The sequence below is a fragment of the Gadus morhua genome, chromosome 21 (genome assembly GCF_902167405.1).
Source record: "Gadus morhua chromosome 21, gadMor3.0, whole genome shotgun sequence".
Classification (NCBI taxonomy): Eukaryota; Metazoa; Chordata; class Actinopteri; order Gadiformes; family Gadidae; genus Gadus; species Gadus morhua.
This window is the reverse complement of record NC_044068.1, coordinates 3,706,232-3,774,373: the sequence shown is the minus strand read 5'-3', so window position 1 is coordinate 3,774,373 and position 68,142 is coordinate 3,706,232. Positions and strand designations below refer to the sequence as shown.

General features: G+C 49.4%; 4 protein-coding genes and 1 non-coding gene across 6 annotated transcripts in view; 4 read left to right on the top strand and 1 right to left on the bottom strand.

Moving 5' to 3' along the window:
- Window positions 1-7,549: 7,549 nt before the first annotated feature.
- mthfd1l (methylenetetrahydrofolate dehydrogenase (NADP+ dependent) 1 like) lies at window positions 7,550-53,358 on the bottom strand. Its single transcript, XM_030345394.1, has 28 exons — window positions 52,883-53,358; window positions 52,175-52,259; window positions 51,580-51,630; window positions 51,381-51,434; window positions 49,503-49,627; window positions 48,720-48,820; window positions 48,115-48,251; window positions 47,159-47,270; window positions 46,971-47,038; window positions 46,538-46,635; window positions 45,460-45,633; window positions 42,824-42,960; window positions 42,444-42,490; window positions 40,881-40,988; window positions 40,059-40,133; window positions 38,843-38,945; window positions 37,452-37,528; window positions 35,285-35,425; window positions 33,939-34,007; window positions 27,684-27,795; window positions 21,500-21,639; window positions 21,319-21,360; window positions 19,333-19,436; window positions 18,682-18,859; window positions 16,079-16,186; window positions 15,107-15,259; window positions 8,642-8,748; window positions 7,550-8,294 (listed from the first exon to the last, which is right to left on the bottom strand). Exons 1-27 carry the CDS (start codon window positions 53,119-53,121, stop codon window positions 8,659-8,661), a joined length of 2,928 nt encoding a protein of 975 aa, XP_030201254.1. The 5' UTR covers window positions 53,122-53,358; the 3' UTR covers window positions 7,550-8,294; window positions 8,642-8,658.
- A 3,572-nt stretch (window positions 53,359-56,930) lies between these two features.
- stx11b.1 (syntaxin 11b, tandem duplicate 1) lies at window positions 56,931-59,927 on the top strand. The gene is made up of 2 exons (XM_030345965.1): window positions 56,931-57,223; window positions 58,028-59,927. The coding sequence occupies exon 2, from the start codon at window positions 58,040-58,042 to the stop codon at window positions 58,943-58,945; it is 906 nt and encodes a 301-aa protein (XP_030201825.1). The 5' UTR covers window positions 56,931-57,223; window positions 58,028-58,039; the 3' UTR covers window positions 58,946-59,927.
- Window positions 59,928-60,249: 322 nt separating this feature from the next.
- LOC115534761 (syntaxin-11) lies at window positions 60,250-62,667 on the top strand. 2 transcript variants are annotated; one of them, XM_030345966.1, is made up of 2 exons: window positions 60,250-60,430; window positions 61,344-62,667. In XM_030345966.1, exon 2 carries the CDS (start codon window positions 61,349-61,351, stop codon window positions 62,243-62,245), a length of 897 nt encoding a protein of 298 aa, XP_030201826.1. In that variant the 5' UTR covers window positions 60,250-60,430; window positions 61,344-61,348; the 3' UTR covers window positions 62,246-62,667. The 2 variants fall into 2 exon arrangements, with proteins under 2 accessions (XP_030201826.1, XP_030201827.1); XM_030345967.1 differs by having other exon boundaries at window positions 61,331-62,667.
- Window positions 62,668-63,731: 1,064 nt separating this feature from the next.
- trnal-uaa (transfer RNA leucine (anticodon UAA)) lies at window positions 63,732-63,814 on the top strand. The gene has a single exon. It is a non-coding gene; the product is annotated as a tRNA-Leu (tRNA).
- Window positions 63,815-67,314: 3,500 nt separating this feature from the next.
- LOC115534407 (tyrosine-protein phosphatase non-receptor type 14) overlaps window positions 67,315-68,142 on the top strand; it is a gene marked incomplete in the record, with an annotated part of 36,713 nt that continues 35,885 nt past the window's right edge. Inside the window, 1 exon segment of the mRNA XM_030345388.1 lies at window positions 67,315-68,014.

Genomic DNA, 68,142 nt, shown 5'->3' with positions numbered 1-68,142 from the left:
AGAGAGCGAGAGAGAGAGAGAGAGAGAGGGAGAGAGAGAGAGAGAGAGAGAGAGCTGAATGACCTAACAATTAATTACATTCAATTTCAATTCAATTTAACAAACAAACGCCAACGCCAACGCAGATCAAGGTAAGAAAATGGCTGCTGGGAGACCAAACTGAAAAAGTTCCCATAATGTTAACTCTGTAAAGGAGAGTCAGGTTTGACCTGCTCCACCCTGGACCCATGGGGGGGTGGGGGGGGTGGCCGGGTGGGGGCTGGGGGGCACGCAGGAGTTGATGAAAGGACGGAGCGGAGGTAGTAGTGAACAAGAGCGAGAGAGCGAGCGAGCGAGAGAGAGAGAGAGAGAGAGAGAGAGAGAGCGAGCGAGCGAGCGAGTGAGCGAGCGAGAGAGAGAGAGAGCGAGAGAGAGCAAGAGAGAGAGAGAGAGAGAGAGAGCGAGAGCGAGAGAGCGAGAGCGAGAGCGAGAGAGAGAGAGATGCACTATTGCCAAGATTCCTTCAGCGGAGTGCAGCAGATGTTCATCAGGACCCCTACATCTGAGACGAGGAGAAAACTCTCTCCCCCGGCCCCGAGAATATATTATATGTATATATTTATGGATACATACTCCTCTCAACCCCTCACGAGTTCACCGGTCCCCTCAAACACACCGCAGCAGGACCTAGTGATGTCATCAATTTAAAGGAACACATCGCAAAAAACAACATGTCCATTAGTCCTCCTTAGTGTGGGGATGCGAGCGCTTAATAAATGAATGATGTTGTTGGTGTCTTTTTAAAGTGCTCATGACTCCTATAGAGCCTTGCTCGCTCTCTCTCTCCCCCCCCCCTCTATGTTTCTCTGTCTGTCTCTCTCTCTCCCCCCTCTCCCTCTCCCTCCATCTCACTCTCTTTCTCTCCCCCCTACCTCTCTCTATCCCTCCCCCCATCTCTCCCCCTCTCTCTCTTTCTCCCTCTCTCTCCCTCCCTCCCATCTCTCTCGCTCTCCTTTTCTCCCTCTCCCTACTTCTCTCCCTCTCTCTTTCTCCCTCTCCCTCTCTCCCTTCTCCTATCTCTCTCTCTCTCCCCCACCTACCACTCAATTCAATTCAATTCAAAAAAGCATTATTAAATAAAAGGTAAAAAGGTCAGGTATATAGTATAATATGTAATAAGTATAAAATGTAAATACAAAATATCTATGCATAGCAAATGTTATACTATAAAGGTACTATAAAAAGCACTCTCTCTCTCTCTCTCTCCCCCAACCTCTCTCTCCCTCTCCCCGTCCCTCCCTCTCCGTCTGTTATTAACCTTGTCGCATGAATCATCTCGGAGATGAAAACAAAACATCCCAGCCTCCAGTCTTCCGGGTCGTGCTGACACAACATTGACTCATGGGTAATGGCGGCGATGACAGACGCGGCCTCGGGGGCCAGGGTCTTGTTGTTCCGCTCGTACGGACACATTCTGGGGTGGGGGACTCGGGAGACACACGGAGACAGGGAGGCAGTAGGTGGTGTGTGAGTGTTGTGAGTGAGGTCACCCTGGGACTGAAGATAAGACAACACTGTCGGGTGACAGGTCATCGTGTAGATCTCAGAGGAGACCGATGACAGCCCAGCTGATGGGCGGCATGTGGCTCAGGAGGTAGAGCGGGTTGGCTGGTAGCTGGAAGGTTGCTGGTTCGATCCCCGGCCCCGCCTCCCCCTAACTGCTCCTGATGAGCTGGCTGCTGTCGCCCTGTGTGATGGACAGCGCTGTTGGTGTGTGAATGTGTATATTAACGGCTGAATTTCAGGCTATATTGTAAAGCACTTTGAGTGGTCAACGGTTAGAAAAAGTGCAATATAAATGCAGTTCATTAACCATGATGAGAGTGATTCAACTAAGGTGGGCGATATTGAATTTCAAGGGTTAAAAAAGCAAGGCCTCTGTTTTTATTTTGGCATGCTTACAAGTGGAAATGAGTTTAAATTTGTTTTTAAGTTACGGAATTAAACGCATCTTAATTTTAATAACGTTGGCTTTTGTTTTCATTAAATTACCTGAATCTTGAAGCCAGATATTAAAATTTTATTAAACAACAACAAAATGGGTGGGCATCATGTGATGCGGAATCATGTGCTAGCTTTTTACTGATGCGTCCAATCAGATGATGCTAAATGTTTCCGAAGAGGTTTTCAGATAACAGAATGAGAGAGACAAAGGAACACAGAATGCTGGAGAGATTATGCTGGGGAGAAACAAAGGTGCTACAAGGTGAAACATCTTCTCAAGGATTTGGACACAGACCAGCCATACACACAAACACACACACACACACACGCACGCACACACCCTTTGTCCTTTTTGTTAGAATCAATCAATTTGTTAGTTTTAGTGAATCACAACACATAATAAACCCCCTCGTCATGGAAGGACAAGTTAACCCTAACCCTTAAGACACACTTTTTCCTCATCTCACATTCCAACGTGAAATTGTCTTGAAAAAAAAAGTCGAGAGAGCGAGAGAGAGCGAGAGAGAGCGAGAGCGAGAGCGAGAGCGAGAGCGAGAGCGAGAGAGACCCAGCTACAACAGCCCCATACACGCGATAACCCAGGTCTGGTACACAACCAAAACCAGTAGAGAGCCACTAGATGAAGACCAGATCCCTGTTCTTATGTAGTATTGAGTATCCTCCCCCACCATCTCGTAATTAACCTTTGACCTTTCTGTCCCTTAACCTGCTGGAGGGGAGAAGGACACACAATGGCCGACCCAGTGACCTTCCATCTATAGAACAGGTCAATACCCTCGATGGGTTGGGTGGGGGGAGGGGGCTGTGAGGGGAGCAGGTGCCATCATGGAACATAGTGATTACAGAGGCGTCGCCACATCTTCATTCACACGTTCAGAGGTGCTACCGATCCATAATCAATACGGCAGGCAGAGCGCTGAGGAGGCTGTTCATTTTTTATAACCCTGTTAATGACACCGAGCCTACCTCCATTTCATCTCTGGATCGGGCCAATCAGCGAGACACACCAGAGACGCAACTCCGGATCACAACGGGAGAGCCACGGGCCGCGTTAGGTTTTAGGGTGCGAAGATAAACAACGGGACGATTTGACCTCCTACACGTCATCAGCATCCTGAGGTATTGATCAGGCTTGAAGTGCATCCATTTATTATTTAACAAAACTACAACAACAACCACAACAACAGCCCCCTTTCTGTTGTGAAGAAAACATAGTCAGACGTTGGGATGCTGAAGCTGTCCAAGAACCAGAACCAAGGTGATCTCGCTGCTGACGGATTTGTGTACTGATCTAAGAGCAGCTGTTAACCGGCCCCACCTGCCCCGGGTCGTGCGCTAGACTTTAATGACTGCGGGTCTCTGTGGAGAGGCTCAAAATAGGTTCTCCACTGCAGACTTCGGATTACTCAGCAAAAAAGCATCACGCCTTAAAAAGTGGTCCGTGACGATGTGCTGCACTGGCGTCAGAATAACCGATGCGCAGCACACATAAAGTGAAACGAAGAAGATGGGTGTGAGGATGGAGATCAAAGAGGGAACAAGGCAAAGTTGATCTCATCCCAAACTGCGCCACACCAGACCACCTGGCTCCATGCCCGGCGGGGGGGGGGGTAGAGATCCGACAGCCTGTACTGGTCAATGAACGAGCGAGCGAGTGACATGCGAGTAGGGGGAAAAGTCCTACCTTGGTGGCGTCGAAGATGCTGCTCTCCTCTTGCATGGCGTCGGGCTCCGTGCTGCTCTTCTGCAAGCTGGAGGCGTCCTCCTCCGGTTCCGCCCCGTCCCGCTGCAACGATGAGCTCCCAGCTCCCATGATGACAGCGTCACTCTGCTCTCGTGGTGCGTGGATCCTTCACGTCTGAAAGCCCGCGATAAAATATTCGAATGAAAATGTGTATTTCGAGTGAATCAGATATTCTTTATAATATGTTCTCTCTCTCGTGGGTATAGAGGGGATATCCGCAAAGCAGCTCCAGGTTAGGCTGTGGCTGTGGAGAAGTGATGCTGGGACTGCGGGGGCTGGTGGTGGAACTCTTTTAGGACCCCCCCCCCCCCCCCCCCCGCCCTCACATGCACCGGGAGGACGCGCCTTTCATCAGGAGAGGAGAGCAGACACAGCCTGCGTACCTACCCACACGGTGGAGAGGGGGGCACGGTGTGTGTCTGTGTGTGTGCATGTGTGTGTAAACAAATTGTCCATTAAAAGACGATTGGCTAGTCATAAAACAACGACAGCTTTTCAGTTTCAGGTATAGTTAAAGCATAACAAAGTAAACCCATTGTGTCTCAATCTAAGAACCCAGGCTTTTATTGATCACAAGTCCTATCCATTTATCTATCCATCCATCGATCTATGTCTTTCTATCTCTCCACCTATCTATCTCTGTATCTATCTCTGTATCTATCCATCCATCGATCTATGTCTTTCTATCTCTCCACCTATCTATCTCTGTATCGATATCTCTATCTATTTCTATCCAACTATATCTGGGTCTTTCGGTGTCTGTCTGTCTGTCTGTCTGTCTGTCTGTCTGTCTGTCTGTCTGTCTGTCTGTCTGTCTAGTTTATCGACCCATTCCAGCTGTATGTGGATCTTGTCACCAGGTTCAGTCTGAATCCGAGAGGCCGTATGTACCCACTGTTGGCGATGATGATGATTACAGGTTTATCTGTGCAGCGTTTTGTGTGGAATTTCCGAAACGCACAAATGACAGAGCTGCAAACTGTCTGCCTCAAGGTCAGGTCTACACCGCCCCCCCCCTCCTCCACACTCACACCCCCAACCAGTACCACACAGGACAGATATAGAAGAAATAGCATAACAAATATGTGGACATGGGAACTGGGTAGTTTGGCATCAACAGGAGAGTAGCAGGTCTGTTTATGAAGAACATCTCTTCATTTGGTCTTTTCCCTGGTGGGGGAGGATGGACTGGGCTGTGACTGGTGGCCTGCAATCACAGTCAAACTAACCCCAACCTTGAATTCCTATCTGGAATATGAGGTACTTTCTTTTACTTTTATTATTATATTTTATTACTCTCTCCCTTCCTCTCTCTCTCTCTCTATCGGTCTCTCTGACCCTCATTCATCTCTCTCTCTCTCTCGCACGCGCACACACACGCGCATGCACACACACGCACACACACACACACACACACACACCTCTCTCTGTATATGTAAGGGGACGTCCCTACACTACAGTAACACTGGTCCCAGTAGGTTTAGGATGTTCATAGTCTGGACGCTCCTCAAGTAGGGGACATGATAATAATAAAGGCTTCCATCACCTCCCCAGCCCGGAGAATACCAATAAAAACTGCTTTCTGGACTGTATTCTCCAGCACCCCTTAAAATGACATCATACGCCCTAAAATAAAACGGCATGGACCGAGAAATCCATAGAACCACTTCCATTTGGAAATAACATCAGCCAACATGGACCTCCGTGTGTGTGTGTGTGTTAGAGAGAGAATGACCTCAGCTATATGGGCCGACTTACGGCTGGTGATGTCATCAGAGAGGAAGATATGAGAGGTGAAGAGTTGGCGGGGGGGGGGGGGGGGGGGGGGGGGGGGAGAGAGAGAGACAGAGAGAGATGAAGGAAGGAGACAGAAAGAGGGAGAGACAAAGAGATGAAGGTGGGAGGAGAGAGACAGAGGTGAAGGGGGGAGGAGAGAGAGATGAAGGGGGGAGAGACAGATTAACGGGGGAGATAGTGAGAGATACAGGGGGAGGTGGAGAGTGGGGGCGAGAGATTCATCAAAGGGGAAAACTTGACCGTATATATATCGGTCCTAAACCAATCCAATCCAGGCTGGGCAGCCATTTAGTACACAACGCACGCATTCAGGCAAACTTAATTACCCTATGGACCTTGCACACGCTGCACGTGCACACACAAGCATGCAGACATGAATACGCTGATTTGCTCGCACAAAAACAATCGTCCATCTTCCCCCTTTGGTTTGGCTCACACTTATGAAAGGGAGACGCTGACTCTGACCAATCGATGAAGGGCACTCGTCCGATGAGCTGTCTGGTTGTTTTAGCCGATGGCTGGTCCTTGAGGCCAGGATGTAGTTTGGCCAGGTCCCGTTGGACTAGGCTGGGTTTTAGAGGAGCTTCGTGAGGCCCGGTCTCGAGCAGGTCTGGGTGGGCCAAGCCAGGCTGGACTTATGAGCCCTGGGACCACAACCAGGTCTCTAGGAGACTTGTCGAATATGTTGAATCCAGCGAGCTGTTACTATCACAGCTTGACCAATAGGTTCCGCACGCGTTTCTGAGAGTATGTAACCATTTGGACAAGGGCAGTGGAATCTTCCACGGTTGTCCCCAGAAGACAGTGATTGAAAGAAATGTTGTTGTTTTTTGGGACTCTAAGACCTTTCACCCTTGTCACTGCAACTCACAAAACAAAGAGTTTTTTTTTTACGGATCCATTATTTTATTTGTCATGAATATACCATAATATCTATGTTGAGGTAAAATAAAAATTGATAATTTTTTTTTATAAATATAAATATATATATATACAAAAAAAGGTAATTGTTGTGGTTTTGGGTAAAAGTTGGCCTCCGCTTGGTGCTGGAATTAAATGCTTAAGGAACGGACCAGAATGGAGAATGGAAGCTGGGTTTAAAGTCTTAGTACTTTACCTGATTAGGAACTTCTCCACAGTGGTGCATAGCAACAACACACCCACACCCACCAGGACTATCTCCCTCACACACACACACACACACACACACACACACACACACACACACACACACACACACACACACACACACACACACACACACACACACACACACACACACACACACACACACACACACGTATTAAGTGACAGCCTGCTGTCTGGGTTTGTTCGCCCCCACAGCTGGGACAGGGGGGTCCGGCTTACTGTAGCTAAAGCAGGACCCCCCCCGCCGAGAGGGAATAACACACCTGCCAGGCCCGGAATGTCAGCCATGACAGGAACACATGTGCACACATGTAGGCAGGCTCCATGTACGCAACCACAACATCCCATAATGACAGATGCCGACCGAATGGACAGGTACAGTCGGGTCTGACGCTTCTAAGGTGTCTAATTTAGTCGTTGCATCATAATGTACAGTAGAAGGTATTTTTATATATTTACGTTTACATTAGGAGCCTTTGTGAGACGCTTTTATCAAAAGCGACTAATAAGTATTTGTCGGAAGAGAAGCTACAATATATTGCCGTCGGTACAGTAAGGATGTTCATAGAACCAAGTGCCAAGCACTTACAATCGCGAGGTAAAACCATTCCCCGTATATAAAATATATAAATATATATATATTGTTTATCTTCATATCAATATGGAGCGGTTGACCCGTGGGCTGCTCTGAGCGGGATGAGTGGCTCTCCTCCCCACAGAGCGAGCGATGTTTAGTGTTATTCCGTCTGCGAGCGCGGAGACAACAGGAAGGAGAGCGCATGTGTCCAAACAACAGATGGGCTCTCTCCGTCCTCACCTGCTGGGTGTGAAAACAAGACCAGGAGACAGCCGCAGTGTCGGAGTACAACAGAAATGTTTATTCAGAAAGGAAACGTCCACAAAAAGGTTTCCATCTTAACGGAACAAAAAAACAAAACAGTTTTTAAACTTCGCTGGAGCACAGCAGCCCCAGACGAGAACTTGTTTCAGTATCTTTGGGAAGGTAGTTGAGACGCGGGTGTTTTGACTCACAGCCTCAACCGCAGTGAGGACGCGTTTCCTTTGAATGCATTTTCGGCCGTACCGTGTTAAGCTGCGGCAGGGAATGCAAGTACCAACCCTGGCTTTAGTGTTGACGGTTGGCTGAGGCCCAGCTCATAGGTCAGATAGGTAAAAAGGCTACACCAACGTTTGTGCGTAAAAAAAGCAATTTGGTCCACGTGAATAAATACTAACACTACTAAGTGTAACGTAAGCACCAAGCTTTCTTTTGGTAGAAATAATAGAAGACTGATTATATAAAAGGTTTCACTCTCAAGTCAGAACATTTGACACATTTAAGCTTAAATTCTTAATGGTTTGACAAAGTAAACGAAACAACTCTCTCTGGACAGAGTTCAACAGCTGGTAGGTAAAACCACCTGAACATTGGTCCCCACTTTGGCATATTACAAACACACACACATACACACAGCAGTGCGGAGATAACCAACACTTGATGTAACGCTGATAGAAGAAGGCTTCCCTGAAGGAGACGATGGTTCATAATAATGGCTGATTGTCCTTTCAGGCTGTGGATCCTGACAACGATACTGTCGACCTGAGGGAGGGCGTATGAGTTAGGAGTTGTATCGACTTTCTAAATAAAAACACTAATGTACGCATATTAATAACTAATGTATAATCAAAAGCAGAACTCCAGTTATTTTAATAAAAACATTAACATCCGATGTAAGACAAAAAGAAGGACCATAATAATTGAAATAACAACAGTATCCAATGTAGCGGAGAAGATCCACAGATCCCAGAACACACAAGTTACAGCCTGTCTCCGTTGGGGGCCCCTCCCCCACCTGTCTCTCTGGGGCCCCACCCCCACGACAACTCCCGGGCCCCGCCCCCACCAGTCTCCCCCGGGCCCTACCCCGCACCTGTCTCTCTGATTACCTCTGGTCTGAGCGTGCTCAGAACAGCCCGGTGATCTCCTCTGTGACAGGGTCAAGGTCGATGTCGTAGAAGCAAGGTCGGGTGGGCAGGCCCGGCATGGTGCTCATCTGAGGGGGGAGAGAGAGAGGGGAGGGGGGAGAGAGGGGGTGAGACAAGTTATGGTCGGTGTGCAGGGCATGGTGCTCATCTGAGGGGGGAGAGAGAGAGGGGAGGGGGGAGAGAGGCAAGAGAGAGGAGATGAGAGTAGGGGAGAGAAGAGAGACAAAAGAGGAGAGAAGAGGAGAGAGACAAGAGAGAGGAGAGGAGCGAAGAGAGAGACAAGAGCGAGGAGAGGAGAGAAAGACAAGAAAGACAAGAGAGAGGAGAGGAGAGGAGAGGAGAGAAGAGAGAGACAAGAGCGAGGAGAGGAGAGAAAGACAAGAAAGACAAGAGAGAGGAGGGAGACGAGAGGCGGGTGAGTCAGGGCTGACTTGTGCATGGTACAGCGATGCTGCTCATCTAAGAGGAGAGACGCGGGGGTTGTGGCTGCTCTGCGGGATACAGGGGTGCAACCCAAAGGGGGTCAAGGGACAAAAAAACGCTCACAGCCTCCATAAAGCAGTGATTAATACATGCCTTACATTTGAGGTAAAGGCTGACGTCTGCACATATCGGACACGCAGCAATCCATAGATTCCTTGACTGACCGGGGCTTACCCGCTATGTTAATACGCAGATTAAAACGCTGCTGCAGCATAATCGCCTGCCGCAGCATTCTGTATGCAGATGAGGGTATCGGCTGGATGAGCCCGGCCCCTTGACATGGTGAGCACGTCGACGTTCACCGTGGGGGTCGTGTGAGGAGAACGGTGGCGAAAGAAAGAGAAAGTATCCAGCGTTCACTTCAGCCTGGGGACTCGAGAGTGTAGAGTGGAACGTTGCGGTTCCTGTTGCCACGCCGACCCACCGTCACGTCTCTTAATATTTCATGAGGTTACGGGATGGGCCTTTTTGGGGGAGTGGTGGCGACGCCGGTGAATATGGGTTTTATAGGAGAGCAACGTGATGGGGATTGCGAGAGAGGGCAACACTCGCGTGCTAAAGTTTGTATTTGTACTGGTGCATGCTTCCCCTCATCACGAACAGAGCCAGGAGGGGCTTTGGTGTCACAGAGAAACACAGCACCGCCGACAGGTGTTTAAACACCTTCTACCTCAACCCCCCCCCCCCCCCGTCCCCGTCGCAGGACACGTTCAGTAGCACAGAGAGACGCACCAGAACACAGAGGCAAATAACAAGGTAGAATTTCTAATCCGGACAATCAGCGAAAAGATCTCCTTACGGCTCAGACCACAACACAGCTGCCGAGAGCAGCGCAAGGCCGCTTATGAAACCGAATCCCCCGCGACGCCGCGGTATCAAACCGGGCTAAGTTACAGCGAACACGACCCCCCCCCCCCCCCCCCCTCCTCTGCGTACAGAAGGATTATCATCTTGAGTCATCCTTTGAGTGGCTAAAACAGTCGCCGCGGTAGGACTAATGATCCACGTGTTGACAACCTCCACTTTAAGCGGTGGGTTCACCGGCCCCGCAGATCAATGGCACCTCTGTTCTCCTCCGCTCGCACACGGACACAACAGAGACTCTGCGATGGACAGGGTAGAAACAACACGCAGCAGGGGAAGAGCCCGTCATTATGTTTTGAACACATGTTTGAGCGACAGCGACGGAAACGGCGCTGAGGTCATGAGCAGACATGAACGGAGTCGACTCGAGTTGGAAAGAGTGTTTAAGGAGCACCCATCGATTACGTGTTGGCTCTGAGCTTCGCTGGGAGGTTGAACACTGCCGTTACCTCCGACGGCACCGCTAAAGACGACGTTCAGACGCACAAAGGACTCAAGGAGTGCGGGCGAAAACATGTGACTGCCCGTTGATAAGCGACAGGCAAACACAAGTCAACTGACTTCTCTCAGTTCTCCTGTAATTACGTTTGGGGAGGACACAGCGGAGCATGTGAACAGAGACTCACGCAAACAATCAACGTGTTGACTGTGTAACCCTGTTTACTCTCTCTCTATCCCTTTCTCTCTCTCTCTCTCTCTCTCTCTCTCTCTCTCAGCAGCCATTTTCTTACCTTGATCTACGTGCATGTCGACGTTTGTGCGTTGAATTGGATTAATTGTTATTTAACTGCCCCTCATTCACGATGCGGCCAAAAGAACCGCAGTCGTCTTGATTTATTCGTACAATATCGGGTCAAAACTAATCGCAAATAAAAACAAAATAATACAGCGACACAGACATGATAAACAGTTGGTTAGAGGCACATTTCTGAGCCCAACATGGACCAGTCCCTCCATGGCTCTCCCCACCACCACCCTCTCCCTATCTAGGGGTAGTTTTACAGGCCCATCAGTGGGGAGGCTTGTGCAGGAGGCAGGTAGTGACCGGCCAATTTCCTGTCTGAGGAGGCGGTTCGGTCATTAAAAGAAGAAGACTAGAAGAAGAGAGGAATGGCTAAGGGGAAGAGGCCTGTACGAGGAATGTATTCCGGACCTGACGACTCCTCCTGTGGTTCACTTGGCTCACTCCCACGAGGATATGGACCAAGCATTAGCATTAGCAATTATGCTAACTCTATGCTAACGCCAAGGCTAAAGGTAATGCTAACACTAATGCTAGTGTTAGCGTTAGCTTTTTTGGAATGCACTCTACCCGAGTGCATTGCATATATTTGAATTGTCCCGCTCTGCGGGGTTTGTCCTTGCGGCCAGCTCATGGAGGTTGTCACACATCCCGCATATTGTGTTTAAGGCAGAGCAATGACATCATGAAACGTACCGGAAATAAAAACGCGTCAATGACATCATCTCATGAACTCACGGTCCGACTTCATTAAGGAATGAAAGCACTCAAGAGAAAGTGTTTATCATAAAGCATTCAGGATGGACCAGTGATGTAACTGGTAAAGGTTCCACTGTTCTAATGGGGAAACTGGATCCAGTGATGTAACTGGTAAAGGTTCCACTGTTGTACTGGGGGAATAAACAGTGATAGCGTCCCTACCAGAGGATCTGGAGAACAGCCATACGTCTTTACAGTAATGAGGACTCAAAGATGCACTTAAAATAGCACGTATGTTTAGTTTAACACTATCTCTTTTTTATATGGATGGATCATCATCCTTGTCAAATGCTGCCCACGTTCCTCATCAAAGAAGACTATCAATTTGCCATTCTATAATACACTTGCCGTCCATTTGCCCAATGACACTCCAAGCCAGATGGCGACGCGCAGATTCTTCGTAAAAGTCATTTACTTTACGAAGACACCGATAACCAATCGCAGGCCATAGCACATCAAGGGACATCAACTGTTTCGGGTCAGAAGAGCGGTCGTTTAACAGCAGTTCCTACGTCACTGATGAACGAGAGGCCTCTGAGAACCTCTCTTCCCTCGTCAGCCCAGCGGCTCCAGAGCCTCAGCTGCTCCGCCGTCGTGTTGAACCACTCTGGGCTGAGACCTCCTGCAGCACCGGGTCAACGGCCGACACACAAGTTGCGCCTCTTCTGTTCCGAGCATACCAGCGGAGGACTTTGAGGAGGAGGGAGGGGGGTTGTGGTGGAGGTTGAGACACGCTACAATAGACGCGCTGTTTGCGGCGTCTGTGGTCCCCCTTCTCTCCTCCCCCCCCCCCCTCCCCCCCCCCCCCCCCCCCCCATTCCCGGAGAACGTGTGAAAACCCGCAGACCACTTCACGTTCCACGGCTGAGGACGGGACCACGCTCTGCCCACAAATTCCGTACCCCCCCCCCCCCCCCCCCCCCCCCCCTCCAACCCCAAAACACAACGTTGCTTTGTCACATGGACAAAACCCAAAAAACTGTGGAAGGCCTTCTGGGAGTCCTGGCCTTCCTCAAGGCTGAAGGAGAGGACGAGTCTTCGTCAACGGAGCTTAATTTATTACCAAAATAGACTGGAATGGACTAAAAGCTTTATAAATAGGATTTCTGCTGTCGTCAATATTTTATGCAACGAAACTCAATCACGAGATCTCGTCTATTTCCGTGATCTAGGGACGAGACACGAGACTGATTTGGCAATATAACAAACACACACATACATACACGTCACGTCACGTTGCATGTCGAGAGACATTGTTGGCATCGTTGTCGTCGGTCTAGCCCATTAAAAAGAATGCAGAAAAACATCTCTCTCCCTCTCTCTCTCTCTCCCTCCCTCTCTCCCTCCCTCCCTCCCTCTCTCAAATTATGATGTTCCCTTAAAGAGAACATGTTGGTCTTTATAAGAAGTCTTGTTGCAGAGCCTCTCCCTCCCTATCTCCCTCCCTCCCCCCCTCTCTCCCTCTGACATTGAAGCCATCAACCGATGCATGACATCAGGCGGTAACTTGCTATAGAGCCTGCCTTTCTCTCCCCCTCTCCCTCGCCATCAACCGTTGCATGACATCCGCCGTCGACCACATGTGTCAGTGTGCGTGGCGTTTCAATCGAAACCGCAGCGGTTCAACCGAGACCCGTCTGTCCTGGGGTGTGGCTGGCCCTGCCTCCCACAGAGAGCTATTGTTCCGCCCCTAACCCCTTCCCCGCCGTCGCATATCTGCCCGATGACATCAGGCCCTTCCTGGTTCCTCGGTAGGGCCGCACAGACCCCCCCCCCACAGGGCAGGACGGTAGCATCCCCCCCCCCCCCCCCCCCCAAAGCGAGGTCAGGTTGACCCGTGGGTCGCGAGGCGGTCCAGTGACGGATTGTAAACACGTTTACACATCACAATGGTCAGGCTGTGTCCGGGAAAGTAAAAATGGAACTCTTAACAAAGTAGAAAAAAGCTTTGTTAAGTGTTGGGGATCAGGGGCAGGTGCCGAACCACGCCTCCTGCCCCAGAGTTCAGAGACACATCAGGGGGGGGGGGGGGGTGGGGGGGGGTTGGAAGTCCCCTTGGGTCAAGAGTCGGGGGGTTGGTAGCAGGGAGGGGGGGGGGGTTCAGGGGTCGTGAACGTGCTGGTGGCTCCACGGTTCCTCGGCAGATCAAAGGCAGGGCTGTGGCGGCAGTGAGACACCACCCCCACCACCACCCCCACCACCACCCCCACCACCACCCCCACCAGCCCCCGGGCCCAGCAGGCCCGTGCCCCACACCTCCGCCCCTCAAAACCCGGGCCCGGGGGGGGGGGGGGGGGGGCGCTGCTGGTGAAACAGCAGGGGGCCGGCGGTTGGCAGGAAGTCAGCCACTTCCTGCCAGCGGGCCCACATGCCTGCATCTGGTTCTGGGTCGCCCCCCCCGCCCCGCTGCAGGCAGGACTCTGGGCGTCTTCCAGGGCCCCGGGACCCCCGACTCAGGCTGGGCCAGAGCCAGGCCCGTGTGCACGGAGCTGGGGCCCGAGAGAGGGGCCACGCGTGGACCCCGAGGAAAGGTTGTGTTACGCAAGCGCCTGATTGGTGCAACTTATTAACACGTATAAACTTTGCGACTTTGCCAATAAATACCTACATCATGAAGGGGGTTTTTCATACGACCAAGATACTACATTCATTAAGATCATTGATTAGCATTGATTACTGCACTTATTACTGCACTTATTACTTAAACACAAAACATGGGAAAGCAGGATTTAGTTACTATGCAACAAATAGCTGGAATAAACTCCCAGAGGATTTAAGACTTGCCCCAACTCTGAGCACCTTTAAAACAAGACTGAAGACTTTTATGTTTGCTATAGCTTTCTGCTAAATCTTAAATACATTGCACTTTCTAAAAAGCTTTTTTAACTTTGCCTTTATTTTCTATTTTAATACTAAAATGCCTTTTTAACTTTCTATTTTACCCATTTCTTTGCAGATGTTTTTCTTCTACTTATCTATTATTTTATTGTATGACAATGTTTATATGTGAAGCACTTTGAGTCTGCCTTGTGTATGGAAAGTGCTATATAAATAAAGTTGCCTTGCCTTAATAAAGCTGCTTGTGCTAATAAAGCCTCTGTCCGCTCACTGTGTAACCCCTCCCTGATCCTCAACAAACTGTCCCTGCATTTACTGTCTAACTAATTGCTCATTAATAAACTGTCGCTGCATTCAGTGTCAAAACCCCTACCTGCTCCTTCAAGTGTCTCTGTATTCATTGTCTAACACGCAGAAGAAACCGCATGAATAGTGGGGTTTAAACACAAGACTATAACTCCAGAGTGTCTCCGGCTCCGGTGCGCCCCTGATCTCGTTCTCCAGGAGCCCCGTGTGTGTTGTGGAATGGACGGCCGGGGGCCCAGGAGCAACAGAGGGAGGCTCGCCGTGTGCGGTCTCTCTGTGGAGTCTCAAACACAACGCGGCGAACAGCGGACGACCTCAAACAAACGACGCAGTGTGCGTCTCACGCAGCGGTTACGGCAAAACACCCCCGAAACACGACGAGGACGCGTCTCTGGGGCTGCGGCTCTGATTCCGCCCCCGTCCAGCGGACCCACCGTGCCCACGAGCGGGTAGATGAAGCCCGCCCCGATGCTGGCCCGGACGGTCCTGATGGGCAGGGTGAAGCCTGTCGGCGCGCCCTTCTTGTCGGGCATGTGGGACAGGGACAGGTGGGTCTTGGCCATGCAGATGGGGAGCGAGCGATAGCCCTGTGTGGAGGAGAGCAGGTCACAGGTCAATGACAGGGACACACACACACACACACACACACACACACACACACACACACACACAGAAAGATAGACACACACAGAAAGACAGGCACACACACACACACACACACACACACACACACACACACACACACAGAAAGACACACACGCACACAGAAAATCTGACAGACACACACACACAGAAAGACAGACACACACAAACACAGAAAGACAGACACACAGAAAGATAGACACACACAGAAAGACAGACACACACACACACACACACACAGAAAGACACACACGCACACAGAAAGACAGACAGACACACACACACACAGAAAGACAGACACACACACACACACACACAGAAAGACAGACACACACACACACACACAGAAAGACAGACACACACACACAGACAGACACAGAAAGACAGACAGACACGCACACAGAAAGACAGACTCACACACACACACACGCAAAAACATAGGCTAACACACACACACACACACACACACACACACACACACACACACACACACACACACACACACACACACACACACACACACACACACACACACACACACACACACACACACACACACACACACACGTAAATAAATGCATAAATGCTTTTATCCTTTAAATCTTTAAGAGCAGGTAGGGTTAAGGCCTCTTGGACCATTGTGCTGGGAGTCAAACCCATTGACTCCCCTCCGCCCCCCCCCAGCGTCAGACAGATGGTCCGTGGGACTCCTCAGAGAGTCGGTCAGTTTGGCGCGGGGGGGGGGGGGGGGGTCGCGACCTCACCTGCTGCTCGTAGGTCTGGATCTCGGCCTCCGCCTGCGGGGACAGGGCGATGTCGTCGGCGCCGTACACCTTCTGGGCGATGGTCCGGATCTTCTCCACGATGGGCATCTGGGGCGGGGGACAGGGAGACAGGGAGACAGGTCAGCCTCAGACGGACGTTCAGACGCTACGGCGCAGAGCACACCCGTCTGTGATCCTCCATCCTAGGCTTGGACTACAACGCGATGGACAATGGCAACGTTGACTATAGCAACAAAACCGTACATCTACATTTAGGGGCGTTTGCCAGACGCTTTTATCCAAAGCGACTTACAACCATTCATACACACATTCAGCATTAGGGGTCTTGCTCAGGGACACCCTTTGACACTGCAAAGAGGAGCCGGGGATCAAACTAGCAACCTTCCGGTTACACGTCAACCCGCTCTACCTCCTGAGCTGCCGCCGCTCAGAACAACAGTGGCAGTGGTCCAAAGAAAGTGGGGTTTATCTCGTGTATTCCTTAACACCTGCACTAACTCCTCCTGGTCATGCAAATAGGAATAACATGCATCCTACAATTACAATTACAATTAGGGCATTTAGCAGACGCTTTTATCCAAAGCGACTTACATCGGTTGACACACACATTGACCCACCGACGGCAGAGTCGACCACGCAAGGCGACAGCCAGCTCGTCAGGAGCAGTTAGGGTTAAGGGTCTTGCTCAGGGACACATCGACACTCAGCTTTGAGGAACTGGGGATCGAAACTACAAGTAGTGAAGTAAAGGTTCTCAGAAAAACACAAACGGAAACAAGTGACCCAGGAAGACACAACTGCTCTGCCGAAGACGAGCCTGATCCTCTCCTCATACAAAAGTAGGAAAAAGGTAAAAATAACATTCATTTAACTTAATTGTATTATTACTTATCTTTATTTACTTTATCTTGTATGGTTGCTGCTATGTGACTGTTGAGCATCCAAGCCTAAGAATTTTACTCTTGTGTAATCGTTCAATAAAATAGTAATAAATAATGTTCATTATTTATTACTATCCAACCCAGAATCTGAATACGTGAGCCAGCACAGAGACACCCATCTCAACGGCAGTCTCTCCTGCTCCGAAGCCCGAGACCGCCCAACTCGATTAGCGGCCTGAAGTTCCCCTCCTTAACCCCCTTAGCGCAGCTAACCGCCCGCCGCCACTTCCTCCCCCTAATGCTAATGTCATCAGGCCGGCGCCATTACTTTAAACACGTTAGGGGGCCGGGGCGCCTGACCAGAGGGGGCCGCGTCAAGCCTCCCCCCCTCGACACTCCCCCCCCCCCTCCATGTCAACGCGTTTCACCGGAGCCTCCGAGACAAGACTCTCAGTCCAGGGGCGGCCGGTGGGACGCTGGGAGAACGTTGTGCCGTCACGGCGTGGCGGCCCGCGTTAGCCGGAGCTAACTAACGAAACAAGCTTCGCCACACACACTGTAAACCGATTCAATTGTGTTAAAAAAAAGAGTGTTTGTATACACACAAACACACACACACACACGCACACACACACACACGCACACACGCAACGCGCGTTTCTGTAACTACTCCGTCAAAGATTTACTGTTAAATAATCAGCGAGGTAACAAGGTCACGTTAACACATGCCGTCCCCTACCACAGACCCGTGTCCTTGATACGATCTCATCAGGCCGTGAGCCACACATCCTGAGGTTAAGAACGCGTAAAATGCATCCTTTCGTTCCATGAAGCAGCGGTAAAAAAGTGGCTCTCGATGTCACAGGGGCGAGGGGGGGGGGGCGAGTTAATGAGTGGCAGTTAGGAGACCCGGACCAAGTTTAAGAGGAGGAGACGCCCTCCCCAGCTCGGACGCCCATCAGGGGCGCTGGTTCATCTGGGGGAGGTTGACCTTGGCTGCCTGTGGTTCCTCTGCCGTTAAACTAAACCCGAGGGGAACTAGGCGATGGTAAACAGCCTTTAAGTGCGCTGCGTGGAAGAGTCAGAAGAGTGCACCTAGGGGCGTCTGGAGTGTTCGGTGGAAAGGCATCAGGTCTGAACGCTTAAGACGCTTAAGGAAAGCCTTTAAGATGCCTTCTGCTTATGGCGGCTGAACGCGGTACATAAAAAGGCACTCAAAGCATCCGTTGATTGAATGAAGGTGAATGGAATACGGGAACACCTTGACCTCTCCATAGAGAGATAGATGTCCAGCCTTCGGGGATTTAGAGTCTCGATAGCTTAGTGTACTTTCTTTTACATTGAAAACAACTGCTTAGGTAAATAGGTAATCAGGGATTACATGAGAGCATGTCCAGGGTTAGAAATGTATGACTTTATTGACCAGACCATCAATTCATCCGTCCACTAGGTCATGCTTCACAACCTTATGATGCCGTTAATATCCACGTCCCTGTAGATGGAATCACTCTACTGCACACGTGGTGATTAGAAGTCGTTTGCTCATGGTTAGGAATGAGAAGGCAGTCAAAAACAAATGTGTTTGCTAAATTTAATCATCAATTTAGCAAAGGGGAGGGTCAAAGCATGTAGAGGTTATTCACACACACACACACACACACACACACACACATAAAGACACACACACATAAAGACACCAACCTCGGTTTCGTACAGGAACTGGAAGTGGCTTGGCGCGGCGCTGGCCTCCTTGACGGCGCGGGCCAGCTCCACCGAGCCGCGGCCCCCCAGGGCCCAGTGGTGGCAGGGGACGGCCGCCCTCGCCCCGCACTCCAGGGCCAGCCGGCACACCAGCGCGATCTCCGCCGCCGTGTCCGTCCTGCGAACGGACGTCAGGGGAGGACGCTCGTGAATGCATTCACTCGGCGCTTTTCTAACCGGTGGCCGCTCGAGGCGCTGTGATAGCATCGCCTCACATTCAGCCGTTCACAAACCGACAGCGGCGTCAGCTCATGCAAGGCGACAGCCCGATCGCCGGGAGCAGTTAGGCTGAGGCGTCTTGCTCAGGGACAACCCCGACGCTCAGCTAGGAGGAGCCGGGGGGAATCGAACTAGCAACCTTCCGGTTCCCAGATGACCCAAGCCGTCCCAGAGTAACGCCGTGTATGTTTGAGTATGGATTTATTCTTTAGGCGATGAGAGGAAACAAGGTAAGGTCAAAGGTGAGGTAGGACCCCGACCCACTGTAATTATTATTATCTTTTTTTTATCAATGGTGTCAACAGAAGGGTGTTGGCTGCCAGGTGTGTGTTTGTGTGTCGGTCTTGGCGGGGGGGCTCTTTGAGTTCCTACTTGAAGACGTTGAGCGCCACCACCACAGGCACACCGAACAGGTGCGCTATCTCGATCTGCTTCCTCAGGTTGCTATGGCAACCGCCCGTCACCAGGCTCAGGTTCTGCAGCGAGAGGAGGAGGAGGAGGAGGAGAGAACGTAAAAAAAAGACATTAGGAGCCGGAAACAGGACAAGGTGTTTGAGCAGAGTCCCATCGGCCGCGGGCCCCAGGCCTGTAGCCGTCACAACAGGATGTCAGTGCTCATAAAAAAAAAAAAAGAGTTAAGAGTGTGTGCAAGTTGGTGTGTGTCAAAGTGTGTGTGTGTGTTTGTCAAAGTGTCTGTGTGTGTCAGTGTGTCAAAGTGTGTGTGTGTGTGTGTGTGTGTGTGTGTGTGTGTGTGTGTGTGTGTGTGTGTGTGTGTGTGTGTGTGTGTGTGTGTGTGTGTGTGTGTGTGTGTGTGTGTGTGTGTGTGTGTGTGCATGCGTGCGCGCATGCGTGCGTACACACTATGTAGGGTAGAGAACAACCAGGAAGAGAAACCAGGGATAGGAAGCAGGAGAGCTCTGGTCAGAAGGTCTACGACCCGGTGCCTACTCGAAGGCTGCGGAGACGGGCGGGTCCGGCAGCTTGCGGACGGATGATTAATCCATCTGTGTTATGAGCGTGTTCCTCTGATGCGGTGCTTGTGTAGAGGGCTTGGCGCTCGGACAGACCGCCATGTGCAAAGCGTGTTGCTCTCCAATAACTTTGCCGTCCGTGTAATATTGAGCAGGGCTCCCTGGCGGGGGGCCAGGGGCGAATCACACGGCACTCTCCAGCAGCTGGTCTTCTGCTGACCACAGTAATCCAATAGTGTGCGTCTGCGCGTGCGTGTGCGTGTGTGTGTCATTGTGTGTGCGCGTGTGTGTGTCAGAGTGTGTGCGTGTGTGTGTGACAGTGTGTTTTTGTGTGTGTGTGTTTGTGTGTGTGTCAGAAAGTGTGTGTGTCAGAATGTGTGTCTCTGCGTATATCTGTGTGCGTGCCTCTGTCTCTGTGTGTGTATATCTGTGTTTGTGTCTGTGCGCGCCTCTTTCTCTGTATGCGTCAGTGTGTGGGTCTGTGTGTGTCTGTCTCTGTGTGTGTGTGTCTTTATGTGTGTGTGTGTGTGTGTGTGTCTTTATGTGTGTGTGTGTGTGTGTGTGTCTCTTTATGTGTGTGTGTGTATGTCTTTATGTGTGTGTGTGTCTTTATGTGTGTGTGTGTGTGTGTGTGTGTGTGTGTGTCTGTGTGTCTGTGTGTGTGTGTGTGTCTGTCTGTCTGTCTGTCTGTCTCTCTCTCTCTCACAGCCAACAGGCCCAGAGCAACCAGGCCGTTCAGATCCAATAAACGGGCTTCCCGGATCCCTTCTCTCTCGGTCCTTCTGGTTCTGGTTACACCACTCACAATTAACTTATACCTAACGTAGTGCACGCACGTGTGCACGTGTGTGTGTGTGTGTGTGTGTGGTTGTTCTTCTCCACGCTTCGTTATTTGCTCAGCTGAACCTGCTTGTGAAACCACTGATTCATGCCAGATATGGACACGAGCCCAGACACACACACACACACACACACACACACACACACACACACACACACACACACACACACACACACACACACACACACACACACACACACACACACACACACACACACACACACACACACACACACAGCTTCAATGTGCTCCGTTAATCAGGTCACTGCTGCTAACCACAGGGATGTGTGTGTCCGAGTACGCCTGTGTGTGGAAGACAAGACGCAGCCGATGCCTGTAATCGATGGTCGACAAATCCAGATGGTTTTCCTCTCTAGAAGGACTGAAGACGGGGGACAACGAGTCCATATCCTGGTCGCCAGGACGTTGGATTTTTCACACTACTCTTTATTACTAGACCCTTTATTACTTTGTTATGTTGGTTGTTGTATAAGAGAAGATATAAGGGTCTGTGTGGGTGTGTGTGCGTGTGTGTGTGTGTCTCACCTCGTCGATGTACTCTCTAGGAAGAGGTGACCCTGCAGAGACCTGAACACAAAAAGACAAGAGATCAGCGTCACAACGATGTCCAGGTCGTTCTTCAATCTTCTACTTCCTGTTCCAGCACCGTGCTGCTGCGTGTTGCCTCCAGGACCCCCGCCTGACCCGGGACCCCCCCAGGACTCACGTTGGGACCCCCGCCGTGCATCTTGAGGGCCCGGACGGTGGCGACCAGGACCACCGCGCTGGGCCGCAGCCCCGAGGCGCGGCACTTGATGCTGAAGAACTTCTCCATCCCGATGTCGGCTCCGAATCCGGCCTCCGTCACTTAGGGACACACAGAACAACGCCTCCGTCACAGAGGGACACACAGAACAACGCCTCCGTCACCGAGGGACACACAGAACAACGCCTCCGTCACAGAGGGACACACAGAACAACGCCTCCGTCACAGAGGGACACACAGAACAACGCCTCCGTCACCGAGGGACACACAGAACAACGTCTCCGTCACAGAGGGACACACAGAACAACGCCTCCGTCACCGAGGGGACACACAGAACAACGTCTCCGTCACCGAGGGGACACACAGAACAAAGACTTTTACTGGTGGTTATCTCGGCTTTGGTTTCGAATGAATTGGCGGCCTGTTTTAAGTGTGAATAATCGCTTCGCTTTTTGAGGTGTACGCACAATAAAATGGAGTCAATGAAAGTTAACTCGGGAGTGTGCACGTACACACCGTATTCAGCGAGACGGACGGCAGGTTACGACCGCAGTCAAGTGGGCCGTTCCTGAAACAAAAGGCTGTACGGAATTCCACCCGAGCGGGGGTCAAGTGCGCAGGAATGTCAAGTAGGGGCATCACGTGCGGACGGGCCGAACTTCCCGCTGGGAGCCAGACTGACGTCACGGCAACCAAGGAATTGTAAACACAGGCATGCGCTCCGGGGCGGAGATCATCACAGTCCCGGGTTTAGCCGTCTGAGTGGAGGTGGTCTACAGTGAGACCCTCCATCAGCTCAGACTTTATTATGGGTCGTCAAAGGTTCAAACAAAGTTCCTCGAAGAAGGCAGAGGGCCTCCGACACAGCCTGCTCAAGACCTCAACCTCCTGAACAGAGTAGAGCGGAGAGCCAAGCCTGGAGAACATCGGGAATAGCTTGTGTACGTTGAATACACAAGCTAGTGTTGAATGAATTGCTCAATACGACAACATTGAGCAAGCAGGAAGCTGAAACAAGAGCAAATGCTCTCAATGATCGGTACTGAACAACCTAGATTCCCCCGCCCCACTCATAACATGAGAATACTTTGCATTGCATAACCATAACCCTATTCTATTTCGAAACTAGCTTTTCTCAATTGTTGGCATGATTCATGTCGTATCCATTATCTCCATCCTTGTGTCTCTGCAGCACCAAGAGGCCAGTTATGGCATCATCTTCCCCATCGCAAGCCTACTCTATGGGTGTAGTTTGATCCGTGAGACAGGGTATGTGGATCTGAGGGCGAGGGGAAGAGGTGACAGTCTGGCCTGTTGTACTGTCATGTGTGGGGGTTGAAATGAAGGGGAAATTAAACCTGGCTTGTGTCCACGTCAAACTGAGGCACGTGTGGATGCATCTTCGTCAGAGGAGAGCAGCCCGCCATCTCAGCTGCTTAAAAGGGTTTGTAATGACCTCATAATGACACGATGCCAGGAAGCAGGGCAGGAAACATTAATGTGCTGATGAATGTGATTGATGGGGGGGGTTCAATTTAGTTTTCTTGGTGGGCGTAGTTCTTCTAATCTATTGACTGTAGCATGAGGCCTGTACATTTATTTGAAGTCAAAGTGATTTGTATAATTAGTCTTTGGCTAAAACAATATTAAGCACATAACATGTGGTTCCCTAATTCATTTTCAATGTTTAAATTCCTTGTACTGTGGAATTGCTGCGATGCCAAACGCGAGATGATTCACTGGAACCATGAATGGTTTGACTTTACGGTGTTGAATGTGTATCACGTTGATGACAGGCGAGCATCGAGTTAAACTCGATACTGTGTTAAGAGATTAACATTTAAATGAGATTTGTACACATGAAGCTCAACACTAAACACAGACTGAACATGGTGTGAACGACAGACCAACACATGGCGTCAAAAGAGCGAAACAAACAAACATTGGAGAAATGAATCCAATATGGGAACAGAGAGAGACAGAGAGACAGAGGGGGAGACAGAAAGAGAGGGGGGGGAGACAGAGGGAGAGGGAGAGACTGAGAGGGAGAGACTGAGAGGGAGAGACCGAGAAAGAGAGAGGGGGAGACTGAGAGAGAGAGAGGGGGGGACAAAGAGAGAGCAAGAGTGACAGAGACAGAGAGAGTGACAGAGACAGAGGAAGACAGAGACAGAAAGACAGAGACAGAGACTGAGAGAGACAGAGAGAGCGATAGAGAGTGACAGATAGAGAAATAGAGCGAGAGAGCAAGACATAATGGAATCAAAAATAGGGTGAACAAATTACAAAAAGGTACAGGGTGAACCAACAGAGGTTGGGGGGCGTGCTGAGCGCCAGACGAGGCGATGGCAGTCCAAAGGGGCCGAGCCCGGCCTGGGCCTGAGCGACGGCGTTGACGTGAACCAGGCGCAGTGTGCGGTTTGGAGCGCGTTCGGGCGGGGCGCCCCGGATCAGAACAGCGCCTGTTTTAGATCAGCCAGCAACAAGTGGAGCCGGGGAAGAGAGGCCAGGAATGTGTCCGAGACGTCCGTTTGGCCGCAGAGGGCTATGAGAGGGTCTTGTTAGGCTCTCTGCCGCGTCTCTCCAACTGTTCCCAGTACAGACACTGACGCCTGGCCGGTGAAATGTGTCTCAGTCTTTATCAGAGCGCTTATTGGATGCATTGTTGGGGAAGGCTAAGATGGAGTCCGACCGTGTGTGTTTGAGAGAACCGACGTAGTCACTATGTGATGAGAGGGTACGTCGTCAGGTAGTGTTTGATTTGATGACCCCGACCCTCCCAAATGAAACAAAGAGGAATCTTAAAGGCCTTCGGGTGCTAATGGGAACCACTTGTTTCCCCATTGTGTGTGTGTGTGTGTGCGTATGTCTGTGTTAGTGTGTGCTCGAGTTTGTGTTTGTGCGTTTCCCTGTGCATTTGCGCGCGTACGTGCTTACGTGTTTATCTTGGGGGGGGCGTGTGTGGCTTTAATTGTTCGGACCATTGGGCCGGGAGGACAGCCAAGGGGGGTGGGGTGGGGGGGGGGGTCGAGAGGTAACTATCGGCCAGAGTCCTGGTGTCAGCGCCACCGCCAGCCCAAACAATAACACAGCAGGGTGGAACCCAGGCCGTGTGCACGCTGCCCTCGCCTCACACACACACACCCAACCCTTTCCCTGGCACGACGCGCGAAAACAACAGGAAGTCTCGCCCCCTTTCTAAGAAACACCTCCACAAAGACGACCCATTGGGGGTGTGGGAGGAAGTGGGGGAGCATCGCCTTTTAAAGGGGTGAGTGGGATTTGCCGTTAAGAGCCGTTTGAAAACCTCAACCTTGTTCCTGTGTTTTAGTGACATCACAAGTGGGCGTGTCCACCTAGACGCACGCTGCATAGATCAATAGGTCCACTAGCCTACCCGGTTGATCGCAGCAAACGTTGCTCGTCTATCCGTCGGTCCCCTAGGTGGACACGCCCACTTGTGTTCTGACTATCACTGAAACGCAGTAAAAAAAAAAGAACCGGAACCTCCCAGTTCTGGTTCCCAGGGGTCGTTTGCGTGGGGAAGCTTCCTCAAAGCCAAAGGTGGCTCCGCGGCCCAGAGGTGCAGCCCCACCACCACCGCCTCAGTGGTGGTGGGGCTGCACCTCTGGGCCGCGGAGCCACCTTTGGCTCGGTGTTCCGGGCGTCTTTAGCCCCGCTGCGGTATGAGTCTCGGGTGACGGCCCTGTGGGAAGCGCAGCGCTCTGGACCGTTTATCGCGAGGCGCGGAGATGTGGGAGGTGGGCTTATCGCGGGCCCGGCCTGTTAAGGATGCAGGAATCTCACACATCTGGCACGGAGTACACATTCCCTAATGGGTAACCTGGCCGGGCCCCGGCCCCTCTCTCTCTCTCTCTCTCCCCCCTACTCCTCAAACATTTGTAGAATCTGGAGAGCTGGATTCCAGCTCTGGAGTCACACACACACACACACACACACACACACAGCTGAAGAACCCTGCACCAATAGTGGGAAGGGAGGTGGTATACGCACGCGCGCACACACAAACACACACACACCTCTCTCTCATCAGATACACACTCTCTCTCACACTCATCAGATACACACACACACACACACACACACACACACACACACACACACACACACACACACACACACACACACACACACACACACACACACACACACACACACACACACACACACACACACCTCTTTCTCTCTCTGTGTGTGTGAAGTCCGGGTTCACTGAGAGTTCAGGGTCCTCTGTGGCCGCGAGCGGTTTGGGAACGCCACACAAACACGAACACCGCAGCGACGGCGGGCGCCGCGACCGTACCGTAACATTGACCGAGGAAAGGAGTATTGACTCGAGCCCCCGGTACGTTGACTTAGCGGTACACAGGCTCAGGCGAGCAGGGACGCAGGGTGTTTGGACAAGGCGGCAGCGCAGGCGGAGGGAAAACATGAAATATCGTTGAGCTGGGTCATCGTTTGGATTCTGTGAATGATCAACATTACAGAGAGTCGTGGTGAGCCGGGGCCCGGCGGCCATTACTCTACCAAGGAGCGGGGGAGGGACAGGAGGGAGGGAGGGAGGGAAGGACTGAGGGGAGGGAGAGAGGGGAGAGATGGAGGGAGGAGAGGGGGGGTGAAGGGACTGAGGGGAGGGAGAGAGGGGATGGAGGCAGGGGAGGGAGGGATGCAGTGGAGGGATAGGGTGAGGGACGGAGGGAGGAGCAGAGAGAGAGGGGAGGGGAGGGACAGAGAGACAGAGGGGAGAGGGGGTGGGGAGGAACCGTGCAGCATGGCTGCTCAAAGGTGGAAGAGGAGGCAGGGCCGGTTCTCTGCATACCTCAGAGGCAGGTAACCAACAGTGCACATACCACCCTCCCCCCTCCCCCCTCCCCCCTCCCCCCACCCCCCACCCCAGTGTTTATCCTCCCCCGTGTTGTGAAACCCAACGCTGCGCCGTCGCCCCTCCCCGGAGCCCCCGCAGTGACAGGGGAAGCGAAGCCACGCTCGACCGCGGCGTCGACCGCTCTCCTTGTTTTTCTGTCCCCGTGTACAAAAACACCCAGATATGAAACGCATCGCTCACGCACTCTGTCTAACACATGGCACGACCGAGACGAGGATGCCACGCCCCAGGGAGTACACACACACGAGACATCCTAACCAAAAGACCACTTCTTCAAACCAGAACTCTTCCAAACACACACATACCGCGCATTCCTGGGCGGTCGACGTGAATGAAGAGAGGGGGGGGGGGGGGGGAGAGATGGAGCGATACCGCTAGGAGGGGGTGGGCAGGCGGGCCTTCGCCTTGAGGGGATTAGCCTTACTCCGAGGCATTCCTGGAGCTCTTAAGGAGTTATTCATCTGCTTCCTTCCTCCCTTCGTCCTCCTCCTCCCCTCTGTGTGTGTAATCTTGCAGGCACTTCCGAGGAAGTTCCTGCCCGGCCAGGTGGAAGGCCTGGGCAGCTGGAGACGGGAGCCAATCGACAGTCGGCTCTCCAGCCACAGCCAGGGACAGAGGTATAGCACCACCGCCAATTAGAGGAGAGCTCTAGAACCTAATCCAATTAGAGGAGAGCTCTAGAACCTAATCCAATTAGAGGAGAGCTCTAGACCAACCTCCAATTAGAGGAGAGTTCTAGAACCTAATCCAATTAGAGGAGAATTCTAGAACCTAATCCAATTAGAGGAGAGCTCTAGAACCTAATCCAATTAGAGGAGAGCTCTAGAACAACCTCCAATTAGAGGAGAGCTCTAGAACAACCTCCAATTAGAGGAGAGCTCTAGCACTGCAACCAGGTAGAGAAGAGTTCTAGAACCACATCGATAGCAGAATAGTTCAAATAGCACAGTCACTCAGTTAGGGCCTAGCTCTGGAACCCCAACCAGGGACCCGAGTGTTTTACAACCACGGCCAGAAGAAGCAGGCGACCACCACAGGTTTTCAGTAGCGAAATGAGGTGCACCAGAGTTTACGGCAGGAGACACAGGTCCATTATGGTGTGTGACTGGGTTTGATATCTCGGGGTCCATTGTGTGTGTCAAGACGCCCAGACTGAGACCCTGGCCCCATCTTGCCAGGGGCCCGTGTCAGTATGTACATTCGTTTCTATTCTTTAATCGACATTCTTCACGAACTCACCCACAAAGCCGTCGCGTCCCACCAGCTTGAGAGCCAGCTTGTCGGCCAGCACCGACGAGTTGCCATGGGCGATGTTGGCGAAGGGCCCGGCGTGGACAAATACTGGTGTACCCTGTAACAATGATATGAAAAGACACACAAATGCATCAACCACACGCACACACACACACACACACACACACACACACACACACACACACACACACACACACACACACACAAATAAGTGGGCAAAGAATGAACAGCCAAGGGGTCCTTTAGACACAAAGCGAACATTCCTGTGTTTCTCAGCCTCCCTTCCTTGCAAAGCCCTCAGGCTCAATATTCAAGTGGTAGAGCCCTGTGGACTACAGCTTGTTTGGATGAACACCGGGTTCGGGTTAAAGGTGTAGTACTTGGCAGTAAAATATGGTCAACATGATGAGGCTTCCTAAATGGCAGTGATTTGCTTAGGCCTTAATCCTCCAAATGTTTTTACTGGGGGATAAAGTTCTCCAAAATGGGTTCCATGCAAGGACTGCCAAGATTCACTTGTTTTAATAAGATCATGTTACCATCTAACAAGATCGGTTGAAATAGATAAAAAAAAACGTACAATCGCAACCTGATCCTATTGAATAGGGCAAGTTAAAAGGCCAAAATCTATTTTTTTTTTTTAAAACAGCTCTGACCAAGTGTTGCACAATATTTCTGTGACATATTTGACAAGATAGTAGAAAGTTATTCAACACTTAAAATATATAAAATACAAGATGTAGGCACCTTCCGGCAGACATGATTTTCCAGAGTTTTTTTTTCTTATTGGATGCTCGAGTGTGACAGGGGCTCTGATAACATTTGTTGACGTTTTCTAAAACCTTTACTACTGTCCAGACTGCTCGGATCTCATCCTTCTAAAATTTATGTTCACATTTTTTTTTAACTCATACTCATTAGGATGTTACGTTTATTCTGTAGTCATTTGTTTTCTATAATCATTACTTCATGCGTTACGAACCCTTTGTGCAACAGGGCATGAAAGGCCTGAGCTAAACTCATTAGCTGGCCTGAGGATCCGGCCTGCATAATGCAGCAGGTGGTGGGCACTTGAAGACTAAACCATTCCCAAAGCACCAAGTAGCATCCGCCTCCCCTGGGTTTGATACGAAGCCAAGCGGGCCAAGACGGACAAACCGAGGAGGGGGAAACTGGCTTTGATACGAGCTGAACCGCAGCAAAAGGAGAGGTAGTAAAGCGATCAAGCAATGGGGACTTTGATTTCTATCGTAGTAATCCAGCCGGGCAGTACAGAAACAGTAGGTCAAAAACACACCCATTTCAATCATAAAACCAGGGCTTTGTAATGCCGTGACATAAACCAACCGGGGTCTTGATGGTTGTAAACCGCAGGTCGAAGAATGGCAGTCAGGTTTAACGTCACCACGGTGAATCAGGATGTGGCAACCGGCGAATGGAGTGAAAAAAGTAACGGGGGGGAAAAAAAGTGAACTAGGGGCAGACTTTGGCACAGCCCGAGGTTTGTCACATTGCGGGAAACATCTTTGACACCGTTCCTCTGTCCCAACGGAAAGTGGGCCGATGTCACGCACGTCGTGACTTCAGATGCGTGTCCTTTTCACTCTTTCCCCAGCGTCATCCAGAGGACGTGGAGTCAACGAGAGGGGAGAGGTTGTTTTGTTTTGTCGGGGAAGAGGAGATGAGGAGGGGGGGGGGGGGGCGGGAGGGGGGTACCCCCATGGGATAAGGTACGACAGGAAGGTGGAGGTCGTTTCATCCTGTCCGTTTCCTGATCATCCTTCTCTCTCTCTCGCCGCTCCCTCACCCGGCGCAGGAGAGAGAGAGATCGGTTTCAGCAGGGCCGCTCCTCCCTCAGTGTGGATATACTGTAGGGCGGTCACAGCGCAGAGGCCAAACCTTTATCTTTACAGAGAAGCTCATGAGTCAACTTACTTCTCACCGTTAATTCACGTTTCGAAGGCTTACCGTTTCATTGAGTTTAGCCCCAATTTGCGCAGCAAATTTTTCACCCCATGTTTTTAATGATAAATGAAGGCAATGTCGACAGGCAAAATTGGTAATCAATAATGTTTGGGTCATAATTAAAAACGATTATGACACATGTGAGTCCTAGGACGAGACCAGATGAGAATCACCGGTCTATAGCAAGTCTTACTGTGGGTTAAGATTCAAACTGCTCCTCCTACCCAGAATGCCGAGCAATTGCACCAAAATATGGCATAAATAACTGCAGCAGACTCCGCACTGAGTTAGCGTCTTCGCTCGTGTTTGTCCATGACCACATCAGTCCCAGATGGGCGGGGGCTCGGGTGCATCAGGACGCCGCAGAGAGAAAGTGCTGGAAAGTGCCAGGAAATGCGTCTCTCTCTCTCTCTGGGCTACAGTGTATTAGATTGAAGAGATACCAAACATCTGTTCTTGATTGAGCACTCACATGAACTCCGAGTAGGGTTTACACAGCGAGAAATCAAGGCAAGTGTTTGTTTATCGAACATGAAACACGATACGCTGTTGTTTCAGTCGTTGGGACTCTGGAGAGGGGAGGGGGGCAGATCTAGAGATTAGCGCAAAGTGGAAAAGCAACAATATTTACAAGTATTAAGATTGAATATTGGCAGCTCATTGTTGTTCAAATAAAACACCAATAGCTTGCAGGTATGGTAAACCTGCTCTGTGTTTTAGTTGAAGCCGCAGGGCCACATGTCACAGCCCTGGAATGCATGGGACTACAATCGGCACTATTTACTGTGTGAGCGTCACTCAACAGTCAGGGTTTACATCTGCGGAAACAACAACGCTGTCTTCACTGGCTTGTCATTAGACAGCTCCTAAACCCTGACGGCATGTATATAAACATACACATCTTTTGGACTGCCCACTGCTTTGTGGGTGTGTGTGTGTGTCTGTGTTCGTGCGAAAACTGTGTTCCATCTTTCTAAGCGACGGAAGAAGACTTCAGGTTCAAGTCCCTACTGCCAAGTATATCAAAGGGGATTTTTTCTCCTTTTAATCACAACATGGATATAGTAATCCTGCCGGCTTACACAAGGAAATCTGGGATCGACAAGGTTTCATAACAGGGTCTAAAACACATAAAAACAATCAAATCTTGTCCCTGGAAAGTACCATTGGGTCCCTAGAAAGCTGCTGCCATAGAACACAAACAATCACATGGGAGACCGAAACAAAATAATCCTGGGCCCATCAACAGCTCACCCATGCGAGACTGGGAATCGAACCCGGGTCCTTTTTCTGAACCACAGGAACTAGTCCTTAGTGGCCCTGCCATAGCCACAGCCACAGCCCCCCCCCACCCTGGCAGGATGTGTGAGGGTCAGAGCTCAGGGCCCCACCGAGAAGCTGTAATGATGCGGTGAAATGGTCCCATGACCTGGAGGGCTCCCCCTACAGGTATCTCACCACGCTACACTGCATGGCCGCCGCCATTTTGGAAGCATACGAGCATTGGAAGGTGAGGTAAAGTGTTGGTAGTGATTGCTTTTTGGTTATTGTTGAGTGATGATGGGGAACAAAAACACCCCTCTCATGCACTTAAATGCATGTTGTACGTTCTGGCACTTAATGTAGGCTTTTTATTGTATGTTGTACGTCCTGACACTTAATGTACACACTAATTCTATGCTGTACATCATTATGGGGGGACGATTTGCTTGAACCTGCCACAGCATTCCTCATGAGCTCAGGCTACAGAAAGATTAACGTTGGTTTAGGATTTTACATTAGTGCGAATGTTGAGTCCTCTCAATATGGCGGAGTACCGCTAACCGAAAATCCCATGATGCACTCTGATGCACAGGCCCCATTGTTTACACCTGTCACAGTAGAGATCTGTAAACGGGCCTCAGGACCCCGATGTGTGCTGCGAGAGAGCAACAGGTTGTGGGACGAGGAACAAGACCCACAACATATAGAGGAAATGTGTGTATGCACAATGTACACACACACACACACACACACACACACACACACACACACACTTTCTCATGGACTCCCAGGGCCTGGTCCGTCTAGATACGAGACCACCGGCCAGAATCACAGGAAAACCACACAGGAAGAGGTTTGTCAAAACACAGAACCGCGCCGCTTCCTCCCTCCCCCAAAACCCTCGAAAGTACGTCAATATCTGCTCCCTGGACCGTCAGCCAATCAGAGCCTGGCGCTGCTGCTGTGCTGACCCATCAGCCCCAGCGGCTCTCCTGACGAACAGGATGCCCTCTGCGTTTGGCACGGGGACCTCTAGACCTCTGAAGACGAGGAGCTGAGTCGAGGAAGAGGAAGAGAGGCGGCATGGGGCACAGGAGGTGGAGCAGGATGGCTGGTAACCTGAGGTTGCGGGTTCGATCCCGAGCTCCTCCTAGGGTCGGTGTGGCCCTCGACCCTCGACCGTCGAGGTGGCCCTTAGCGAGACGCTTGACCCTAACAGCTCCCGACGAGCTGGCTGTCGCCTGGCGTGGGTACCACCGCCGTTGTTGTGTGAATGTGAGTATGAATGGGTGAACGTTGCAGAGCGCTTTGGGTGGCCACCGGTTAGAAAAGCGCTAGATAAATGTGGACCATTAACCATATATAAGGTCCATTAAGAGAGGACATATACCCAATCAGGACTATCCAAACTCTTCTGGAAGGGGATGTAGATGGAGTCTTCTCCTCTTTAACGGTGGATTCAATCTTTACAAATCCTCTCCTTCTCCCCCTCTCTTGCCTCTCTCCCTCTCCCTCTCCTCCCCCTCTCTCTCTCGCCTCCTCCTCCCCCCTCCAGTAAATCCCTCCACCCCCTCAGGGACGGGCGTCTTCTCCGAGGGAGCTGGTGGAGCATCTCAAATGACCTTGAGTGAGCCCAGGTGACATGCATGAGTGTGTGTGTGTGCGCGCGTGCGTGTGTGTGAGAGGGTGTGTGTCCAACCTTAAAGAAAAGGTCTCGCAGGCACGAAGGAACGAGAGCCAGATGTTGTGCAAGAGGTGTGGTTTGGGGGGGGGGGGGGGTTGGGTAGGGGGGGGGGGGGCCGAGGGGAGAGAGGTATGAGCCCCCACCCCCACCCCCCGCCCAAAGCGATCCCTTAAGCCGGGCCAGATGGGATGTCAGGGTTGTACCTTGCCTGACAGACACACCTGCCCCCAGCATGCGGCCCCACCGCGCCCCCACCCCAGAGGCGCGCCGTCCGTCCGTCCGTCCGTCCGTCCGTCCGTCCATCAATCATCCTGCTGCTGAAACGTCCGCGCCGCTCGCATTGTTCCGCAGCAGACATTTGTCCCTTCAGGATCGTCTCCCCTCGCCTCGCCGCTCCAACCCCCCCCCATTGCACTGTTCCACGTTAACGGGAGGAGGGGGGGGGGGGGTGTCCTGCGCTGGGTTAACCCCGCCCGGAGCGTCGTGGTGTGGGAGACATTCCCGACCCCGCGTCGGTCGGCACCTCTTCCCCGTGACCCCGGCCGTGACCTGGGTTTAGGGTTTAGCTCCAGCGCTCAGTCTTGGTGGGAAAGCCGTGAGGCGGGGGTCTTAGTACGTGAGGGTCTTAGCTTACGGCCGGGGGCCCCTCGTAAAACGAGCATTCAGCCCGCTTCCTGATACTGTTCCTGGAAAACAAATCCCTTTTCTTCTTTTTCGCCACCACAAAGATAGAAGAAAAACCTGAATGACGTCTGACAAAACGATGGAACGCTGCCAGGATCTGGGGATGAGGAGCGCGGAGGAGATAGCGAGCCGGCCAATCACGGCTCACCGCTCGGAAGAACACGCAAGGAACTGGCATTGTGCAGCCATGTTCCTGCTCCACAACACAATGTTGTCTAGTTAATGCATGATCAACTTATACTAGCTATCTCTGTCGTGTACGGGGAATGGGTTAACCTAGAGATTGTTAGTGCTTTGCACTTGGTTCTAAGAAACATCCTTACTGTATCGACAGCGATATATTGTCGTTGCGCTTTCTTCTGACAAATGTACTTATGCTTTGAATAAAAGCGTCTGCTCAATGCCCACAATGTAATTGTTATCTTCCGCTCAAACGTGGGAAACCACACACACACACACACACACACACACACACGCACACAAGCGTGTGAAGCCGTCAGCAGGCATCACTTTGTGGAATTCGACCACACCCGTTTTGGTGCACCAGAAGTGTGTGTGTGAGATTGAGTGTGAGTGTGAGTACGTGTGTCTGCGTGTGTGTGTGTGTCAGTCCTGAGATGGTTGTGTGATGGGGCGGTTCTCACCTCTAGGGTCTGCATCAGGGTGGGCTTAATGGCGTCCTTCATCAGCACAGCAAGGGCCCCACTCACGCCCTGGAAGACGGACACACAGACCGGAATATTAGGCACAAGTTAGAGCAGAGAGAGGGCTGTACCAATACATCGGGAACTCTAAAACAATGATCCCACTTAACATCCTTATTTTAAACCGTTTAACGAAAAGGCCAACGTTTCCTTGATAAGTACATGGAGCATGTCATTCTCCCCTAACAATTGCTAGAGTTCATATTTCCTACCCTGGGGGGGCACCACATTTCCAGCACACAAAAAAAAACAACCATTCAGGAGCGATCGCGGTCCCAGGGAACAGGGTCGCCCGGTGACGGCGGTCGTGTTTGTTCCCGGCGGTGGCTAATCAGGAAGGCTAGCGTCACGGTGCGTGGGCAACCGAGACCCGGTTCTGGAGGAACACAGGCCAGCGTCGTCAGGGGGACCGCCAGAGCCGTCGGGGGCAGAGGGCCCGCGGGGGGCATTATGGGGGGGGGTAGGAAGAGAACACAATCGACTGGATCCCAACCTGAAGTTAGCTGAGGAGGAGGAGAGAAGTCAGGGTCGTCTGCTCTGAGAACAGGAGGGGTGGCGCACTGGTTTCTGGGGGTTTTCCCAGGTATTTAGTCAGGTATGTGCGGCAGCGTAGGGTCACGAGCTGGAATGATTTGGGGAATGTCGGACCTCCGAGCGAGAGGGGTAATTGTGGCGGACATGGACGGTGCGGTCACCGGAGACCGGAGGGAAAAGGGTGTGTGTGTGTGTGTGTGTGTGTGTGTGTGTGTGTGTGTGTGTGTGTGTGTGTGTGTGTGTGTGTGTGTGTGTGTGTGTGTGTGTGTGTGTGTGTGTGTGTGTGTGTGTGTGTGTGTGTGTCCACTCCGAGAGGAAAAACACCCAAGGTTGGGAAATGATCAGTTACCGGGGCGACCATGTTTAGCAGGAGCGCAGAAAAACAACCGACGTTCAGTTTAACAAAATAAAAAAACCGCTGGAGCGCACGTGATGTTTTTCCAGAGGTTACACCGGACGCAGATTCAGAGGACGGCCTGCCGTCCCTCAACCTCTCCAGATCTCATGATGGAGGTTTCTATGCCTATATGTGGACATATTAACACTGTGGACTGTACCAAGTGGTGGGCCGGTACGGGGGGGATCCCTCCTGCCTCCCCATGGGGTCAAAGGTCAAACCAGGGCTCGGAAGGGCCCCTGAAACCCCTAACCCTGGGGGTTGAAGGAGGCGGGCCCTGGCATTCTTTGAGGTCGGGGGCAGCGCATCTCCATGAATGAAAGACAGACACAGACGCATACACAAACACACATACCAGGTCCTCCGCTGTGATTGGCTGTCCCGAGCGACTGGTTCCCACCACCATGCGGGCCAGGCGGACCCTCATGTCCCCCAGGCCGTCGGCCAGGGCCAGGATGGCCATGATCTCACTGGCCACCGCGATGTCGAAGCCCGTCTGGAGGAGGCGGAGGGACACACGGACACACGGACACACACACGGTTAGAAAACGCTATGTGCGAGTGGGGATGATTGCTGGTCGAAGCCGCTTCATCTGGCCCGAGTTCACGTTACACCTGTTGTACGTTGAGCCATCGGTGTGCAACACGTTAAACCCGCCCACAAACGTGTTATTTATGATTCAATGTCTTACCTGCCATATAAAACCAAATAGTACAGTTCACGTTGACCATCTAAAGACTTTCACTATATAACGCCTAGTACATTTAACGCAGTAGCTAAGCATTGCTTCATCACGTCGTGGTTCAATAAAGTGGAACTTGATTCATGGTACGATTGAGAAAAGGGCCATATTATAGTATAGTATAAATCAGAAACTCCCCTCCTAACATGCACACACGCATACGCATAAATAATAGTGTGATAGCCAAGCCGAACACCGGGGCGGAAGTTGATTGGCCGAAATCCAAGTCAGGTTCCGTTTCCCAGAAGGCCGTTATTCACAAACATCACATTCCTAAACGCACCCCACACACACACACACACACACACACACACACACACACACACACACACACACACACACACACACACACACACACACACACACACACACACACACACACACACACACACGATAGATGTGTGTGTATGAGAAGTCTCCTTACTCATGTTGAAACCATGGAACCCACAAAATAAAACCAAAATTAAAAGAGTCAAGTGGAAACATAAGATGAGCCACGACATGCAGCCGGTCACCCCCCCCCCCCCCCCCTGCCCCGGGGGGCCGTACTGTATCTGCTGCTGGGACCCAGCCAGAGGAATACCACTCCAGGGACGCACATAAACGCAAGCACATGCTGACCTAGCAGTCTTTCTCTCAGAGTCTCTCTCTCTCTCTGTGTGTGTGTGTGTGTGTGTGTGTGTGTGTGTGTGTGTGTGTGTGTGTGTGTGTGTGTGTGTGTGTGTGTGTGTGTGTGTGTGTGTGTGTGTGTGTGTGTGTGTGTGTGTGTGTGTGTGTGTGTGTGTGTGTGTGTGTGTGTGTGTGTGTGAGATCCCAAAGGGTTGTTGTTTTTTCTTCTCCCCCCTCTTTAAACATTTGCTTTCACTTAGGCCCCCCCTCACTTCCCAAAGAGGCAAAGTGTTTATTTGCGGGATTTCGTTCAGCCATCCTTATTACTAAAGGCTGGGCAAATGGGCGAGAGAGCTTGCATTTCAGATGTTGGAGATAAGAATGGGGGGGGGGGGGGAGGGTTGTGTGAGTGAAAGATTAACAGCACGTGATGGGGAGAGAGTCAAAAACTCCCTCACTTTCTCCCGCATTGTTTGCCAAATAACTCAAGCGATTAATGTTACCCCCATAAAACCGTTGTTTAGCCAACAGTGTAGAAGGTCCGTTTGAGTTCTGCAGGCAACTAAAAAGGTGTCCGGTCTCAAGAGTCAAGGACCTTCTGTCGGAGTGAAACTCAGAGTAACTGCTCCCGACGAGATGGCCGTCGCCTTGCACATGGTTGACTCCGCCGTCGGTGTGTGAATGTGTGTAGGAACCGTTGTAATTCGCTGTGGCTAAAAGTGTCTGCTACAGGCCCTGAATGCAAACGACTCTCTCGTGATAAATCCACAAAAGAACTCTGGTCCTCACAGGAGACAACTGTGGGAAACTTCCAACATGTTCAACATGTAGTCAGGAGAGAGGCCTTTGGTGAAAAACACCGGTTCCTGAACTGGGGTCCACATTTAACATTGAGGGAGCATTAAAAGACATCTTTTGACCTGGTTTTGGATTAGCCAGCATCATGGCTCCACAACGCCTCGTCAAATACTAATCAGAAGGCTAGTTGCTGACCTGTCTGACGCTTTATGTTGAGACACACAAATCTATATCTTACAAACTTAGAGAGAACCAATGGAAGGGAGGAGGACCACGAGACATACCCAAGACTACGGAGATCTCGACTGCAGAAGTTTGAACTGGGCGAGACTTTGAGGGAGAAATGGAACGACCACAACAACAACAACATACCTCTCTGCTGTGGCCTTTCTCCGTGCTGGCCTGGCCCACGGTGATCTTCCTCAAGAAGCGGTCGTTGGTGTCAACCACTGCAACACAACAACACAGAAGAGGCGTCAACACACACCCCAGGCAGGCACACACACAAGATCTGGTAACTCAATGTCAACAAGTACACACACACACACACACACACACACACGATCCCGTGCAGGCTGTTGTTTCTATAAGGGTCCCCGTCATGCATGTTACATGAAGTCCTCCAGGCGAGGTGCGTTGTGATGTAAACATGTCTTGCGTTGTAGGGTGTTGACACGCTGGAGGCCAGCTCGCAGGGGAACGTGCTACTTGTGCCCTGCCTCCTCCTCCACCGTGTGTGTGTGTGTGTGTGTGTGTGTGTGTGAGAGGTTCCATCGGGCTCTGCAGGGACCCCAGTGAACTACGGCCTTCCAACCGGGTTCTGGGCTGGTGGTTCTGGGTTCAGAAGCGCTTCACACTTCAGCCGGACCAGAGCCTTGCCCGGACCCACTAATGATAAGTGAGTGTAGAGGAGGGAGGACGCGCACGCACGCACACACACACACACACACACACACACACACACACAGGGGCGCGCACACCAATTAAGATGTGTGTGTGTAGAGGAGGAAGGACACACACACATGCGCACACACCCTCGCCCTAACCCACTGATAATGGACACACACACACACACACACACACACACACACACACACACACACACACACACACACACACACACACACACACACACACACACACACACACACACACACACACACGGTAAATCTGTTTTTAATCTGCGGGGCTCCTCTGCTAAACGGGGCCCCTTGGGGCCCTCAGAGTGTAAATACCTCATCATTCACTGGAGCAGCATGTCTGGCTGCTCCCACTGACACCCTTAAAACAACACAGCTCTCACCACATGATCCACCCAACCCCCGAGCCATAACACCCAACCCCACCACCCCCACCTCTCTCTAACCCCTCCCGCCTCCATCTAGCCCCACCTGCCTCCAACTAACCCCACCCACCCCATCTAACCCCACATCTGCATCTAACCCCACCCACCCCCATCTAACCCCACATCTGCATCTAACCCCACCCACCCCCATCTAACCCCACATCTGCATCTAACCCCACCCACTCCATCTAACCCCACCCACCTCCATCTAACCACACCCACCTTCAACAAACCGCAACCTATGCATCTAGCCACACCCACCTCCATCTAACCCCGCCCACGTTCCTCCAACCCCACCCTCTCCCATCTAACCCCGCCCACCACAGCCTCTGTTTCAACCCAAACAAACCGGAGGCGTTTTCCCATTTAAAGGCCATAGCATCAACCCATAATGCATTGCGGTGGGCTCCAGGCCTACCTCTCTGCCAGGTGAGCTTGGAGGGGTCCAGGTCCAGCCGCACGAAGGCGCGGACCTCCTCCGCCGTCAGAGAGGCTGGTTCTGTTGTACTGAGGCCCAGGCGCTGGAGGGGAGGGAGGGGGAGAGAGAGGGAGGGGGAGAGAGCGGGAGGGGGAGAGAGAGAGAGAGGTAGGGGAGAGAATGTTTATGTTGTATAAGTTACTATTGGAACCAGCTTCTCATCCAAGTACCCATTATCGATGCCATTTCATTATTTAGTTTCTCTTCATCACCCAGTCGCCACCCTCTTCTCTGTTCCACACACACACACACACACACACACACACACACACACACACACACACACACACACACACACACACACACACACACACACACACACACACACACACACACACACACACACACACACACACGTTGGCCTGCGTTTCCTTTAATATTTTGCAACTTTGTGTTCTGCATCCTTTCCAAATAATTTAGGGTATTTCGACAGATTTAATAAAAAAGATGTCCCCCCCAAAAACATTTTTCTGGTGAGTGAGACCGAGCTAAATTACAGCGTTCCTCTCTGCATTCCTCCCCGTTCCGTCAAGGTACTCTCCGCACTGCGGCGGTCCGCCGACACGGAGTCAACACCCCCGAGAACCCAGACCAGCTGGTCACCAATCAGCACCAATCACCCCCGCCCCCGTCCGGCCGCAGGCCGCCCGGACCGGGGGCCGCTCCGGGCCAGGGTCTCCCGGCCCACGGCCCTGAACTCCTCGACTCCAACCCGCTCCGGGTTGGCTACGCTGTTTCGTCCGTGTGGGTGTTTTCACAAAAGGGAAAACAAGCAAACTACAAATCACGCACTTACACTTTCCTTTCCAGAGACGAATGTTTAGTTTTGTTATGACGCCTGTCAGCGGTCGGTAACAACTGCCTCACTGGGCTGTCCCTTGAGCCAGGGCCCACAAAATACCATCAAAGAAAGGGGAGGATGGATGGGGAACACATGTTCAAACGCTAGGTCACAGGTGGACCACCGGGGCCAGGCTCACTGAGGCCCCCCAGTGGCGGGTTTTTGAATTAACTACAAATAAAATCAGTGGCGCTCATCACACCGAGACTGGCGGTGTATGAACATCACTTGAGGAGGAGGGCGGTGGTGCAGAGAGCACACAGTGTTGGTGATGGGGGTGGTGTTATCGGAGTGGGCGTGGCCATGTTTACGTACCCGTAGCCTGGAGATCTGGATGGGGGAGAATTTCCGGACGCCGTTCACGGAGGGTACCAGCCTGTTGAACAGGGCCTGAGGAATAAACACACAATGAGCATTATTGCTACTATTGCTATTTCTAGAGCTAATATTAATACTACTACTGCATCTACTGCTGGTGCTGCTACTACTACTAGTACTATGACTGCTACTTCGGCTGATGCAAGTACTTTAACTGAGTACTTTAACTGCTACTATTACTATTAGTACTTCTGCTAGTACTAGTAATGCTAATACTACTGCTGCTACTGGTACTCCTACTTCTACTTTATCATTAGACATGCCCTAATCTGCCGTGAGCCTTTATAAGCAGCAGTACTCTGCCCACTGCACTATTAATGTCTACTCGCAGAACAATAGGTACGACCGTACGGGGAACAGCCCCATTGTAATAAGGCTACTTGTTTCCACATTACAGCCTGACCTTCTAGAGTCTGTTTATCAGCATTTGATTTGATTTGCCTCCCGGTTCCTGTGCGTGTTTATTTATACACTTGATTGGTTAGTGGTGCGACTGAGGGGTCCAATATTGCCGTCCAGCATCCACATCAATCGAGGAGCCAAATTGTATTAACTTATTTTGCGTGGCAAGGCCGTTAAGAGACTCTCTGGCCCCGTTTCATTAAAATGTGCCGCCCAACCTAACAAAGCTCGTGGTAACGCTGGAGAACAAATGACAGGCGATGCTTAACAGACGCCACTTTCCAAGCCAGTTGCTTCCGACCACCACATTAACGTCCACAATTAAAAAAATTGCATGACATCACGCTGGCCACGTACCTTGTCCGATTGCGTGGCCTCGTGCAGCATACGGGCGTCGATGGCGGCGGCCACCAGGTTGTTGGCGGCGGTGATGGCGTGGATGTCCCCGGTCAGGTGGAGGTTGAACTACGGGAGGAAGGAGGCGAGACGAAGCCGAGGGGGGTTGTGTTAGCGATGCTACGGTCTTAAGCTAACGTTCCGTACTCCTGCAGTAACTCACACACACACGGGGCTATTGCAGTCCATCAGAGTACAGGAGTACGGTGGCCTGGAGGATGATGTGTTACATGTGTTATCCTTTAGCGTTTTAGCTTGCTAGCCGTCTTCTGCACGCTTACGGTCTAAACTGCACGTTTCCAGTCTAAACTGCACGTGTAAGGTCTAAACTGCACGTGTACGGACTAAACTGCACGTGTAAGGTCTAAACTGCACGTGTAAGGTCTAAACTGCACATGTAAGGTCTAAACTGCACGTGTACGGACTAAACTGCACGTGTAAGGTCTAAACTGCACGTGTACGGACTAAACTGCACGTGTACGGACTAAACTGCACGTGTACGGACTAAACTGCACGTGTAAGGTCTAAACTGCACGTGTAAGGTCTAAACTGCACTTGTAAGGACTAAACTGCACGTGTACGGTCTAAACTGTACACTTGCGGTCTAAACTGTACACTTGCGGTCTACTCTTCATCTTCACGGACTACGCTGCATGGTTACCGCCTAAACTGCATGTTTACAGATCAAACTGCATGTGCACGGTCTAAGCCGCAGTCTAAACTGCATGTTCACGGTCTGAACCCCATGCTTACGTTCTAAACCGCAGTCTAAACTCCATGTCTGCGGTTTCACCTCCGTGCTCACGGCCTGAACATTAACCACGGTGAACGCCCCGACAGGCCTCCACGTCCGTCAACATTAACGTATGAAAAAGGACCGCATGCACTTATCATCCATTAGCCGGGGGAAAGCGGAGGCGCAGCGTGCTGCCCCGCTGCCCCCGCCGGCGGCGGCAGCGGCAGCGGCGGGGGCACAAAGAAGAGGGAGACGAGAGCCCCACCCGGGGGGCAGTCCCAAAGCTGCGCCCGGCCCCTCCAACAACAACGGCTTACAACAATAAAAGCCCCTCTGCCCGTGCTCAGAAATGAATGTCCCACATGTTTGTGAAAATAATATGACGCATTACTCATAACCCTTGGATAATAAAAAGGCCTCTTTAACGTTGTTAGAGCCCGTGGAGGGGATTGGAGGCAAATTAGGGGAGGGGAGGGGGGGGGGGGGGGTGTTTTGGTACATTACGCCGCACCAGGAGGCCGTGGGCCCCCTGTTCTCCGCGGGGCGGCGTCTTTGGTCGCGGGCGCCGTTCTGCTGTGCCACAGTTAGCATGCCCACTTGAGTGCGAGTGAGGGCTTGAGTGTGTGTGTGAGTGTGAGAGTGAGCTTGAGCGTGAGCATGAGTGTGAGTGTGTGTGTGGGAGCTTGAGCGTGAGTGTGAGTGTGAGTGAGTGCGGGCGCGAGTGCGAGCGTGAGCGTGCGTGTGCGTGTTCGACTGTGTGTGGTGGTGGTGGGCTGTGGGTGGCTCACCTCCTCCATGGGGATGACCTGGGCATAGCCGCCCCCGGCAGCACCTCCTAGGAACAGAAGAAGAGGAATGTAGCGGTGAGACCACAAGAGGAGGACAGGGAGGGGGAGGAGGAGGAGGAGGAGGAGGAGATCATCTGTGAGGGACACCCCTCCACAGATGCTAATAAACTTAAAAAAAACAAATGCTTAAAATATTAGCATGGCAATATATATTACAGATGTATGAATTAAAGCTGCAGTAGGCCATTTATTAAAGAAGTCCATGTCATATTTGTTGAATTTCTCCCAAACCAGGCCGCACTGCCGATTCATAACCCCCAACAACAATGAAAAAAAGAACCTGGGCATAGTTTTAAAAAACCAAAGCAGGGGTCGCTGACCTTTGACCCCGAAGGTGGGCCCCTGGGAGGGCTGTCGGAGGCAGGCGAAGGAGTTGAGCTTGAGGTGGGCCGAGAGGGCCTGGACGAGGCCGATGGTGACCGTGCTCTTCCCCTCGCCCAGCGGAGTCGGGGTGATGCTGCCACACACACACACACACACACACACACACACACACACACACACACACACACACACACACACACACACACACACACACACACACACACACACACACACACACACACACACACACACACACACACACACGAGGAAGAGGTTAGGTCAACATCTCAGTGGAAACTCATCCGCTCGGACGCGGCACGCCGGAGCAGATTGGGCTCACGGGGTCTGGTCTAAGCTGGTTAGCGGAGGTTGTTTTTGTGCGTGTTGTTTTGTGTGCATGCGGTGGCCCGTGTGCGGCGTAATGGCCGCCATGTGACTCTGCAGGCTGAACCCCACTCAGCCCCGGGGTCAGGAGCACAGCGGGTGTAGCATAACCCCCCCGGGAGTCATCGATACAGCAGGGGCCCCCAGCGTAGACCGCCGGGGGCCGGTGAGGGGGGGGTCTGGAGGTGTCTCCGAGAGGGGGACAGGACTGAGGAGAGGGGGAGCGGGGAGTCGGGAGTGGGGGGCAGGGGGTGCAAAGAAGAAAGGGAAAGCGACGGAGGAGGAGAAAGAATGCTTTGAAGGGTCTCTGCTCCATTTATCTCCAGACCCCCCCTGCCCCCATTTCACCTCTCTCCCTCTCTCCCCCTCTCTCGCCCCCTCACTCTCCCTCTCTTGGACTGACTGGACGTTTCCTTGGCAGCGACACTCAAAGGCATGCCTACTGCTGGCTAGAAATGCCCCCCCCCCCTCCACCCTCTTGCTGCTCAAGAGTAGAGTGTGGGGGGGGGGATGTGGGGGTGGGGGGGTTCCCTGGGAACCCGGACGACGTCTCTGCAACGAACACACAACTGTGAGTATGTGTGTGTGTTTGTGTCAGTTGGTCCGCATCAGTGCGTGTATGTGTGTGTCAGCGTGTGTCCGTTTATGCATGTGCGTGTCAGTGTGTGTGTTCGTAGGGGGTGGGGTGGGGGGGGGGGGGGAGTGAAAGGCAACATCGCCATCAGATCACAGAGCGTGTGCACAGGAATGCTGGACGGGGGGAGGACGAGGGGTATGTGTGGGTGAGGGGGGGGGGGGGGGGGAATATTGTGTTGAACCCCCTGTTTCCAACACAGCCCAGCTCTGTACGTATGTCAGCGTGTGAATAGGGGTGTGAGCTGTTCCCATGACGACCCTCGCCTCCCCCGGTGTGGTTTGGAGGTCAAAGGCAGCTGTACCCCCCCCCCCCCCCCCCCCCCCCCCCCCCCCCCCCCAGAAAAAAAACTCCCTCAAACATACACAATCCCTCAAACACACTCCCTCAAACACACACACACACACACACCCACACCCTTAAGTTATGTCCTGGAGAAAGCATTCACAGTACATTCATCTCCACTTCTACTGGATTTATCGAGCTATGAGAGACACACACTTACTCCCAAGTCTGTGTACCGCGGTTTCTCTCGCCGTACAACGATGAGAACGTCCATGAGGTTCAGCTTCTCTGGTTCTACAACCACCATTTTAATACTCTGTGACTTACTTAAACATTGCACTTGGGGAGCTGTGGTTTTTCAAACAATAATAGTACAGCAAATCGTCTCTTGTCTTTTTCGTCATCACGTTCAGACGCACGGTGTTGACGTCGCTACCACACACGCCTGGAAAAACATCTGATTCCCTGTGTTTTGCCGACAGGCGCAACGTCACTACGAACACACTCTCCGTGTTATAGCCTTGAGGGTCGCGGCTATCTCCCGGGCAGGAAACAGGCCCCGTTGTTGTACAGCTGTGGCGGAGTGTTGAAACATGACAAATGCTGACGTCATTCGCAAAGCACTGTGGGTAATCAATTCTCCCCACAACAGCCAGACGCCGCATGGGAACGGAAAAGATTGACCCGACGAAGGAAGAAGTGTGTGTGTGTGTGTGTGTGTGTGTGTGTGTGTGTGTGTGTGTGTGTGTGTGTGTGTGTGTGTGTGTGTGTGTGTGTTATTTGGCATGGAAAGTTGGGGTTTAACCTATTCATTGGAAACAGATATAAAACGTTTTTCAATTAGAATAAATTGTGAAAGCCGATATACCAGTGCTACCCAGACACACTGAGGCTGAGTTGAGGCTTATTGTTCAGAGATGCATGCCTTTAAACAATATAATGCAATACTTGACCTATAATTCATGTGTATTTCGATATTTATTCGATTTTACACCATGGTTGGGTTTTACTTTCGACCATGAAACAAAGACTGGGAAATGAATATAAGACCAAAAAACCATTTGCCTTCTCGAAACCATAATGTATGTATGCATGTATGCATGTATGCATGTATGAATGTATGCATGTATGAATGTATGCATGTATGTATGCATGTATGAATGTGTGCATGAATGCATGTATGTATGCGTGCATAAATGCATGTATGCGTGCATGTGTATATGTGGGTATGTATTTATATGTGCATGCGTAATGTGGCTTAGCTTTTTTGACCAATGGCTCTATGAATCAAAAGGACGATCCGATTGGCTGGGCGGCTGCGGGACTCACCCGGCCACCAGCACCAGGTTCCCGTCGGGCTGGGCCTGCAGGCGTTCCAGCAGGGAGAGCCGCACCTTGGCCTTGTTGCGGCCGTAGGGCTCCAGCTCGCCGGGCAGCAGGCCGATCTCCTGGGCCAGCTGCTGCACCGACTTGGGGGTCTGGGCCCGCGAGATCTGGATGTCACTGGAGGACCAGGGGGAGAGGGGGACGCACAGAACAGCGGAGTAAGGGTCAGGTGAGGGAGTCAGGGCAGGGGGAACAGATGAGTCAGGGTAAGGTCTGTATCACTGCAGGACCAGGGGACAGAAACAGCTGAGTCAGGGCAAGGTCTGTATCACTGCAGGACCAGGGGACAGAAACAGCTGAGTCAGGGTAAGGTCTGTATCACTGCAGGACCAGGGGACAGAAACAGCTGAGTCAGGGTAAGGTCTGTATCACTGCAGGACCAGGGGACAGAAACAGCTGAGTCAGGGTAAGGTCTGTATCACTGCAGGACCAGGGGACAGAAACAGCTGAGTCAGGGTAAGGTCTGTATCACTGCAGGACCAGGGGACAGAAACAGCTGAGTCAGGGTAAGGTCTGTATCACTGCAGGACCAGGGGACAGAAACAGCTGAGTCAGGGTAAGGTCTGTATCACTGCGAGGGGAGACGACCGCCTCCAGGGGTCAGCGATGAGAACGGGCCTTCAGAGACCTCAGGTTGTAAATAACAGTAGTACTATTGAATCATCACCCCATAGATTTAACCATATTTTTACTTGTCAGCACCGTCTTCTCTTGACGTTGGACAGTGTTTTTGTCTAGTGTATTATTTAAACACGTTTACTGTCAAGAGTGGACCCTGCCTCCACTGAACGTAAACCAGCGAGGACGGAAATACATAGCGAGTAAACGGGCTACCGGTGTAAAAAGTAAGAACAAAAGCTTGAATATATTCATATGATAATCTTGAAATGTGTCTAATCTAATCTGTCGCTTTAACTTTACATGAATGGAAATGTGTTGTGGGCAGCAGCGCCCTCTATGCGTGTTTGACGGTACTCCGGTGTATTTGTGATAGGGCTGCGTTCTGTAGGTGACAGCCTACCTGGGTACGGGGTTGAGGGGCTGCAGCTTCAGGAGGCGGAGGCTCCAGTCCTGGTACTGCTGCTCCCGGAGCCAGCGGCAGGACCCCAGCACCACGTTCTGAAGGGAAACAAGGACACACATATTGGGTTGACCCATGACGCCAACAACCAGCCACACACCGACGGCGGTGTCGCCAACACAAGGCGACAGCCAGCTTGTCAGGAGTAGTTAGGGTGAGGAGTCTTGCTCAGGGACACCTCGACATTCAGCTAGGAGGAGTCGGGGATCGAACTAGCAACCTTCAGATTATCCCAATCCGCTCTGCCTCCTGAGCTAAACTGAACCCTTTTTGAAAAACCTGTGGAGAACACCCTTTGGGATTCGAAAAAACGGGCAGCTCCAGACTAGTACGCAATCATGGATTGGTCTGGAGCACTGTGTGTCAGACATGCCTGCATTCTGTACGCTGCAGTGAGGTGAGCCAGGCCGTTCTGCGACGTCCTCTCTGCATCATGGTCATCTGGATCAACAAAACAGAACAACAAAAATGGCTGATTACAACGGCCTTCTGTTTGGTGACATGTAACCAGAGAAACACTGTTGTTGTTGTTTGTGTTGACACATGGGCCTTTTGCGCTACCTGAGGTCAACGCAGAGTCGCAGCGAATGACGGCAGCGCCTGGTTTCAGCCAAGTGGGCGGGACTTCTGCCGGCCCCGCCCCCAATAGGACCACAGCATCTGCCTTCTTCACCTGGGAGAGAGGGTTTAAATGGATTCTGTGTCGATTATGGAGAATGAAATACTTCAAAATATACCGTAACTCGTTCACAATGGAGAATAGTCTGTTCTAATCTATATTTTTTCTTTTAAAAAGAATTTAAACAAACTATCTGTGTTTTGAATCGGAGGCCTGTTTAAGCTTTCATTTTGCATAATAATAATAGATCCGTTTTTTATAGCGCTTTTCTAAATACTCGAAGACGCTTTACAAATAAGAAAGGAATACGTACAGACAGTACAGATAATCAAACAAAAGGGAAAAAAATAAACACCACCACAACAACAATAGGCAACACATTAAGAGAGCGGGAGAGAGTGGAAGATGGCGGAGGATGATTTGTCAAATTTTGTAGGTGGTCCTGAAGAGATAGGTTTTAAGTAGCATAGCAAGCAAGTATGCTGTAGTGACAAAAGTCAGGTAGGTACTGCCCCCATGTGGTCAGTAATGAACACTACATGAAAATGATGCAAATGAAACTCAGAATGAACAAGTCTTTGTTTCATGGTCGAAAGTAAAACCCAACCATGGTGTAAAATCGAATAAATATCGAAATACACATGAATTATAGGTCAAGTATTGCATTACATTACATTACATTACATTAGTATTGCACAACGTTTTATATCTGTTTCCAATGAATAGGTTAAACCCCAACTTTCCATGCCAAATAACACACACACACACACACACACACACACACACACACACACACACACACACACACACACACACACACACACACACACACACACACACACACACACACACACACACACACACACACACACACACACACACACACACACACACACACCTGTTCCTGCAGGCTCTCTGAGCTTTTGTGGCCGTTGAGGGTCACCACTCCTCTTCTCTCCATCAGGCAGCGCAGGGCCACTTTTACGGCTCCGTCGGCCCCCACCAACACCACCGTCTGCCCCTCCGAGGACACGCCTGTGGGGCCACAAAGGTGTTCAATACCAGGACAGAATACCCTCGGTTCTCCTGCCCTAAAACGACTCAGAATCACAACATATCTCCAGCATGCTTAATCCTTCCTGCGGTCATAAAACACTGGAGGAGTGTATGAACACATATTACACGCAGACTAGCACATAGCCCTCCGCGCCGGTCCGACCTTTGACCCCTTGTGAACTCGTCATGGTGTGTGTGTGTGTGGGGGGGGGGGGTTGATGAAGAAGAACTTATTTTTTGGACACGCAAAATAATCAAGGGAAGATAGAGGCAGCAGTCATGGCTACAGTGCCAACGCAAACGCAAACTATCCAAGGAGAATGTATAGAAATGTATTTTCCATTGACTAGTATATAAACAGGGTTCATATTATTTGTATAGAATTGTACAGTATATTAGAGTTACGATCGATATTTTCCCCGACAGGGGGCTGGGGGTGGAACTCACCGTGGCTCTCCAGAACCTCCATGACGGCCATAGCCTCCGCGGGCACAAAGCCCTCGCTCGGGTCTCCTCTCACCAGCCGACCCATGTTCAGATCGGCCACCCTGCAGAGCCAGCGGAACAGACTCTAGATGAGCAGAGGTTTAAGACTGGGAGGACTTCATGAGGAAGTGCAGACAGGATGGGTACATCAAGTTTATTTGGTTTGTTTAGTCATGTCTAATATTGGATTGTCATGTCTAGCTCAACTGGAAGCCCATTGAAGGAATATCGCAAAAGGTTAGGGGTTCGATTCCCACTGGAATCGCACCCATGGTACAAATGTAAAGACTCATGGTGTTGCAAAAACATATGGATAAAAGCTTCCACCAATTGAGTGAGTGAGTGATTGAGTGTGAGAGAGATTGTGTATATTGGCAGAGATAGGGAAATTAATGTCATACATGGTTCCTTGCATCTGTCTAAAACAGATTAACGCAACAAGACTTGAAGCAATGACAGGAGCCTTATGTTTAAGCCACTTAAACATCTTAACGTGGTTGAATCTTTGAGCGGGCAGCACTGTGGAGCCCTGGGCACCAGACCACCAGTCTTCCTGTGGAAACCTTTGACTAATCGACTAATTAGCTTAACGGAACAGGGTGTCTTGCCACTCTTCCCACTCACGGGACTACTGATTTAAATCACACGTTATATTTTATTCAACCGGGATAATTCCCAGCAGGCCCATTTTGATTCGGGCTAAATTCGACCCAGCATGAGAAAAATCGCCCCCCCCCCAGTTACCCGTCCACGTCCTTCTCCGGGGCGAGGGTGCTGATCACCCGACCGGTCAGCAGGGCGGGGGCGAGGTGGAGGTAGACACCGCGCACCCTGGGGTCCTCGTTGAGCTTCGACAACTCGTCCACGATCTACAAACAAACGGGCAAAAACAGAGACAGACACAGAGTCTCTGATTATTTGTTTTTCTGGTCTTCGTTTAATTTCAAGGTTGCCTTGTAACCGGTAGGTTGCTAGTTCGATCCCCGGCTCCTCCTAGCTGAGGGTCGAGGTGTGACCCCTGAGCAAGACTCCGCCATCAGGGTGTGATTGTTTGTATGAACCGTCTGCTAAATGCTCTAAATGTAAATTGTCGATTTTGAAACACAACGACGGCAATAGTAACCTCTACCTGCCTGAAGATAAGTGATATCTACCTTCATGCTCATTGCATCACCATCACGCGGAAACTATATGTTTCTGACTTGAAGAAGACCCCTCATTATTGACATTGGTTACTGAATAAGCCGGAAGAATGAGATAACCTCACTCCTCAAACAGCTCCAGGTTAAGCATTGTTAATTCAGGGACCTGGTTTGACTGGGAACAAGGCCAGTGCTATAGGCTGGGGTAAGGGGGGGGAGAGTTCCCCTGAGGACGCGAGTAGAACCTGCATTGCCTGACTTCAGTTGTGGAATTTCGTACATCTCTAAACCCCGAGTCTCAGACTTTAGATGAATAACTCAAGCTGCCTACAGACAGCTCAAATCTGGGTGAACGAGGCGTTTCATTCTCTTGAACCTCGTCTTCGGTGTGGGCCTTTTGGAGACTTGACACTAGTTGACGGGTGTGAGGAGCCAAGGACGCGGACCCATCAGTCAGCTACTGCAGAGGTAACCCACCGACCCACAACAGACAGGGGCCTTATGTTTAAGTTAAACATCTTAAACATCTTATCGTGGTTGAATCTTTGAGCGGGCAGCACTGTGGAGCCCTGGGCACCAGACCCAGACAATCAGTCTTCCTGTGGAAACCTTTGACTAATCGACTAATTAGCTTAATGAAACAGGGTGTCCTTCCACTCTTCCCACTCACGGGACTACTGATTTAAATCACACGTTCTACTTACTCAACCGTGATAATTCCCGTCAGGCCAATTTTGAATTTCGTACATCTCTAAACCCCGAGTCTCAGACTTTAGATGAATAACTCAAGCTTCCTACAGACAGATCAATCTGGGTGAACGGGGCGGTTCACTATCTTGAACCTCGTGTTTGTTTTTTCGACCAATCATGTTGCTGTATTTGCCAAACCCAAACAAGTTCAGCACAAGTCAAATTCATGCAAATGTCTGTTTATGTTTAAAATCCAACTATATTGACCTGCCACTGAACAAATACACTAATTAAATCCCCTTCCGAAGGCTGTATCTATGCGGGCAAATGTGAGGTTGAATATCTCTGTAATTTCCCCTTCGGGAACAAGGTGTGACTGCCACTTCTGATTATTGTTTGCGGCCCTCACTAGAGCTTTTGCTATAACACAGACACAGACGCAGATGTAACCCTTAAGCTGGTGAATGGAGATTCCACAGCTGAGAAGCCCGACTTACATATAATGCACTACAAAGTGTTGTGAATTAATAAAAACTAAGAATGCATTATGGAAGACATGACCTTTTCAATACATAAAATGTGCCCCCATACAACACATACACTAGCCTAGCCTAGATGTTTGTGTTGGGTAATAGTTGTTCTCAGCATGTTTTTTCTCTTTCTTTCCGACAGGAGCAAACAGATGCAGACAGGAGGCCAGGCCGTGTGCCGACATGCGTGTGTGAGAGTGTCGAGGGTTGGGGGATGGGTTAGGAGAGAGAATGGGACAGACAGCCAGAGATTTACGAACCTCATCCTCTGTGCAATCTTTGGTTAGGCATATTTGAGCGACGTTCAGTCCAATCTGGGAGAGAGGAAAACAAGCCAATAGTTAGAATGACAACCCATCAAACGTGCAAGGGTGAGAGACTATAGAAACGTTGTAGAAGAAGACAAATGGATCAAGTTATAAAATAGATTTGAAATATTTTAGATAAAAGGAGACATACCTTTCCTGCCATCTTTCTGTTGACCTCCAGCAAGCCATCGTCCTCCCCACTCTATATAATGAAAAACACAATAAATTAGGACAGAAAGTTAACATACGGGTAATACAATCTTCCCGATGCGAAATACTCCAAAGTTTAAGGTTTTAGGCTGATTATATTTGGCCAGAGACAAAAACACCATTGCTACTGGTTATAAACAGAAGTTTCTTGTTTATCAAAAAAGTATTCTTATTATTCTTATATTCACCACAAGATATAGAACATGCTCGTTAATAACCAGTGATATGTGTATGATATTACAATGTAATGCATTACACAGCACTAATCTTATTATTTATTAATTTATTATTATGTCATTTAGGCTCCATATTTGTATCACATTGGAGGCAATGACAACAATAAACCATTGCATTGAATTAACAAATACCCCGAGGGCGGAGAGAATATTTTCTCAACACATACAGTATGCAATTGCTCCCAGTACAGGCTGCACAGTATGACATTTTTACATGACACTGTTGATGTATGGGGTCTATTCACAATAACTAAAATGCATGGTTGTTCAACGGGTCCCTGGGTTTGTGTGGGTCTTCACCTGGATGATGGCCAGCACAGGGTGGAGCGCTGGGTCGTCTCTCTGCAGGGCCACTAGGGACTCTCTGGTGCGCTCCAGAACATCGCTACGTCAGGCAGTGAAATTAGTTAATTAAGCGTTATCATCTTCAAACAACTGACAACAAAATGACACTGATAAAAAGCTCTGAAAATTGTCATTGATTAAATGTATACAGCCTAAAAGGTGTAATGGTGTGTTTGTATGTTTCTTCTAAAATAAAGAATCTCCATTTTGGAGACTTGACAATAGTTGTCGGGTGGGAGGAGCCAAGGACGCGGATCCATCAGTCAGCTACTGCAGAGGTAACCCACTGACCCACATCCCTTCTAAAACATCAACATCACCCCATCTAACGTGATATTCCCACCGAGAGCGTCATGACTACACCAAATTCACGCCAAGTTGCAGCTTCGAATCGATACGCGTAAGGTTGAATACACCAACAACGTTCAGATCCGTTGTTTTGCACAACAGGGAAATGAGAAAAAGTTGGGTTGGGTTACATCAGCTGGCAGGGCGGTGTGGTGAAGACACGTGGGTGATGTGGGGAAGACATGTATTTTGCTGAAACGGCTCTATAATCCTTTAAAGATCGTTGAAGGACTTTTATGAGTCATTAAGTACACCCGGTCGATTTGGATTTCAGGAAACGTCTGAAGGCAACAGGCCGTCTCCTACAGTCCTTACCTCACACACTTCTCGTATCCGATCTCAGCTCCCTCTTGTTCTTTGCTGTACTTATTCACCATGGAGCTTGCACTGGTGGGGGTAGTGCTCGCACAGCGGAGCATAGCGCGGTTTCCAGCCAGACCCAGCGACGGACATCTCTTTGCGGAGCCGAAGACGGGAGCTCCTGAGCGGGTTGGTTGTGATGGAGGGACCCGCAGACCGCGACACGCGTGACGGAGGACGGAGAGTCGGGTCATCACTGGTTCGGGTGGTTTGTTGGGAGTTTAAGAGGGTATACGGGTGGATAATGCGAGTAGTTGTTCTCAAAAAGCCAAAGAAGAGGAAGACAGAGCAGCAGCAACAGGGTCCACAGCAGATAACAGAGTGTCTGTGATGAGAAAGCTCCGCGGTGACGAGCATGCGCGTTCACGTTGGGTAATTTCAGGAAGGAGTTTTTACTAGGGGGACTTTTAAACCTCAGTCTAAATGTATATAAGACAAATAAATACCTACTACAAATACAAACCACGAATAAAAATGTTTATTTTAGATGTTTATTCATGTCACATATCCTGGTGTTAAGTTTTCTGTCTGATAATTAATTATAATTATGTCAAATTGTATGAGTAAATAAACATGTCCACTTTGGCTATTGCTTCTCCATGTAATGGTACAGGCCTTGAATAATTTATTAATGGTATTAAAGCCATGTACATTATTTAACTACCTGTGTAAACACATGGGCATGTCCTGGGCCCTTAAGAGTGATCATTAAAAATCTCTTCAATGCAAACGGCCTCGGCCTTCCCAACATGACAAAACCCATTGGACTGAAATCACTCTGGCAGATATGTTGCAGATACTAATTTTAGCAATCTCTAATCCAATACATACACTTAGACATATATAACCTTTTCCATTAACATAGCCATACCTAAACCAATACTTTAAATTAGCCATCTTTAACCTAAGACCTAAACTTAATAATCTAGTATAACCTAAAATCTATAGTGGCGAATCTATAGAGCTCATGGGACCTATGAGATCGAAAAATATGAATGGGTGTCAATGGACAGAAAATAATTATTTTCTGGTCCCAGTCTTTATATGCCCTGGATTACACATGTTGTTTGTGGATTTAAATGATAATTTTTCAAGCAAAGAAAACTTAAGATTTTCGTGAAGAAGTTTGATAATTTTAGGTTTTATCTGAGGCCGCTTTGAGAACTACAGCTCTTCACTGCTCTCGACGCATATATACGTCACCACACCCGCACTTGGAACTCGGCACAGAAATGGCGATCTCTCTGCTCCACTTCACCACTTTTTTTCAAGGCGAGGATAAAAGCATAGAAAGAGGTGAAAACCACTATAAGTCGGGCATGTGGAGAGTTTTAGTTATGTGCCATCTCTATGCGCCATCTCTGTGCCGAGTTCCAAGTGCGGGTGTGGTGACGTATATCATATGCGTCGAGAGCAGCGAAGAGCTGTAGTTCACAAAGCGGCCTCACATAAAACCTACAATTATCAAACTTCTTCACGAAAAATTTTAGTTTTCTTTGCATGAAAAATTATAATTTAAATCCACAAACAACATATGCGTAATCCAGGGCATATAAAGACTGGGACCAGAAAATAATTATTTTCTCTCCATTGACACCCATTCATATTTTTCGATCTCATAGGTCCCATGAGCTCTACCGGAAGAGGCGTGACTTCGCCACTCTATACCTCCAATCAAACTGCTTCTCTTACTAAGACCCACCCACGCCGTCCGGAAGCTATCAAGGCAGCGTGGGCGGGTCTAAGTAAGAAAGGCGGTTTGATACGAATAGTAAAATCTCCTAACCTTTATGCCTCCTTTCCTTAACCTTTGTGGACAACGTCATCGGGTCAAGGAGAGATGAAAATGTGCTTCCTTTCAAACATAGGAAAAGACCACACTGTTTAAAATTAATTAGACTCCATTTGTCCTAACCGACTTTATTGCGCGACGGCGAGTATTGCTGACCTTTAGTGTCTCTAGCGTGGAACTACTGTTTTCCGAAGTTGGACTACAACAAGCGCTCTTTCGATCCACTTGAATCCTAATTCACATGTGAAAAGAAATAGGCTCAATTTATGTTGACTGAATTAACTGCCCCTAGTAGTCTTTCTTAAATGTGAAGCAGGCATTTAATTTGTAATTTGTGTATATTGTGTGCTTAATAACCAATTAATTTCGATTAAAATAATATGTTTCTGGAATTGGTATCCCATATTATAAATTTTATTTTCGTCTCTTCTTCTGCTTTACCGCATCTCTCATGCGTCCTCGCATAGAGTCTTCTTTAATAGGTCCATGCATAGAGTCGGTAAACTTCTTCGGTGGCATTTTGCTTTAGATATTGCCGCCGTCAAGGATTAGGGGATACCACTATCTCCTTTCCTTTTGAAAAGGTTGCTAAGGAGTAACCTATGCTAAAGGAGGGTTAAAGGATGCATCGAGGCTCCTTTCCTAAGCATTTTTAGAATTCGAACCACCTTTTCTCCAAGTACTTCTGCATAATTTCGGTAGGAAAGTAAATTTCCGATGCAAAAAAGAGAATTCGTAGAGGCCCCATGCTTCAACCTCAGCTGCTGCAGTACACACTTCCCAGCAGCATGTGGCATCACTGCCCCGTGTCACCAGCAGCTGTGGTCACAGTTGGAAAAACAACATACGTGTAATCCAGGGCATATAAAGACTGGGACCATAAAATAATTACTTTCTCTCCATTGAAAACCATTACGATCTCAAAGGTGGGGGTCTACTGGAAGGGGCGGACTTACGAGCTTTATACTCTACTCTCCTGCTGGGGATCATCTGTCTGTAGAGAACCAATTAATGAATCGATGGAAACGATGGCAAATCGGAAAATACCTTTTAATTTCGACATAATATTCCTAGTGCGGGATGATAATGTCAACCATGTTTTGATAGAAAGAGTTTAGAACATGGACATTTTAAATTGAAATCTGAATTCCAAAAGATAACGTTCGGATAACGTTCAGCACAATTGTTTTGTGATCCTTTAGCCAATTTTTTGCTGACACTCACAACCACAAGAATTCAACCTGCAAGCTAAAACTTGCTTGTTATAAGCTGAAGCTTCTGCCCCTTCCCCTTGGTTATGACCAATAAAATACATTAATTCATCCATTAATTCAAAACATCTTGATTTCCAAAGGATACTGACAATTATTTGCGATTCAGTAAAAATATTTAAAGATATCAAAATATATTAAAATTGAAATAAGGTGGGATCCTTGAGTCCTGTCGGTTTATACATTTCTGTCAGGACTTTGTTGCCGACATGGCATTTACTGTCCCCCATTGGTAGTCAAAAGAACTGCATTACAACTACAGCAGCCTCTTGAGCCCGAATGGTCCAATCAACATGTATTTATGTATTTTTCAACGGAACAGTCTAAGGTCTATCAACCCAGTCGATAGTAAATAGTCTAATGTTGCGGGGGAGCCTATATAAACTATCTATAAATAACATAAATAACTTAAAACAGCATTTTAATAATTTCAATTGAAAATACAGACAGTATATGTGTCAATGTGTGTTTATAAAAAATATATATATATCAGAAATATAGACTATGGGTCTGGTGTTAACTCAAAACTGTAAACTATAAAAAATAATCTGACCTATGACTGTTGTTGACAGTGATCATTAAGCAGTAGCCTTCTTTTAATGTTGGCACACTGCCACAACTCAATGTGTGTGTCTATTTCTGCCATGCCACCACTCGTGAACAGGCTCTCCGTTTAACCCCCCCAAGTCGTTCATTTCCATTTTCATTTTTTTTTGTTGACAAACTAGCTGACGACCCTGTGCGTAAACGCGCGCCAGTCTTTGTACTTTTGGGTGTGACGCCCCAATCAGTGACCGTCACATGGACCGATGGTCTCTCAAAGCAATTGATACTGGAGTCCCTTCCTCCCAAATACCTGGGTTTCACACAGTCCGACGAAAAACCTGCTCGACAACCGTGCGTCAAACCGAGCATATAAGACACCACTGTCCCAGGCGCAAGCACGCTAGTCAAATGTCGTGTCTAAATATAGAGGTTTCTTCCAGTCAACGTCAAAGAAAACTCAAACTTACTCGGCTGCATTCCATCATTTTGGTCACCTGATTGTTGCGCAAATCAGTGTTGTAGCAGTGACGGTAAACCACAGGTTGAAAACGAGTTTTTGTGCTCTGCGCTTGGCCATCTCTTTTAGACGCGTCTCCTGACTGAGATTACCATGGAGAAGCCGTGCTGAGCCGTGCATGATGGCGCTGTACTGAGTCTGACATTGAACATCCCAGCTGATGAAAACAGGTAAGGCTTGAGGAGAGAATGGGCTTTACTTTGGTCTGTCATTAGGCCTTCCTAATTTGTAGAATTCTGGCTTTACTAATATTGACACAAGACGCACAATATATAGAATATTAAATATGTTAACAGTAGGCGTGTGTGTGTGTGTGCGTGTGTTCCTTCGGTGTTTCATAATGTAACTATGAAGTCAGGTAGTTTAGTGATAACCTTAATGTTCTAAGTAATAAATACCTTTTCATTTATGTAGTACTCTTTTAAAGGGCAAAGTCTGAGCAAAGTTTCGAAAAACATAATAAAGCTTAAAAGGTATGAACCTTTAATGAAAACGAGTTTGGTGAGGGAAGCCACCTTGCTTCGGACAACCTGTCAGACAAGTGGAGGATGTTGGGTGTGTTAGATGCTAAGGAAGAATATCACACCCAAGAAGGATTTTTAAATGGTGTGACTGGTTGGATAGACAGACATGGCAATCATGCATCATCGCAACAGGTTTCTTTACTGGGGTTGTCCATATAAACTCTATTCAAATAAATTCAATGTTTGTAAGAGCCCTTATCATCTTAATTACTTTGATACAATCGTGTGCACGCCAAACCCTTTGTGTTCATTAGTATTGAATCAGAAGCTGGCAGGCTCCCTTATTGTTATTAGCAACCATGTAGATCATTATACAAATCAAAGTCATCGTTCTCCCCAAGCACACTTTTAAGTCCTGACATGTCCACAATTTGGATGAGGTCACGACATTCACACGTTGCATCTAATACAAAAAGTGTTACTCAACACCGTCCCGTCCCTGTCGCACAGCCCAGGCCTGCCATGAGGGACCGACTGAGCTTCCTGCAGGAGCTGTCCGACGGCCAGCCGGAGGCGGTGGAGCAGATGGAGTACGCCGAATCCTCGGCCGCCTCCGACTCCTACAGCAACGTGGACCTGGAGGACCTCCAGTCCGTGGCGGTGGTGTTTGACACCAGCCAGGACCTGGACGAGGTCCTGGGCAAGGCCCAGGAGGTCCACCGCGAGGTGCAGCTCATCCGGCTGGAGACCAAACGTCTGCGGGAGCAGAACGCCCGCGTGCTCCAGGGCACCACGCGCATGAGCGCCATCAAGCGCGACGCCAACGCCATCGGCACGGACATCAAGCTGCGGGCGGAGGGCGTGCTGCAGAAGCTGCGCGACATGGACCACGAGGCGCGCAAGATGGAGGAGGAGCACGGCGCCAACGCCGCCGTGTCCCGCATCGCCCGCACGCAGTACGCCTGCCTCAGCAACGGCTTCCGGGACACCATGTTCGACTACAACGAGGCGGAGATGAGCCACCGGGAGAACTGCAAGGCCCACATCCGGAGGCAGATGGAGATTGTGGGCCGGGAGACGACGGGCGAGGAGGTGGAGGAGATGATCGAGACGGGCCAGTGGAACATCTTCGGCGGCGAGCTGCTGGCCGAGGGGAAGACGGCGCGCTCGGCGCTGACGCAGATCGAGAAGCGGCACCAGGACCTGGTGGAGCTGGAGACGCGCATCAAGAACATCCACGAGATCTTCCTGGACATCGCCCTGCTGGTGGAGGAGCAGGGACCCATGCTGACGTCCATCCAGAGCAACATCCAGAAGACGGACGGACACATCCAGGAGGCGCTGATGAAGCTGGGCCGGGCCAAGAGGCACGACAAGAACAACCCCTTCAAGAAGATGTTCTGCGGCTGCTTCCCCTGTTATAAATAAAGCGTGATGGAGCAGGTGGTGGAGCAGGCCCGATAGCCTCCTGATGGGTCAAACCATGCTAAACCTAATAGGGGTGAACGTCAAAGTACTGTGGTGTTTGCCCCCTTCATTAAGCTCTCAGGGGTGTTGATTAACATATACACGGCACTTTACACGAAGCTGTCAAGAGATGTTTAGGTGTCCAACAAAGATGATCGCAATATTATGGTCCAAACCCAATGACGTTCATTGTGTCCGATTTAAGTAGGTATTTAAAATGGTGTCTGTAACGTAAGGGTTTGAATTCATAGAATTCTACTGATTTGGGTTTAAAACTTGAATGTCAATAATCTGTTTGTGGTGCTAAATCGCATCAATAATATTATTAAAGCTGTGTTTGTTTTGTACTATTACCGATACAATTCGCAGTTCAGCAACACCCGAATAAACCTTCATATTGTAAAAACTGCACATAGGTTGAACTTTCGCTAAGCACGGACAATGATATCAACAATGCAACAAGTGATACTGATCCACTGATAATATATTTAGCATAATTAGAAGCACAATATGTATGTTATTTCTTTGTACTCAGGTGTCATTTATCCTGCATAAATTATAAAATGACTTCATTTGTTTGTCTCTGTGTGAATGGGAAACTAATTCTTCCAAATCGTAAGCCTCATAGCATATTTCAAGGAATTGAGCGTCAATATTGCCTTAGTCAAATAGATGACGAATCCTATCTTAAGCTGATAGTGATTATAAAATGTAAAAGGAGCTCTGATTGGCCTAGGATATAGCCAATGAGACACCGCAAATCAGCAGCATTAGGAGAGTGGAGTTAGGTTAGATATCACAATTTGGCCAAAATATGACTCAGGAAATTGAGGATCATGATATGCATGAATGTAAATGAATAATTCCACAACTCAAATAAATTATGTTATTATTATATGCTGCTTTGAATTGTGTTCACAATAAATAAAAGAAACTGAAAATTAAATGCCGTCTACAATTGTCATTTCTGTCAATGTGCTGTCTCAGTTTTCATATACACACATATAATTCAAGTATACTTTGTTCTACTAATTACCCCTAAGCCAGTCCTTATTCTATTACCACAGGTGGACATACTTATTAGGCCTATACAACATATTCTAAACATATTCAAGCTGTTTGGATAGATTTAATTAGATAAGATTCCTAAGATACTTTCAAAAAATAGTTGCATCCTTTTAGGGAATTCCTGTGCGGTCAATGAGTCACCTGTCATCTGTCCCATCCCCTAGGTAGGCGTGGCTGTCATCACTTCTGAGCAGGATGCGGGTGAACCACATTTAGTTGTCAGGCACTGAATGGATGCTCATGTTTGTCTGACTTGGACTCTATCCTGAAACCTCCATGGTTGGACTAGGTGATTTGTGTGACCAACCCTGACCCTAACCCACATGGATGAGTTAAAATAATAATTATTTGGATCCTAAGGAGGAGGCTCAAAAGAAGGTAAGACACGTAATTACAAGTTGTTATTAAAGTATATGCTTTCACTTGCTCAGGTAAACGCTGTAGTCAAACCTGTTGGCAGGTAGGTCATTAATAGGTGCTGCCTTAAACCACATAGCAAATGGTGCTCTGCTGATGAATCAGTTCCATGAGTAAACAATGAGTTTCACATTAACTTATCAAGGTAAAGGCCTCCACCTTTTGTATGTGTTTTCACACTTATATTTCCATTTCACATATAACTTATAAGAATACTGAAGATGTGGGTTCTTTCAAATCATACAATAAAAAAATTATTTCTATGTGCTAAAAAGACGATGGAGGTTATCTAAAACAACCAATGTATTTATGAAATACATTTCCTCTTTAGATCAACATGTCAACATGTCAACAAAGAAAGTTTGCTTCCTTGTTCCTTAAAAAAAACATTCCTTGCTTCCTGACAGTATCACTGACACAATGCCTTCTATTTAATAGAACAATGGTTTCAGACATGTTTCTATTTATTGTTTGCTTGGTTAGAGTTAAATTACAAATGTGAAAAAGGAGTGTCTGGGGTTTTCCAATTAAGTAATGGGGCACGTTCCATTCCTTAATTTGAAACATCACCGTGACTCATGAACAATTCCTGTTCTGGATCTGAATTTCTGTAAAACCGAATCACAGCTTAATTGACAGCTTGCACGGTCTTCCTGTCGCTTATTGCTTTTGCTGTATCTGAAATCACTATCTGTAGGTGAGCCTTATGAAACTATTAATGTATTATGAGATATGCCATGACATGACCGCTGTGCGTTAATGATCGGGATCACAATAACTAAAACCCAGGTGTCCTTTTCTAATGCAGTACATCACCTGGTGACCCCAGGAAATACGGCCAATCATTTTAATTCCCTTCAGCTTCATTTCACAGGCAGGATGAGGGACCGACTGGAGATGCTGCAGACCATCCGGGAAGAGGAGTGCGACTCAGAGTCTGAGCTGTCCTTTCCGGACTGTGACTCGGAGCAGCTCGACTTTTCCCAAGAGGCGGTGGTCTTCCGGGACCCCGACGACCTGCGCGGCGTCCTGAAAGAGGCCCACTCCCTGCGGAAGGAGGTGACCCTGCTCCGCCTCGAGGTGACCCGGCTCATCCGGCACAACGAGCGCTTCGGCACCAGCATGCGCCGCCTCACCCTCCTCAAGCAGGACTCGGACTCCATCGCCAGGGGGATCCACCGCCGCGGCGAGGCCCTTTTCGTCCGGCTCAAGGCTCTGGGGGAGCGCAGCCGCGCGCTGGAGGAGCTGAAGGGCCCCGACGCGGCCCTGAGCCGCATCGCCACGGGCCAGCATTGCGCGCTCAACCGGGCCTTCAAGGGCATCATGGACGACTACAACCGGGCCGAGGAGATGCAGCGGGTCAAGTGCCGCGGGCGGCTCCAGAGGCAAGCCTCCATCCTGGGGACGGACATCAGCGACGAGCAGCTGGACGAGGTGGTGGAACAAGGGGGGAAGGGGTGGGCCGAGCTGTCCCAGAGTCTGCAGACCGACGGCGCACGCACGAGCCGCCTGGCACTGTGCGATATCAAGGGCCGGCACAGGGAGCTTGTGGAGCTAGAGGCCAGGATAAAGGAGGTGCATGACCTGTTCCAAAACATGGCCATGATGGTGGAGGAGCAGGGGTGCCTGATCAACAATATCGAGAATAATGTGGGTAGAACGCAGGAGTACGTACAGGAAACCAATGAACACATCAAGACGGCGGTGAGGTTCAAGCGGAAGAACCCCTTTAAGCACTGCTGCCCTTGTCTACCATGTTGGCGCCCGGTTGTGTAGAGCGACATATCTTCTTATACCTCAGAAGTGCAATGTATTTATGATTCTTTTTACGTAGTTTGATATGGTAAGGGAAGTCAGAAAAGGAGCGTCTGCAAAGACACAAAATACTACATTTAGTGTTATATTTGTGGATGGTCATATCAAATCAAATACTTGGGACTGTAAAGTCAGCTGTTACATATGAACTCATGAAGGAGGTTTCATCGGTGAGGAGATAGCGAAGCACAGAAAGATACAAGCCCATACTAATCAAGATGCCTTATTTATATTGATTGTCACATATTGTTTTACATTAATGCTCTGCAAAACACAAAGACAGATTCATAGCAATATGTTTTTTTTATTATCCAAACAAATGAAGATGAAAGATGAAAAAGTTATTCTTGTGTTTTCTGAAATTGAATAAATCCATCGTGTTGTCTCAAGTCTTCCTTGTCTTCTTGAACTCAACATTATAAGCAAAAAACGAATGAGGGCAGACAAAATTATCTGACAGAAGGCCCAGCGAGCGTGAAGGGTTCTGGTCCAATTCCACAACACACTGCACACAAGTGGTTTTTAACTTGTCTAACCTGAACTCCCACAAGTGTGATTTGTCTCTGGGACCAGAACAGAAAAGGTGTTCGCGAAACACCAGGGGTGTATCACTGCAGTACACTACTTTACTGACTCAATCAAAGCATCATGTTAGATAGATTACAGTGGGGTTCATCACAACTCCATCTACTGCTAATATACAGCAAATCACTACCAGGAGACCTTAGGTGTATATCCTGCGACAGGTCTTTTTTGACCAAGGTCTTCTACCGTGACTTTAAATGACCTTATGTTACTCAGACAAGATTATACAGACATCGAATCCCAACATGGACACAACACTAAAGACCGTGATCATAATGTCGTTTAGGGCAATGACTGACCCCTGGTTCGATACGAATGGTTCACCCTTTGTAAAACAATAGTGACATAAAATGTGTTGGCCAATCCATAAGCATAGAGTCATTGAGACATTGAGAAGTTAAAAGGTGAACTTACAGAACTTACATTGTGCATTTGCGTGTTACATTGTGCAGTAGCCTGCATGCCTGCCGCATGCAGGCTACTGTTTCGTATAATCTCAGTGACATTCAGTGACATTAAATCCTCTCCTCATTTTAGCCGTCCATCTTCTAAACGCCGGCTATTGAGAAGGAATACGCTAATATATCGGATCGAACTCGTTAGCATAGTAAGCTAACGACCAGGCTAACCGTTAGTTTACTACGCTAACGAGTTCCGACTGTTGTGTGTGGGTGGCGTCTCCTACCGGCTGCTAGCGTGTCGTCCCCTCGACAGGTCGTGCTGGCTCATCTACTCTCTTCAAATACTCACCGTGTACTCCAAGGGGGAAGTACATTGAATAATATATCATAACTTCATGGTACACAGTACAGTAGTACCACTACGAATCATTAGCGTATAGCTCCGCCATGCCATTGTACGCACCAGGATGGCCGAGTGGTTAAGGCGTTGGACTTAAGATCCAATGGACATGTGTCCGCGTGGGTTCGAACCCCACTCCTGGTAGTCGCTTTTTGCCGACCTACTCGTCTGTTATAGATGGAGGTGGACGAGAGTTACCCAGATTGAATCTGCGCGGCTACGCTCAGATCTGTAGGCTGATTCTTAACATATTGAGAACACAACAGAACGAATTAAGACAGCATGATGAACGACCAACTCATAAATCCACCTTGTTTCGTTTATAAACATCATCATTCACTCACTCACATCATTCAATTTCGAGGGTTTTACTTTCAAAACAGCAGTGATGATGTGAAGGAAGACTCTCGTAACCTGGAGGATTAAGGATAAAGGATAGTATGATATTATAAACTTTGAATTGTGAAGGTGATACAATTTAACTTTTCTCATTGGATGGCTGTCCCAGCCCGCCTCCTACCGGTGGATGCTGGTACGGTTGGTCCAAGTGGATGTGGAGCAGGTATAGCATAGGTATAAATATACACACATTATAGCTTTAATTTAGGAAAAAGCTTATCTTTTCCCAAAAAAGTCCATAGTCAATATGCAATTTTTCTTTCAAGCGTATAAGTCACTTTTCTTTCGTTTCAAGTAAACCGTGCAGAGCCGGGTAGTCTGCCTGCTCCGGTTCCTTCTGGGAGAGTCGCTGCCAGCCACCGGGCAGGGCGCTGTCAGGTGTGAGGCAGGGGAGTCGTAATGGAATAGTACTGTTGAAAGAATTACAATTCTTTAGAAAGGAGTTAAATGTGATAAAGACACTACCACAGAAGAGGGCGCTAGAGGACTTACTCAGACTTATTCGGCTTCGCGCAGTTTGCACATTAATGCAAACTATTCATTGTCGGAAATCCATCTCTTAATTTTGATATGTGATCTACCGTTGGCTACCACCTATAAGTATAATGATAAGTTGGAATAATAGGAACAACTATTATTATAACAACTATTATTATAATTATAAAAGTAAATACCTGCACATTGCAAATAATGAGTTGTGAAGACACCAGAACATTTTTGGGTGTCTTGACCTTGCTCAGGTGGGTGGTCTCTAAACCCAGTGAGAACACCCAAAATACAACTGCCTCTATTGGTCCAGTATCCATGGCAACACTGCTAACCCAAATTAAAACATAATGGTTGATATATGTGGGCCTATTTCTCATTTACCTGTGACTAATCATTTCATCCCTGCTGCTGATGACCCCAGGAAAGTCTTTTAAAGTTTTGGCGTGCTTAGCCTAATGGTGATCAATATTTAACTTGACCTAAAAGTCACGCTTCATTTGGTCTTTACATATTATTTGGAATTACCTCAGGGGCAGATCACACAGAAACGCGTTGCAACGCTTACAAAAAAGCCCAACGCAGATCGCTTTGAAAGGACCACTGCTCTGAGCATTTTTGTGTCATACCCTAACCGCTAAACCACGATAGCAGAAGCGTCAAGATAAGGCTTCATCAAGGACCGGTCTCTGGAAGAGGAGATCTAGAGATGGCGGGGGTCTCTAGGGCTGTCCTGGGTTAACTTCTCACCCACTCAGTGTCCCACGCTGGTATTCACACTGATAACCTCAGAGGAGAGGGTGAGTAAGGATATCCGCTCTGAGGAAAGCATTTTCTGGCACCCGAGAGGCCAGATTAATACCTTATCATTTTGTCAACACTACACTGTTTGTCAGCTATCTAGCCTGCTCATCTTTGTGCAGTGCCACAAGTCCTCCACTTGTTCGAACCTCCTCACGAGGTATAACGTATCAGGGCTGCGATGGAGTTAGCCCGTTCTGCTCTTATTATGGAGTGTATCATCGCACCAGGTCACGTTGGAGTTCGGAGCCTTCCCCAGGCCTGAGAAAAAGCCGGGTTTGCTCTCCGGAGCTGGACCTCATCCACCAGGGAGGCAGGGAGGGCCCAGTAGGGGCCACAGGAGAGATCAGCACCAGAGGCACCGGGAACGGCTCCATCCAGGCCAGAGAGCCCCCCTCCCTCACAGCCCGGGACCCTGGAGGAGGTGGGGTTCGTCATAAGTGACCTTTTCCTGACAGCTCTCCCAGGATCTTCCTGCTTCCCTCTCGGTTGGATGATTAGCACAAGGATGCTGTTGCCCCCGGGCTTCATGGGACTGGGCTTTTGGCTAGGAAGAAGAAGGTAGTAGCAGGACGCAGGAGGAAGTAGCAGGTAGTAGCAGACAGTACTAGGAAGTAGTGGAAAGTAGCAGGAAGTATCAGAGGGAAGTATCAGGCAGTATCAGGGAGTAGTAGTAGCAGGAAGTAGCAGGAATTAGAAGAAGGTAGCAGGAAGTTGCAAGAAGTCACAGGAAGGCAGTTGAAGCCTCTGGTAAAACAAGCTGACCCTCTTATAGATTAGGGACGGGTTACATTTCGATACGGTTATTTAGGTCTTTATGGTCCGGGTTTTATAGATAACGTGTTTACTTTGATTTGCCCAGGCAAGATAAGAAGGCTCTTGGAAATAAATGAAATCTTTCTTTGGAGTGTGAATTGCTTTATTGCGGATTATGGCATGTTGGTTGTTCGTTATTCAAATGTAGGCTACTTTTTCATTTTGTTGTTGCATCTTCTGTTTTTTCTAAACGTGAGTCCCTCTCCAGAAGATGTCACTAATGAGGTCCATGACCCCAATGTTTGCCTGCATTACATTTGGTTCAATTCTGGACAGTCTTTTTGTATCTTGTCAGTTTTTCATCACTAGTTTATGTCACCCAATGCTATGTATTTCTAACATGCCACCAATAGAATAGCATATAAATATTATACTTCAATGTTAACATTTGCATAAAGCCATCGATTTCTTGATGTAAAACGTTTCCTTATTCCCGGGATAATGTCATCAAACCATTTATAACCTGCATGGCAAGGTATTTGATTGCATCCCATAATAACCACAATCAATTATTTGGATACCAAATGGCCAAATAACACTTGATTTTTTTAAATGTTTTTTAAAGGGGTTCAATAGGTCGAGAAAGCTTGTGTAATGATGATTAAATGCACAATGGCTTAAGGAGTAGCCTGAGTAGGCTACCGTAGGCCTAAAGGTACATTTAGTAGTTACTAAAATTAGGAATTAATCCTCAACCATGAGCATTTCAATAGGCAACGTTTTCATCAGACTGAGAGAACTTGGGTGTAATTTGTGTGTTGGCCAACAGGCGCCGCCATTGAAACAAGTACGAAAAAACTGAACACATCGTCACACAAAGTTTGAGAATACGACAAAAAGTTTAAACTACATCTTTATTATGCTTGAGTGCAAGCTGGCTATTATGAGGCATTTTATGAAAAATAATGAAAGCTATCGTTTTTCGATGGATCAAATATTGCAATCATCAAATGCATACAAAAATGAAGTCGAACGTTTCCACATCCCCCCCCCCCCCCCGTTTTCTTTCATCCTCCAAAGGCCCCCCCTGCCAGTCCACACGCGTAGCAGCCCCCTCGGGTGTATATTATACAAACGAAGGAGAGGGAGGGAGGGAGGGGGCATAAATATCCAAGGGCAACTCCTTTGTCCGCAGTTTTGTCACCTCACCCAACCGTAAAGCGCACTAAACGAGCCGCTTCACCCGTTAGCTCTGCATTCCTCCCATTCCTCCCTTCTGATGTCACAGGAGGAGGGACGCAGCTCTCGGACCTCTGAACCCCTCTCTCCCCCTCTCTCTCTCTCTCTCTCGGACGTCCCGGGGGCTTCACTCGGCCGGGCTCACTACAGGCGTACTAAGAGTGGCTCACTAAGAGAGGCTCACCAAGAGAGAGGCTCACTTAAAGAGAGGCTGCACACTAAGTGAGGCTGCACACTAAGAGAGGCTGCACACTAAAGTGAGGCTGCAAAGAGAGGCTCACTCAGTGTACCAGACGAGCTCCGGGAAAAGGAGAAACGGTGTTTTCCCCCCTGCATGCCTACATTAGGAGTCCTCCTCCTCGGCAGGCCGTTGTGTTTCTGAGTTCTCCCCCGAGCAGGGCAGGCAGCTCGGAGACGTGGAGGAGAAGGAAGGACGGAGTGGGCGATTCTCTCTGCTTTGCTGACTTTTCCCGAAGTCGGTGTGCTTCTCTTTTCCAAGTACTTTTCGGGGATTTTTTCCGCGTGGCCGGGATTTAAACCGAAAAACTAAAAACCGAGGATTATCACTGCTAAAAAAAGGGATTCTAAGAGGTTCACCTTCGGCTGTCTCCGGAGTCTTTCCACGGAACACAGCAGAAGTCAGCATGTAGCTCTGGATTACGGGTTAGTGTTTTGCTACATCATTTATTCAGTAATAGCCATCTTGGATAACTGTTTGGAGCGGGGATCGAACCCGTGTGGGTTATCCAGCGCCACTGTTCGCAGGGTTTCAGCGGGGTTGGTAACAGTAA

What these genes read in the sequence shown, in the direction of transcription:
- mthfd1l (XM_030345394.1), bottom strand. Translation starts at nt 53,121, where the DNA reads ATGACCCGACTCTCCGTCCTCCGTCACGCGTGTCGCGGTCTGCGGGTC. An exon ending in GGATACGAGAAGTGTGTGAG is followed by an intron (nt 52,260 to 52,882) that starts GTAAGGACTGTA and finishes TGCCTGACGTAG; the next exon opens with CGATGTTCTGGAGCGCACCA. An exon ending in ACAGAAAGATGGCAGGAAAG is followed by an intron (nt 51,435 to 51,579) that starts GTATGTCTCCTT and finishes CCTCTCTCCCAG; the next exon opens with ATTGGACTGAACGTCGCTCA.
- stx11b.1 (XM_030345965.1), top strand. Translation starts at nt 58,040, where the DNA reads ATGAGGGACCGACTGAGCTTCCTGCAGGAGCTGTCCGACGGCCAGCCG.
- LOC115534761 (XM_030345966.1), top strand. Translation starts at nt 61,349, where the DNA reads ATGAGGGACCGACTGGAGATGCTGCAGACCATCCGGGAAGAGGAGTGC.